Source organism: Mytilus edulis, chromosome 8 (assembly GCF_963676685.1).
Source record: "Mytilus edulis chromosome 8, xbMytEdul2.2, whole genome shotgun sequence".
Lineage (NCBI taxonomy): Eukaryota > Metazoa > Mollusca > Bivalvia > Mytilida > Mytilidae > Mytilus > Mytilus edulis.
In genome coordinates, this window is record NC_092351.1 from 83,002,820 (window position 1) to 83,063,767 (window position 60,948).

The 60,948-nt window shown below is 33.8% G+C and overlaps 2 protein-coding genes across 2 annotated transcripts; one reads left to right on the top strand and one right to left on the bottom strand.

Annotated features, from left to right (window-relative positions):
* Positions 1–5,626: 5,626 nt before the first annotated feature.
* LOC139486420 (uncharacterized) lies at positions 5,627–9,854 on the bottom strand. Its single transcript, XM_071271292.1, has 2 exons — positions 9,684–9,854; positions 5,627–8,311 (listed from the first exon to the last, which is right to left on the bottom strand). The coding sequence occupies exon 2, from the start codon at positions 8,305–8,307 to the stop codon at positions 5,653–5,655; it is 2,655 nt and encodes an 884-aa protein (XP_071127393.1). The 5' UTR covers positions 8,308–8,311; positions 9,684–9,854; the 3' UTR covers positions 5,627–5,652.
* Positions 9,855–19,304: 9,450 nt separating this feature from the next.
* LOC139486422 (ribonucleoside-diphosphate reductase large subunit-like) lies at positions 19,305–57,989 on the top strand. Its single transcript, XM_071271293.1, has 19 exons — positions 19,305–19,385; positions 24,111–24,289; positions 32,324–32,412; positions 33,522–33,699; positions 34,369–34,469; positions 34,884–34,983; positions 35,326–35,402; positions 36,210–36,295; positions 37,046–37,187; positions 40,132–40,215; positions 41,285–41,526; positions 44,761–44,962; positions 45,630–45,779; positions 46,608–46,829; positions 47,585–47,661; positions 48,952–49,087; positions 52,179–52,274; positions 56,133–56,321; positions 56,837–57,989. Exons 2-19 carry the CDS (start codon positions 24,271–24,273, stop codon positions 57,047–57,049), a joined length of 2,403 nt encoding a protein of 800 aa, XP_071127394.1. The 5' UTR covers positions 19,305–19,385; positions 24,111–24,270; the 3' UTR covers positions 57,050–57,989.
* Positions 57,990–60,948: the final 2,959 nt, after the last annotated feature.

Genomic DNA, 60,948 nt, shown 5'->3' on the forward strand with positions numbered 1-60,948 from the left:
CATAGGTTTCGGACACAGAATGAATGTGGTCTAATGAACTTAAAATATTTTGTTTGCCTTTGAGCAATTCACTATGCTGTTGAATATTAATCCTCTCAAAAAAATGTTTAAAGAAATTTTCTTTTTATTTATGAAATCTGAAATGAGAAAAATTTAACCCCCCCATTTTTTTTTCACATCCCCCTTTCCATTTTTCCAAAACTGATCTCAATTCAAATTTCTAATGGAGTTTGCAACAATAACTACTCATTGAAATACATAGTCATAAAATATTAAAATGTAACAAGAGGTGTTTGTTATCACTGAATGATAAAGATTGTTTAAATTTATCAGTTGGTAGTAAAAGTGAATATACACTGTATATTGTATAAAACAATGATTTAAGTTGATTCAACTACTATTCTGGACAAAGAAAGATAACTCCAATCAATTGAAAACTTCTTGCTATTGCACAATACTGTGCAATTAGATATTTCTTGCTATTGCGCAATACTGTGCAATTGAAAATATTTGCTATTGCACAATACTGTGCAATTGAAGATTTCTTGCCATTGCGCAATGCTGTGCAATTGAAAATTTCTTGCTATTGCAAGTACATGTTACGATTCAGCATATCAAAAAAGCCCAAGAATTCAATTTTTGTTAAAATCAAACTTAGTTTAATTTTGGACCCTAATGTAGTCCAATTTGAAAACGGGACTAAAAATTAAGAATGTAGCTACATACACAGTTAGATTTGGCATATCAAAGAACCCCAATTATTCAATTTTTGATGAAATCAAACAAAGTTTAATTTTGGACCCCGATGTGGACCAACTTGAAAACTGGGCCAATAATCAAAAATCTAAGTACATTTTTAGATTCAGCATATCAAAGAACCCCAAGGATTCAATTTTTGTTAAAATCAAACTAAGTTTAATTTTGGACCCTTTGGACCTTAATGTTGACCAATTTGAAAACGGGACAAAAATTAAGAATCTACATACACAGTTAGATTCGGCATATCAAAGAACCCCAATTATTCAATATTTGATGAAATCAAACAAAGTTCAATTTTGGACCCTTTGGACCCCTTATTCCTAAACTGTTGGGACCAAAACTCCCAAAATCAAACCCAACCTTTCTTTAGTGGTCATAACCCTTGTGTTTAAATTTCATATATTTCTATTTACTTATACTAAAGTTATGGTGCGAAAACCAAGAATAATGCTTATTTGGGCCCTTTTTTGGCCCCTTATTCCTAAACTGTTTGAACTAAAACTCCAAAAATCAATCCCGACCTTCCTTTTGTGGTCATAAACCTTGTGTCAAATTTCATAGATATCTATTTACTTAAACTAAAGATATAGTGCGAAAACCAAGAAAATGCTTATTTGGGCCCTTTTGGGCCCCTAATTCCTAAAATGTTGGGACCAAAACTCCCAAAATCAATCCCAACCTTCCTTTTGTGGTCATAAACCTTGTGTTAAAATTTCATAGATTTCTATTCACTTTTACTAAAATTAGAGTGCGAAAACTAAAAGTATTCGAACGACGACGACGACGACGCCAACGTGGTACCAATATACGACCAAAACATTTTCAATTTTTGCGGTCGTATAAAAACGTAACTATAACCACTGAACCATGAAAATGAGGTCAAGGTCAGATGACACCTGCTAGTTGGACATGTACACCTAAAAGTCCGTCCATACAGCAAATTTTCTAGCTAGACCTATTGCTTATAGAATCTGAGATATGGACTTGACCAGCAAAACTTAACCTTAATTGTTCACTGATCCATAAAATGAGGTGGAGGTCAAGTGAAAACTGTCTCTCGGGCAGGAGAACATTGCAAGGTATGCACATACCAAATATATTTATCCTATTACTTATCTTAACTTTTTTTCAAGTGGTCACTGAACCATGAAAATGAAGTCAAGGACATCGGACATGTGACTGACGGAAACTTCGTAACATGAGGCATCCATATACAAAGTACGAAGCATCCAGGTCTTCCATCTTCTAAAGTATAAAGCTTTTAAGAAATTAGCTAACTGCCGCCGCCGCCGCCGCCAGATCACAATCCCTATGTCGAGCTTTCTGTGACAAAAGTCGCAGGATCGACAAAAATGAAGATCCCCACCCTGACCCTCTTATGAGCATAAAAATATTGATTAAATTGTATCCGTTTTAAACAAAAGTCACATTTTCATAATTACTTAAAAAGTCAGTTAAAACCAAACTAAACCAGATATATTACACAAAATATATGCATGAGCTCTTTGGTAGTTTTTAACAATGCGGTAAATTCCAGGAACTGAACGCTTAAAATGTGATTTGTAAAGAAAGAGAAAAACAAGGTTAAACAACAATAAATAAAGTACACATACATAAAGATATTTTACATACTTTTAGTTTACAACTGACATAGTTTCATAAGTATGAAACATCTGTTGAAACACGTTATTCATGTGTTGAAATGTTGTACAAGTATTTATAAATATCTGCTAATGTTTACGGATTATTTTAAGTGGATAACTTACTTTATTGAAAGAAGTTGTAATAAACACTTGCATAGAAATCAGTGGCGAATCTAGAACTTTTTGTAGAAGAGGGGCGCTGACAGACACAAAAGGGGGCCCCGGGCCCCACAGGAGCCGCCTATGGAAATTTAGGATTTAAGATCGAGAGACTGTACAGTGTTATAGTAATATTTTTGTTAAAAATACTGTCCTTGAATTTAATTCATTATTTTTGCCACGTAAACGTGCAATCTAAAAATTCGTCAAGTGCATGAGCAGTGGCGGATGCAGAAATTTTCATAAGAGATGGCCCATTGACTGCCTTAGAGGAAGGCCGCTCCAATCATGCTTCAGTGACTCCCTAGTGGTGGATCCAGAAAATGTTCATGAGTGGGGGCCCACTGACTGGCTAAGAGAGGGCCCTCTTCAGTCATACTTCAGTGATTCCCTATATAAGCAACCAATTTTTTCTCAGAAAAAGGGGACCCGGGCCACCCCCTAAATCCGCCTCTGCTCCCTGTATATAATCAACCAAATGTTTCACATAAAAGGTGGCGGATTCCTCCTAAATCCGCCTCTGATGAATATTATGAGTCGTGTCCGTTGTCCTGTACTTGAACTGTGTAGTATGGTGATCGTAAAGTGTGTGTGTATTACAATTTCACTCGAGTCGTTAATTCAAATTAAATATTAAAAAAAGGATAAAAAAAAATATCAAACACATACAAAAGTCATTGTAATAAATTACTTTGCTCTTCGTGGGCTCTTTTATTGGCCAGGAATAAAAATATATCATCTTATCTTTTCATATTGCTTTAACATAATAACAAAAACCTTTGAGGAGACCGTAGGTGGTCTGTTGAAATGCTTAACTTCTGTCCATACCCATAGTTTAGTTTAAACATATTTTATTTGCATAAGTAGCAAAAGGGATTGGACACAAGTTATAACAACATTAGAGACGTCCTCTCCCAATATAAATATAAACACAAAGTACATTAGATAATGGCGAAAAAAGCAAAAAAAAAAGCATAGTAGTAATGCATGTAATACATACTTCAAACAAAAATTAGAAATAAAAAGAAAAAAAAATACAATATAATAAGGAATAATAATGAAACAACTGGACTGGAGTGAAAGATTGTAAAGTAGAAATTTAGAAAGTTAATTGATTGTTTTAAATCTTTGTGTTATTCTGATATAAGATTGTACGGACTCAAAAATGTCTTTGTTTTGCTGAAAAGAAAGGTCACCGTCACCAGCTAACAGAAGCTCAATGGATATAGCATAACGTTCTAATTTAGAAAACAGTATTTCTCTTGCTTCGTTGTGAAAAGCGCACTCTAAAAAATAGTGTATACTATCCTCAACAGGGTGGCCACAGCTGCATGCCGGACTTGGTTTAATATTAACACGATGTAAATCTGAATTTAAAGAACTGCACATATTTCTCAAACGTGTATGAATGATATTAAGTTTTCTATCCCCACAACTAAAATAGGAAGGTGGCTGTATCAATTTGGACTTCATATTTCGTTTAAAAATATTTATATTTTTGGACGTACGTATGTCGGGGGTAAGTCTATTCCATTCAATAGTAGTGGATGGGGAAAAGGATTTTCTAGTTATGTCTAGTCTATAACCGGGTACTACATAATTATTACTGTTTCGCAAATCGTAGTTAGATACTTGTCCATACCCATGCCAATATACCGTAATTTGCAGTGGCAGTCCAAATTACCCGAACCTCTATTACAGAACCTACCTGTTTCATACATTGCGAATTTGTTCTCGTCCTGAATATGCATGAAATATTTGTCACGGGACGTTAAGCAACCAGCAATCAATCTGCATATGATTTTAGGATATTTTTAAAAAGCTCTGACATGTATGTTTTGTCTGTTCTAACTGTTAGTTTGGCAACGTAGATTTCACGGATCTAGCTTGAATCTAATTCGATATCTATACTAGCTTGACAAATTGCCGATAACTTCTCCCAATTCTGTCTATACTTTGTCTGGTTCGAAATACGCAGTATTTATTTTCCTACAATTTGCTTGTAAGTTTTTTCATAATTTCTATTTACTTTTACTAAAGTTAGATTGCGAAAACCAAATGTCTTCGGACGACGACGACGACGACGCCAATGCACTATTATTGTCTATATAATTTTTATCAGTGGCGTAAAAATAGTTCTCTGTAGTCCGCTTATCAAGACGCACGGAAGACAACGTTTTAAAAAATTATTTCAAACTAGTATGAAGAGCTGATTTGTATTTTGTTTCCTTTTTGTAGAATATATTTTCTCAAGGATAAGGTTTTATCATCTCTCACCAAGATATACAAGCTTTTAAGCCTCATTCACTTTTAATTTACACTGCAAAGTTGAAAAATGTTCGAAGTGCACTAAAAAAAGTTATTCCGCCTGCATGAACACATCATTGATTTGACGAGGAGACTTCGAGATTCAACATTAACATATAACCATATCTATTGTGCCAACTGTGGGCTTGATTTTAGTCTCGAGATGAAGAACAGCAATAAAAGTACTGTTTTTTTGCCGATTGTTTGCGGTGCATGTACTAAATCTGGGTCATGGATACCCTATAATATCTGTCCATTATCAGAGATCATTTTTTGTTGTTGTAGGCGAGCTGGGAACAGACGTCGCGCAAAATACTGGTGATAATAACGTAACGTCGGAAATATAGCAAAAAGCCGTCTTATTTTCTTGTTTTTTACGTAACGTTTTTCTAATGTGATTTCTAATGTGTAAGCATTGATTCATTCAGGTTTTTTTTCATGGGAATATTTTTTTTCAGTAAAGATATTCATGTATATTTTATTTAACGAAAAATGTATATATATATATATATATATATATACAACTCGTCTAAACATTATGTTTAGACGAGTTGTATATACATTATGTACACAGCCATGTATCACCATCATTGATGGCGATCCGATGGATACATCTGTTGTAGGGTTGTCACTGACTCAGACGTACTTATATATATATATTTTATATTTTTTAATTATAAGCAGAGCCACGTTGAATCATTTCATTTGAATCGGAAAGGTCTACTAAAATATTTTATGAGTGGCTAAACAACAGTGCATGATGTTTTATAATTTAATTCTTATTTCAATCCAAATTGTCCAATACAGAAAGAATGTCTAGATGGGTGTCCTCTGAAATAGTTATACGATAAGAGGCATCTACATCAGCAAGTATGTATAGCAGAGATTTCGTCGGTACCAAAGCAGTCTTTGTCTTTAAAAGTTTATATTTTAACGGATCATTGTCACTGATTTTGTCATAATAATGACCCCGGAAAACCTCGAATCCAGGGGGATATGTAGCACCCCAGCTGTCACTCTCTGCTGAATTCAATACGTGTGAACCTTTGGAAATTTTCATTAAATAATAGTCAAAGTTATCATCGTCGGTTTTGACAGCCACAACAGAGTTTATGGATACCAAATCTGATATGTCTTCTGAAAGGATGTCAGTGTCTTGTGCTACTTCTTCTTCGTTAGAAGTTTGTGTTATTTCGCGTGGCTTAATAGTTTTCTTTACCCCGGTATTTTCTACATTTAAACAGTTAAGATAATTCCCCAAAATGCATTGATCGCACGTGTAACAAGAGAGATCGGAAACAATGATTTCATTACATGTACTAGTAAAAACATGATGTATTTGTCTATTTTGCTGGATCGGCTTAAATATTTTGGAATTGTGTCTATCAATTGAGTCCACATATCGAAATACCCTTCTTTTAAATAATGCACTTCTTGGCTTTTTAAGGCTACTTTCGCAGAACGTAAATAAATCCTTCGCATTCTGAATCACTGTATTGCCACGTAGAACAGATATGTCCGCCTGTCTTTTTATAAATCCCCCCGCGGCATCTTGATGCCCTTTTGCATGGCTTGTTTCAAAGAAATTTCTATGGAATGTTTTATATCCGAAATCAGGGATGGCAGTAGATAAACTTCCTAAACAGTGCCGCGATTTATATTGGCTAGAACAACCGTCTGTGAATTCATGCATATGATCAACTGTGTATGATATTGAATCTAAATATTCCTTAACTTTCTTTTGGACATATTTTGTAAAATCATTATCATGTTGCAGGTCCGGGGAAATTACGAAAAAATGTTCCGTAATTATTTCCGGAAATTCTTCTGTACTGTCTACACCATCGTATTCTAAAATGGCGTGTCGGTGCATGACGGTTACATGAATGCTGCATTCAGTTCTTTGGAAGTAATTGGATTGGATTTCTTCTTTCTCGACACAGCGATAATTTTCCGAATAATCGTGGATGCATATGCAATGATTGACTGGCAAGTTCTGAACAAGACTTTTAAGTTGATTGCTTTGCCAGTTTGATCGGTGCTGGTGAGCGGGGAAAGTTTCGAGAAGCTTTTTTAAATTGAGAAACATTTCGTTTACGCTAGTTTTCTTTTTTATCAGGGTCAGTCGGCGCCTTACATTTTTACCCTTCGATTTTTCAGTTATATATTCATATTTTTGCCATTCAACAGTTGAAGACGACTGTGATTCGTTGGGTGAAAGTTTGAAATTACCAACTCCGCAAAGGCTACATTTTCGGTCAAGACAATTTTTTCTATAAAATCCATTTACTTTTGGACATAGCGTAATATGTATAAGGTCTGACATTTTCTCAAATACGGGATAGTCACTTTCTTGCGAATCGGTTTCCCTGTCACAGGATTTTCTGAACTTCATACATGCTTTGAAAACAAGGTTTGCTTCCACGTGATATCTACAACAGCATGTATTTCTATCTTTTTCAGATGCAGGTCTTACGAAAAACGGTCGAAGTTTCTCAAATGCTCTTTGTCCAATTTTAATTTCCGGATATTTGGCGACAAAATCTAAATACGCATCAGTTTGTGTTTTTTCCAGCACGTGTGTCATATGCGAAGTATATAAGTTTGGTCCCAATCGTTCTCTTTTGATATCGGATTTGTTGCCGGTCGGGTGTGATATGCCATCAGAGAGCCAAAAGTTATAAACTGTTTTCTTTGTTTCTTCTGAAATGGAATCTTTTCTTGTTTTCTGTTGCGTAAGAGCCCATGCAGACGATTCACTTTTAAGAATTCTAGACCTAATACGCTGGCCTCCAGCAACCCTTCTTGCTGGCAAACCTAAATTTTTACGCAGTTTAATTTTACCTCTCGAGTTTGCTAAATTTTCCCCGCTGATTGATGCAGTAACAGAATTCATTACCGAACGTGCATTCTTAGATCGCTTTAATTTTGTAGATTTTATTATTTCTTGAATATCTGCAACGACGGCCATTTCAACTGGCGAAACTGAATGTTTCAGATTAGCTATTGTTGGCGATCGAGGGGATCTGCGGGCCAAATAAGTCGATATAACTGCGCATCGTTTAGATGGAGATTTTGGTAAACCTTCTTTAAATTTTCTTAGGGCTCTGGCCTTTTCCATTCTGTTTTTGAAAACATTTGAACCTTCTGGTACAACAAGTGACATTGATGAAAGTTCTACATTTTTTTTACCTCTGTGTTTACGGACATTCATTTTATTTTTCAGTTTTCTTTCATTTATTTTCTTAGATTTCTCCCTTTGTTCTCTCTTTTTTCTTGCATTAATCGTTTGACTATATGTTTTTGTCTCGCTCTCTTTATTCTTGTACAACTTTCCATAAGATTTTCTACTCGTTTCATTTTTCTGAAGCCTTTTTCGTTCTCTGTTCCTAATAAGTATTTCCTTAGCCGAAAGTTTACTTTTTTTTCTGTTATTCATATTTCTGAAAGCATATTTATATTTGAATGTACACAAAATTTTGGTCTGATTTTTTTAAGTCCGATTATTTTAATTGATTGTTGGTTTATAAATACATTCAATAATTAAATATGAGTCTTTTTTGTCTCGTGTTTTATTTTTTTGGAACTTATCATTCTCCTGAAACACCAGAGATCATTTCGGTTGGTTGAAGGGATTGGTGCCTCTTGTTTTGTCTACGAAAATTATCTAATATGGTAACTCTTCTTTTAGATTGTTCCAGAACTTCCTAAAGTCAAACCATTTTTTACGAATTTTAATATAGAATAATATTTTTATTTCATTAAGGGAGCAACCATTTGATTTTAATGGGGGGGGGGGGGGGGGGGGTGCTAGGATGAAAAATTTTGTCCGGCATTTTTTTTAGTTGTTATCTCGGTCCTGCCTTTTTATTTTCACTATATTTGGTCCTGCCTTTTTTTACAAGTTTATCCTGGGTTTGTTTGCCAACTGCTCATCCTGCCCTTTTAACCCCACCGCAGTTCGCGCCTGTCCTAAGTCAGGTACCTATAGCTTTTGTTAGTCTTTTATATTTTTTTACTTTTAGTTCATCTCTGTGTTTCGAAGTGAAGAGTGGCGTCCATTTTCTTGATCTAGTATACATTAGGATTTCGGGGCCTACTCAAGACCTCCCCTGGGTGCGGGATTTCTCGCATGTTGAAGACCCATTGGTGGCCTTGAGCTGTTTTCTACGTTTTGGTCGGGTTGTTATCTCTTTGACATATTCCCCGTTTCCATTCTTATTCATTTTTTTTTTTACTCGAAACTCCTGTCTGCCTTTTTTTTACACTCAAAACCCCTGTCCTCCCTCTTTTTCAAATTTCATTCTAGCCCCCCCCCCCCCTTAAAAATCAAATGGAAGCTCCCTAAGGCAAAAACATGCCCATATCGTTTCATGTTTGGAGATCGATTCTTTACAAGTTCTTCTTATAATTTCTTTTGCGTATTGACTCTGTGTGAAATATGACGTTTCATTATTTTTCGACGTTTTTTGTCTCATTGGACATTTTTTCTGATTTTTCTTTTCTTTATTTGCGAAAAGGATAAAATATAAAAACAGCCAGTATTTATATTTTCATGTTCAGTATTTGTTGTAATTTTTGAAATCTGTATCAGTATTTTTCTTCTGATTTAATCGCGATACATCGTAGATCCCGAAATCGTCAAAATGGAATATTTGTTTGGATTTCAGATGATACGGGACATTTTTTCTGATTTTAAATTTTTTCAATAGTTTTTTTTTAAAACAAGTAAACTCAAAAAGTTTGGTACCAATTTAAACAGAAATATTTGTAATTTATAAATTATAAATATAAACGATATCCTTTTAAAATTACCTTCAGTATATGAATTTGATCTTCAAAGTTTGCAGTTGGAGTCTAGATTATTTGTCACCATTACAAGATCAAAAAGTTGCTATGACGTCATTTTTCTACATGTATGACGTCATATATGTAAGTAAAATTATGTAATTCAAAACTTTACATATGGTTCTTAATTCCTTCCAAATGAGAACAACCTTTGGCTACTCAATCCATATTTCATTCTCAAAAATGTTTGGAGATCTCAATGTTCAATGTTACGCATTACACGGCAAAATTGCCTATTTCATAAAATTTAGCGCTTCAAATCGAAACCTATTCGTGAAAAAATATCATGAAAAACAGATATTTTGTTGCCATTAGATTGGGTAACGAAAATTATTTAGCGATTCTGCAAATTGTTGCGTCCTAAACGGACAGTTAGCCTTTTCGCCGATTTTTCTCGAATCACCTTCAAATTGTCACCAGTATCTTGCGCGACGTCAACAGTGTTCATATACATGTTCCTGATTTGTCCGGGGATTGTTGTCTCTTGACTTCAACATCTCTTGTTAGCAGTGGCGGATCCAGAACTTTATGTAAAATAGGGGGCGCTGACTGACCTAAAAAGGGGCGGGGCCACTAGTCATGCTTCAGTGATTCCGTATATAATCAACAAAAGGGGGGAGTGGCCTGGACCCCATGAATCCGCCTATGGTAATCAGTGGCGGATCCAGGGGGTGGTCCCACGGCGCACCGGACCACCCCCATGACGAACCTCAAATTTTTTTTAAGTGTCTATTTTTTCAATAACTAGCTAATTAACAAATTAATACTTAAGATTAATCCTTTCATCGCACTAATTGGTTATGGATTACCTGGATACCTAGAGGTGTCACAATGATAGAATATATACGGATCAATGCGTTTCACCTGTATACATCTAATTAAATTGTCAAAACAGCTCGTCAATATGAAGAAGTTGACTTCTTATTTTGAAAGGTAAATACAAATTATTTTTGTATTTTTAAGTGAAATTTCCATATATAATAGCATTGTCCAACTAACGGAGTCTCGGTTTTAAATTTCATTTATGTACATTTTGAAAAAAACAACCATTATGAATGAATTAAATTTATTTATCTATCTCTGTGAGCCCCACCCCTTTCCCCCAAAATCAACAGCAATTCAAGCACTGAAGTTGGTACCGGCATTTGTACAAAGCGCAACATTTGATGAAATTAAACATTTTGTAGACTTTTACCATACTGATTTGCCGAGTCCATCTGCAATGCCGTCCGAACTGCGTTTGTGGCAAAAGACTTGCGAGTCAATGCTTTCAAAACCAGAAACTGTAGCCGGTGCTCTGAAAGTGTGTTACAAAACAGACTTTCCAAATATTTCTGTTATCTTAAAAATCATAGCTACCATGGGGGTGACGAGTTGCGAATGTGAGCGATCCAACAGTGAGTTATCACTTTTAAAAACCTACATGAGAACAATTATGGGACAATCGCGTTTAAACGGACTTGCGTTGATGCATGTGCACTACAGTTTGGAACTAAACATAAAACAAATTATAGATAACTTTGCAAGGAAACACCCGCGACGCATGATGTTGAATGACCTGATAAACGACTCTTTGTTAAATTAGTAAATTTTGAACAATTTTACGTAGAACTATTTTTACCGATTCGGAACATTTTAGCTAAACTTTTTTTTACAGCTTGCCTCATTCAGATGACAGTTGCATGTACATGTATGTTTTGCTATTTTAGATTGCAATATATTGTCTATATATATAAGCGTCTTAAATAAAAATCAGTTTTACATGTCTTTAAATTCCTTTACCTAGGAATATGTGCATTGCATGGTGTTGTCCAAATTCATGATCTTCCATAATGTCAAAAATAATCATACCATTCAATATTTATTTGGGACCACCCCCAATTTTTTTTCTGGATCCGCCACTGCTGGTTAGTTCATATTCTTGTACTTATTTCCCATTTCAGCTGCAGACCCAGAAATATTCACAAGGGGGGGGGACTGCCATAAGAGGGGGTAACCCCTAGTGCTTCCCTAAATAATCAACCAATTTATTTCATCACAAAAATGTGGGCCCTGTCCCCCCCCAAAAAAAAAAACATCCGCCTCTGAATTTTTCCATACTTCTCACGTGACATCAGTAAGCTAAAAATGAAACCAATCGACATTCAACTTTGTTTAAGCCAGTCAAGGTCGCAAAACACTTTCATCATCAATTCAACTTTTTAAATATGTAGTCTGAATCCATGATGATCTGGAGGGGGTTTACAGAAATGTGCAGAATAAATTGCTAATGTAGAGAAAATAGGGCCAAAATAATGAATAGAGAATAACAGGGTACTGCAATATCAATCATAGAGATTAGAGGGGGGGTAATAACAATAGGAAATGAAGGGCTGCCAACCAGACCCTCACAATTCGGCACTGTAGATGTCTTAAGCTATAGTGTATCCCAATAGGTAAGCAATTGTGTATGTACAGAGACATATAATACAATTGTATAATATGTCTCTGGTATGTATTATAAAACCACTGGTCCGTGTAATGTCTTAATAATATAAATGTAATAAACCAAACAAACAAGATGTTTAAAAAAAGTTATACAATTTATTAAATACCTAAGCTTGCATGAAGTGATTAAAACAGGGCTACTACATATCTCTGATAATCACATTGCTTGCATCAACAATACTTTTCTTTTCATCGGATCACACCCGTTCAACTTTAACCTTCTTGTTTTTAGTTCAAAGCCGCCGATTAAGAAGCATTTTAATGAATTTTCAACATTATGATAGTTCCCCATTTTGAACCCATCGCAAGTTTATGTAAATAATTTGCATGAAAATAAAAAAATATGCTTGTTGCCTAACAAAAACATCATACAAAATGGAATTCTTTCATAAATTCATAAATATAATGAGCACGTATATATCTTCGGAGACAAAAGTCAAATTTAGTCCCTGGCTTGATGAAATTCTCAGGGTGTGGATGGAATGAAAAGGCCTCCAAAATTCTGTAGCATCACAAACTGACAACTATGCCGTCTTCTCTTGTTCAATTGCTAAAAAGATAAAAGAAAACAAACAATAAACAAACAATAAAATGGAAATCAAAACAAAAATGTTTATGACCTGAACAAAAATCTAATTCCTATGAAAAGTACGGTGATTGTTTAAAATATTGCAATATTAAGACTAGTTGTTTCAGTTTTAAAATTTTCAAACAAATCATTACAAATACACTTTAACTGGATCATACGCCCCCTTTCACATTTTCGAAATATACTTCCCTATGCATAATGTTTACAGCATACGATATTGACGTTTTTTTAAAGTGCAGAATAGTTTATTCGGAACCCAAATTTTATGATAGCTTGTAACTCGTATAATGTACCCCCTATCGGTCAGTATCCTCACGAGAGATGATAGTGGAAGGAATTTACAATGTACGTCTGGACTATTCAGGTTGGATAGTCGACTTGATTATTCGGGTATGATAATATGCAGAATTTGACCAAATGTCGGATTCCCAAGAGCTTCTTGCTACAAAAAGACGCTGCATATAAATCCGTTATCTTTTACTTTACCCAGGAGTATAACAGTACATTAACAGATTATTTATCTGTTCGATCACCCATTGATCAAATCAATAATTAAAAGTTATAAATTAACAACTAATGACCAGGATGGACCTCATGTGGGGTCACAACCTCAATGGCCAGGAGCAGACGGAAACTAGATAGCGTGTCATGATTTTAATCTGCTTTTGATAAATAATATGATAACTGCATGATAAGGCTTTCCTTTAATCCGTTCTTAGTCATCAGAAAAATAGAAACCCGAGATGATGAGAAAATGGTTGAAAAGTTCGTCTGCTGCTGATGTTGAAATTCTAAAAATTCCATTTCAGTTGAGTCATCCGTCTACTCTATCATCATTGATTTCATTTGTCGGAGTTCATTTTGTTGATTAAAATACATGAAAATAATTTATATGTTGTGGTTAAAAAATGTGAACGAGAATGTGAATCATCCCACATAAAGCATAAAATGCAAAAAAATATCTGTCTGGTTTTCAGGATAAACGGATAACCGCAAAACTACGATTATGTGTAGGAAATCAATCCATCTTTCGAGACAGTTGACTGCGGTAAAAATAGAGCAGTGTACAAAAAGATTGGATTGTTATATTAAACACAGTATTTATTGTTTTTGCCCAATTGATTAACGTTGATATGGAAACTATTCAAAAAGTATATGTAGCTGTGCTTGATCAATAATCGTGTAATCCTGGAATCCATAATAGGAAGGTTAACATGCAGTTGTACTTTAGGTTCCATTTATATTAAAATCACTTTTCACGTTAGAAATTTCTTAAATTCCCAAAAACGTCTGAATATATTTGAAATGTTTCTCGTTATTACAAAGGCGGATTTAAGATAGGAAAAGAGGGTGGGAGGTCCCTTTATGGATTACTAGTAGCGGAAATTTACGTTAGTGGTGCCCGTTCAAGTGATTCCTTTATTCATATTTTCCCACACAAGGGTAGAGCCACCTGTACTGGCTCTAAATCTGCCTCTGCAGACTGAACAAAGAGTTAATGCGTATTATTCTAAGATGTTCTATTCCTAACGTTACTTAGTTTTGGGGTCTCCTTTTTTCCAAAATCCCGGATCCGCATATATCTCTAGACTTTATTTGCAACTTTCTGCAGAAATCATATATGTCGGAAATGAGACAAGGGCACACATTTCTAATGGAGTAACGATTTTAAAGTATAAGCATGAAAACAGAACAAAGCGACTGGTATTACAGCAGACCATATAGGATAGGGTCTTAACCTTGTTTGAAAAAGAATGTTTGTTATATCCAAAATCTTTGTTTTGTATGGGTATGGAACATTCATCATATTCGCCCCATTAATAATGCTACGGTAAACATGGTAAAGATCAACATGCATGTACTATTCCACTACACATTTCTGTCATCGTCTGCTCAATGATATTTGCCGCCAATTAACAATGCATTTCGCTTGATAAATATTCTTAATTAGATTGAATCACACAAGATTATGTAACAAAAAAGGAAGTATTTGGGGTCAACAGTCAAATATAACATCTTAATTTCTACATAAAATGAATGGAATTTGCATACGACAGTAGAAAGAAAATGCATTACATGTGACTCATAGGAAACATCTGTCTATAGCTAGCAGACGATGTCAAACGAGGGTTATAATTTCCCGTTTAATAAATCGATCAAAAACAGAGAAAAATTTGATTATTATAAATTATATCGTAAAATGATATGTTATTTCCTCCATAAAACTATATGGCTATTTAGTGGCCTCTTGACTTGGATTAACCTTTGCGAGAACCTTTGTCCCTGCTTCGATACCAATTTGCCGACAGGCGTGCCTCACCTGCAGACATAGGAAGTGAGAAGAAATTGTAGAAATTCTTTTACTTTTTAATAAATATCCCTGTTAAAAGTAAAATGACCTAAGCAAATAGATTAAAAGGTGCGTCTTCTTTGTTTAAAAAAACCAAGACCATTAAAGTTCAACAAGGGGGTAACAAACACCAGTGTAAAACTATTTTACCTCTATCCTTTGACAAATACTCGGACAAATAAAGAAGCGTTGCGTGAAAGAAGCTGTCATAATAAATAAATATAATATTTACATAACAAGAGGGCCATTTCACTGCGGGCAGCACCGCATCGGCTTATACAAAAGCTTCTCTGAAATAGCTTACAAATAAGCATGAAAGAAAAAAAATATGAAAAGAAAATAAATACTCACTTTCTTTGGTCGGTAAAGGGTTTTTCTCTTGTGTTTCTGTTTTTTTCAATTTTGATTTATCAAACTTAGTTACTTCCTCGAGATCTGGTTTGTCTGCCATGGTTAATCTACAAAATAAATATTATTTATAATATAATAAGTTTTTAACATATATATGTGTAATCGTGCATTGAATGTTTAACCGGCCTCAATAGACATGCAGTAATCTGCATAATTTAAATTCCCTTTTTAAAAATGAAAAGTAATGTTAGTACTTGACAAATAAGGAAATGTATTTTAAATTTTAACTTACAATTTAAATTCACGTCTTCCTTCGCTGCAGTCAGACAAGCAAGTGAAGTGTGAACAGTATTCAAGTACTGGGAGTAGTCATCGATTATATTCCTCCGCGAGAGAACTATATTTTGATGAGACAGCGGTTGAATCATTGTGTGATGACATTGATGACTACACTCAGCTAATGCCAATTGTTTGATGTCCGATTAATTGATTATCTGATAATAATGAAAAGAGATATATATTTATTAATTATAGTTATGAAAAAAGATATAGCATACAGTAATGCGACACTTTTCCGTTACTATGACAACCTTTTCAAACAATGGATAATATATATTTCAACAATGTAATTTGTGCAAGAAAAAAAAAGAAAAGTTGAAACACCTACAGGAGACTTTATTTGTTTGTAACAAAGACCAGTTCGTACTTAAATGATTTAAGACGAATACGGTATATTTCCAAACCAGTGGAGGGGGAGAGCTGGACATGCAGGCAATCGGACAGATAGACTGACAAACAGAGGAGGGTGAGACTCCCATATTTGAGAGCCATAGAAACTAGAGAGGGAGAGAGTGGGGGAGTGGGTGGGCAGGCAAACTGACAGATAGACGGACAGACAGAGGAGGATGAAACTCCCATTGTCCATTGTTATCTTATTCTTATCAAAGCGAGAGAGAGAGAGAGAGAGTGGGGAGAGAGAGGGGGAGAGGGGGGAACTTCCATTGTTAGCTTATTCTTATCAAAGCGAGAGAGAGAGAGAGAGAGAGAGGGGAACTTCCATTGTTAGCTTATTCTTATCAAAGCGAGAGAGAGAGAGAGAGTGGGGGAGAGAGAGGGGGAGAGGGGGGAACTTCCATTGTTAGCTTATTCTTATCAAAGCGAGAGAGAGAGAGAGAGAGAGAGAGAGAGAGAGAGAGGGGAACTTCCATTGTTAGCTTATTCTTATCAAAGCGAGAGAGAGAGAGAGTGGGGGAGAGGGGGGAACTTCCATTGTTAGCTTATTATCAAAGCGAGAGAGAGAGAGAGAGAGAGAGGGGAACTTCCATTGTTAGCTTATTCTTATCAAAGCGAGAGAGAGAGAGAGAGAGAGAGAGAGAGAGAGAGAGAGAGAGAGAGAGAGAGAGAGAGAGAGAGAGAGAGAGAGAGAGAGAGGGGAACTTCCACTGTTAGCTTATTCTTATCAAAGCGAGAGAGAGAGAGAGAGAGGGGGGGACTTCCTTCCATTGTTAGCTTATTCTTGTATATATAAAAGGGTTTTATTCTATTGTTGTATATGTGATACTCTTCACTGGACGTGAAATCATATAGGTGAATAAATGAATAATTTGAGAGTTATTCATCGAGAAAAAGCTTTAATTTTGTGTATATACCATAAGTAGTTATAGGTTGAAGGCCATACTTTGACCTTTAATAGTTTACTTTTATTAATTGTATAATTATATTATATTTATAGGAAATACGAAGAACTATGTACTATGAATTTTAACACCAACTCATTCTTTAAGGGAATATGATAAAAACCCGGATTTTCATTTGAAATTGGATAAAAACACCGAAATCTTTTCTTCCTTAATTCCATTAAAACTATGAAATATTTACATTTGATGCGGAAGACATTTTATAAAAACTGCATAATAATGAACAAACGTCTAACCTTTAATCCGCTCAGGAAGTTTAGTCGTGTGTTGTATTATAATTTATAATATATTGTTACATTTTTTTGTTATAAGATATAGGAACAATTGTTTATGTTGTTATCTGATTTATTTGAGCAAGCTTTGGGGGAAAAAAGTGGGGTATGTGAAGAATTATTTCAGTTCGACATATATACGATAGATATCTTTCAAAATTATACTTTTTTGTAAACTTGTAGTTATAAGGTATTTTTAGCACTATTTTGATACAAACTTAAATTGCTTAGCTATATATTTAAAAAGTTTTCTGAAATATGAAATGTTATTTTCTTATCTGCCAGAACGACTGACAAGACCAATAAAAAAGTAAATTAATATTACAGTCTCCCACTATATTATTAAGACTGTTTTTGGTCGCTACTCTCCCTCTTTGTATATTGGAGGACCAACAGAGAAGTCTTTAGAGGGGGCCTAGAGTGTCCGGTCCACCTTTTGTTAGAAACATTAAGTTGATATATATATACAACTCGTCTAAACATCAACTCAACAATGTTAGATCTGTAAATTTGCTTTCGCAAATTTTTTGTTCTTCCCTCGCCGGGATTCGAACCCATGCTACTGAGATATCATGACACCTAATCGCCTGCACTATATCATATATATATATAGGGAATCACTGAAGCACGATTGGAAAAGAAAAGAGGGACGAAAGATATAGAGGGACAGTCAAACTCATAAATCGAAAATAGACTGACAACGACATGGCTAAAAATGAAAAGGACAAACAGACAAACAATAGTACACATGACACAACATAGAAAACTAAAGAATAAGCAACACGAACCCCACCACAAACTAGGGATGATCTCAGGTGGTCCCGAAGGGTAAGCAGATCCTGTTCCACAACTGTTCTGGAACTGGACCCCTCTTAGGCAGGCAGTACCCCCTTTGCGAATGGAATTTTCTAGATCCGCCTCTGAGGAACACTTTTTGTTTTGTTTCAGCTGGTTGAACTTTAATGCATGTTTTTTTGTGGTCGTATATGCATATGCTAAACAAAGTTTTATTACAGCTTAAATTTGTAGAAATTTGACTCGAGGCTAGATGTAATTTGATGTGAATTAAAATAAATCATTATTACGGTGTCAAATTAAAATTAACGGATTCTTTTGTGATTTGAACATTGTTTGTATGATGTGAGTTGCAGGAAAATAAACCTTGATTTTAGTATGTATGAAAATAAGATTTACTGAAAACATCTTGCACATAATCATATGCGGATCCAGGGGGCCTGGGGGCCCGCCCCCCTTTCGTGGGAAAAATTTGGTTGATTATATAGGGAATCACTGATGCACGACTGGAGTGGGCCCCCCTTAGGTCAGTCAGCGCCCCCCCCCCCCCTCCCCCTTTAGAAAAAGTTTTCTAGTATAACGAAAATACCAACTCCAATGCTAATTTCAAAAGGGGAAGTCTGCAAACTGATATAAATCAAACGACGGAAAAAGTGAAAAACTGCCAAAAAAGGGGGGTTCCAAACCCTGGAACCCCCCTCCATCCCCCTGGATCGGCGCCTGTATATATTAATGATTTGGTACATGCACTTTTTTAAAGTTATATCTGTTTTCACATTTCTCCATATGATAAGAAGCTTAAGCAAATCAAGCAGATATTTCAAAACAGACTTTTGTTTTCTAACCATTTTGCCATTTTTGGGCTTTTTATTGATGAATAACACCGGAACTGTTATTGTCATTGTTGAAGGTCGTATAGCTGCTTACATTCATGTGGATGATAGCTGTCTTGGCAAACATACCACATTTCCTTGTATTTATAACAAGAAAATGACGATCAACAATATCAAAATTCAAGCGTATACCAGACTATATGTAAATATTTATAACGTTTAAGCCAGAACGGATACACCGTATCAGACAGAAAATGTAAGCCAAGGAAATATACATAAGTATATCAGGAAGTATGTAAGTATAGTTATATATATGTGACACTTTGTAACACATTATATATTGTTAAATATGGCTTAGTTTAAAGATTACCGGTTTAAGTACAGGGACGTCCGTTCATGTTGGGGAAATGAAACACATTCTTCTATATATATTTACCATTATTGACAAGTTAAATTGAAAAACCTTTTCAACAAAAATTGAAGGTGATTGTAAATACATTGATGCAGAATAAAAAATCTACTAAGCCTGTTCTCATTTTCTAGAGGCAGACATATATTCATGAGTACATGACTTCCAATATTAATATTGTTTCAGGATTTCAAAACCCTTACTCACTTCTATCTTTATTGTATGATTAGTTTTAGCATGGAAGTATATTATATATTGACAGGGTAAATGCCAATATTATACTTCCATAGTTTCTGTTTTTGCCAATGGACGTGTCATTGTGATGATTAAGATTAATATGTTTACAAATATTTAATCAGTTCAAAATGTATCATAAAGAAACTTCAAATATGAGGAAAATATGATCGACCACACACGAACTAGCAACAAAGGGTGGTGATATGGGGCAATTTGGGGGGGGGGGGGGGTCATCAAACAAACAAAGGACCAGGGTGTGTAATGCATTTCAGTAGTCAGTACCATATACTGTGTGTCATGAATTATCATTAATTGAAATGGTCATATTTATAAATTTTAAAAAACTGTTTACAATACTCTGAATTGTTAAAATAAAACTAAGGAGTTTCTACCTCCGGCAACCTTAGCTTATATTTTGCAAAAAACTTTCGGAATTTTACAATCCTTCAATGCTCTACAACTTTATGCTTCATTTTGACTTATGGTTTTCAGATAAGAGCATCACTGATGAGTCTTTTGTAGACGAATTGCTGGCTTCTTGATGCGGTTTACAGAATAAACAATATTGAGCAAAATGAGTAGAACAAAAGCCAGAAGACAAAAAAAGGGAGAAAATTAAGCCCCCAAAAAATAAAGAATAGAGAATTATGGGGGTATGAAATAACCAGATTAGATAATATTGATAAAAAAAATTAAAAGAAAACATCAATCTAATTAAAATATAGATCTCCTATTTCGAAATACTACGTTACTATATGTAGTAACGTATATAGTATAACGAAATCGGAGATCTATTTTTTAATTAGATTGAGAATACATATAGAAAAATGGCATAAAATCATAAAAGAATACAGAATTGGAGGACCCCTATACCATATCCTCGTATATGATTGATGAGGTGTTTTTTTATATTTAGCTTTTAACTCGATGATTCTGGTCTCCTTATTTCAACTTCTTTTAAAATTCGACTTCTTATTCCTTAATCAATATTCTCAGTCAAGTCTGTCAGTCTGTCAATTCGGAATTGTGTCCTTGAATATACAGAAAATTGACCGAAAAAGTTCAATACTCGACCAAAACCGTCCGAAGTTTATGTACCTTCTTCGTTATCATTTCTGAGTTATCTCTTATGACACTCTCTCAAATAGTTGTGATTTGTATATACCCTTTAATTTTTTGAATGTTGTATCATAAATTTTTATTTTGTTTTCGAATATGTTGCATTTACTTTTAAAAAAGATGCATTCAGTCGTTTTGTTTTACAGCCGATTACAATGAGTTTGTAGGCAAAGGTAATATTTTTGGTTAGCCTGCTTTTAACTTGCTTGCTTGCTGAACCGTGAAGTCGTTATTAGGTAAGGTATACTACCCTTTTTAGAAATAGCCTAGTACAACAGACAGATTAATTATCTGTCGGACTAGTCTACTATTTAAGGAGGGTAGTTTACCTACCCTAATAATAACTTCATGCACGGTTCAGCTAATAAGTAAGCGGCTAAACAAGTAAGATACTACCACTGCCTACACACTCAATGTAATTGGCTGCAAATCTACGGTTAATTTGATCATATAAACCAATTAAAATCTGGTATAAACATTATGAAGCAGTAAAGGAGTTTCTCGACCTTCGTAAACTCTCAATCTGGCTAAAAGTACAATGAGATACTGTTTGGTAAAAACCGAATGAGATATTAAATGTGTAGTCGATAATCTCAAATAACCGATTCAGCTGCATGTACACTGTGAAGTATACACAATGGCACTTTAAATTAAAAAAATGTCCTTTATCCTTCTTTTTCTGCAATTCGTTTTTTAATAGTTTAAGAAATATCTGTTTTCAAAAGATTTTTCAGTAAGATAAGCCTTTAATTCAATATATATATATTCTCCACCTTCACGTGAACTTGGTTATTAATAACATTTGTAACAAAATCAACAATTTATACATTGGTGCACATATATGATATATTATATTATCTTATTCCTATATCGTATATTCGTGTATTAATATATAGATAGATGATCATATATCGAAACAGGCGTTTTATGTTTTCTTTTGCTTTAACTAATTAGATGACAGGTAATATTATCTTTAGTTTCCATGGCTACATCAAAACTGTCATTTATTATATTCAGGTTTTATTTCATCTTTTTAATCCCTGATATTAATCACACAATAGTCGGATAAAGCAATATATTACAAATACAGGCGCGGATCCAGAGGGGGGGGGGGGGGGGTCCGGGGGTTGGAACCCCCCTTTTTTTGGACGATCAATACATTTGAATAGGGACATGTAATTGGAACCCCCTCCCCCATTTGTCCTGGGTTAGGAACCCCCCTTTTTAAAATGGCTGGATCCGCCTCTGAAATATACAGGGAAAAAGGGAAAAGATAGATACATCTACCTTCGCACATGTGTTTACTTAATCCCTTAAAAAAAAAGATTGTTGATTTGTTCATATATTTATAAACAAATATATATATAAGCAAGGAATTTTCATATAATATTCCGCTATATCCGGTCAATTTGGCCGTTTCAGATGATATAATGCATTCTGGGTAATATTTTCAAAAGCGTACACCAAAACGTTGTGATTGGTTTAAAACGTTCTAAACAATGGAAATTCAACCAATGAAGTGACGTTATTTTCATTTTTGGTGTACAAACTATGAGATTACCCATAGTCCTTTAGATTCGGAAAAGGCAAAATTCCATAACAAGTTCAAAATATATCAAATTGGCTTGCAAATCATAAATATAAATCCGTTTTCACTTAACCATCAATGCCGTTATAATTCTTAGCTAGAGATGGGATTCTCATGTGTTGTTAAAACATCTTCCATAGGCGGATCCAGGGGGGGGCCCTGGGGGGCCCGGGCCCCCCTTTCGTGGGAAAAATTTGGTTGATTATATAGGGAATCACTGAAGCATGACTGGAGCGGGCCCCCTCTTAGGTCAGTCAGCGGGCCCCCCCTTAGGAAAAGTTCTGGATCCGCCACTGTCTTCATTTATGTATAAAAAAGTGAAACAATAGAGCCACTGGGAAGACTGACTAATTTTGTTGACTAATGTGAACAACAAAAGTAATTCTCGTTCTGGTAAAAAAAAATTAAATTACATATATATTCATGTAACCCGACAAGAAATAAAATTTTCTATTCTATTCTACTTAGAAAAATAGTGATTATATATATATACATACGATTGCACTGACGTGCTTCGCCGAGTTGTAGATCATCAACATTCTTTGAATATTAAACTGAGAATGGAAATTGGAATTTAAATATGTCAAAGAGACAAAAAAAAAAACGACTAGAGAGCAGATAATAGCAGAAGGCCTCCAACGGGTCTTCAACGCAGGCAAAAAATCCCACACCCGGAGGTGCACCTCAGCTGGTCCCGTAATAAAAAAAAATATGTTTTTATTCAGTTGTTCATTCAAAATATTATATTGACGTCATACTAAACTCCAAAATGTCATTTCGACGGATAATTAAAGGGCTTCTATAATCGTTCACCTTTTATTTATGAAATTACCATAATGCATACAGTAACATTCAAACTTTCAAACTTTTATATCTGGGCGTCACTAGTAAGTCTTGTGTGGACGAAACGCACTTCTGGCGTATTTTAAAAATTTTAAACCTGAGGCCTTTTGTTAGCTATTATTCGTGTGTTTCTTTGTCAAATATGTTCTCCTATTTCAATGATTTGTATTGAAGTCCTTTAATGTTATAAGTTAACCTGGCCATTAAAGCGGGAGGTTGAGCATGCCACAAAACCAGGTTCAACCCACCATTTTTTTCTTTAAAAAATATCCTGTATAAAGTAGGGAATATGGTCATTGATATATTATAATAGTTCGTTTCTGTGTGTGTTATATTTTAACGTTGTGTTTGTTTTGTGTCGTTTGTTTTCTCTTATATTTGAGTGTGAATTCACATTTTTATAAGACGTGTCATGGTACTTTTCTATCCCAAATTCATGTATTTAGTTTTAATGTTATATTTGTTATTCTCATCGGATTTTGTCTAATGCTTAGTTCGTAATGCTCTTCAACTTTGTACTTGTTAGGCTTTATAAATATTTTGATATGAGCGTCACTGATGAGTCTTGTGTAGACGAAAAGCGCGTCTGGCGTACTGAATTATAATCCTGGTACCTTTGATAACTTTTTCTCTGTGTGTGTTACATTTTAATGTTGTGTCATCATTCTCCTCTTGCATTTAATGCGTTTCCCTCGGTTTTAGTTGTTACCCTTATTTGTTTTTTTTTTCTATCGATTTATGAGTTTTGAACATCGGTATACTACTACTGTTGCCCACGAGTACGTCGTGGTGTAGTATGCTCTTGGTTCGTATTTGGTTTGTAGTAAGATTTCTAGAGGGCGTGTTGTCAACAGGAAGTTGTAATCAACCGCGGGAAGTTTAATTTGGCGCCAGATATTGAGAAAGAAGACAAAGAAACGTCCAACAAAAAACCTAATAAATCTTGAATTTATTTTCATTTACCTGAAAATTATAGCAGATACAATGTTTGTCAACAAAAGAGGTAAGAAATACGAGCAATAATAAACATTAAACAAATAATGCATTAAAAAAGAAGAAAATTTGAAAAAATTGAAAAAAACTTAAAGAAACTTAAAAAAATCGGACTTGTTTGGCGTACCCAAACACTTGTTATTGTTTATTTCAATAAAAAGGTCAGAACCTGTGTATTAATGAAACTCTCATTATATTGTTTGACCTAAACAAGTGAATATGATTTTTAAAAAACATTCACATAATTTTAAAACTGATATTTTCTTGATACTGCTTGTGGTTAAAAATAAACTTGTAAAAGCTTCAACAGGTTTGGGATAATTAGGAAGTCTTGATCACTGTTTTAGTTTTTGCTTATACGGCATCCTTGGAGTCAATCACCATGATGAAATCATCTAGTTTTGACTTTGTTGGATTTTGAGCAGTCCGACTGCTGTTTTAGCAGACAAGCTGGGGCCATAGGACGTATGAGCTCATAATCCACATCAAAAAGTGGATATTTGCATATCCAAAATGGATGCACTGATTTCTTGCTGCTGAATCAGACTGAAGGTCTTGGATCCATTTAGATTTGCCCTCAAGTGAAGAAAAAAATAATTGGTGAATCTGACATTTATGATATTTACTAATGCTTCAGTTTCAAGGGCAGATCCTGTGTGGAATAAAAGAATTTAATTTTACACTTGCAGGAATAACTGTCTCTTCAAAACACAAAAATAGGAATCTGAATTAAACTTTAACGAGTTCATGATTTTATTCTTTCCTTTGCACGAATTGATGCCTTCCGCAAGGGCAATGTTCTTGTCGGTATTTCTTCGTTGTTTGGTTCTTCCACATATTCATCAGATGGTGTTACTTCGTTTATTTCTTCTTGACGGGGTGATGCGAGATATAATGTACAATACCTTTACTAATATCGGGATCCTTAACCTTCTCGATAAATCCTCTGCGTTCTTGATCATTGATTATCTGTCCATATACCTTAAGCATTTTGGGATCTTGACTTAATTTTCAAATGACATTTTCAGTTCTTCGTTTCGTAACGAAGAAGTTTGTAGGCAAGGGTTTGTGATCTGGTTTCCATGGCAACTTTGCTATGCACTTGTTTTATCGAAATTCGATTGCTGACTGACGATATGTTCCCATATAGTCTACCGTTTCAACATCTGTCGTGTTGCTATCTATTCCTAACGACTCTAATTGCCAAAATCTTTCTAAATTAAACTCCTCTGGTTTGTGCGATGTCAATATGTTGTACAAACCTACATTACTCTGTTGACGATTAGACGTTTGAATTGGACCAGACAACAAATAACCAAGTTTGGATTTTACCGCGGTTGGACCAATTCCTCTTAGGCCAAAAAAAAATATATGTCTGTTTCCTGCTTTCAAGGCAAATAAATCAGGGTCGGTAGGTCGGGATTTTTTTTTTTATTTATTTTTTTTTTTTTTGCACTCCCTGTCAGATTCCTGTCAGATTTGCAGTCGGTTACATGTCATGTTTGGTTAGGGTCCTGTACCCCAAAATGATTTAATCCCTTTAAAGAAGCTTTAATTTAATAATCCTCCCAGTGCTGACATTTTTTAAACCTTAATTTTAGCACATTTGTGCTGGGAGCAGCCATTTTGATTGTTTGGGCATAGTAAAATACGGATCTGGATCGGACCGGAAACGATTTTTTTCAGGATTTGAATAAAAAGATCTAGGGTCGGGGGGGTTTGAGTCAGGGTCGGTCGGGAAACAGGAAACAGACATATATTTTTTTTTGGCCTTAATATTGTATCCTCTACGAAATCAGCTCCGATGAGCAAGGAAATTTCAAAAGAAGAGTTGTCTTCTGTAAACGGATGAGCTAAACGTAATCTCTTCAGGTACTTGAATTCTCGTATACCATTACCGATGTAATTGCTTAACGGGCTGGCGATGTTCGGTACTACTAGAACCTCAACTGGAATTTTCGTTCTATTTATCGACTCTACGTATACGCGTGCTCTTGACAAATGACGGACTTTGCTGTCGATACTTTCAAATGCCGATAAATGTATAGTTTCTGTTCCTAGTATTTCTAAATCTATTTTCGACGCTAACTCCTCGGTAACAAAAGAGCGCTGTGCTCCTTCATCAAACAAAATGTGCGTATCAACATATCGATTTCCCCAAACTGGTGCAACAGCAGTTTTTAGAAGCACGTTTGAACGGGATTTTTCTTCAGACGAATGAAAACTTGCGGCGATCAATGTATTTTCGCTATCATCAACTACGGTATTAACTGACATTTGCTGATCATTAGTACATGTATTTCCATGGCAAAGACTTGTGTGGTGCTTTTGATGGCACTGGTGGCAGCGAAATTTCGATTTACAATCTACGGAACGGTGTGATCCTAAGCAGTTAAAACATAACTTCTTTTCTTTGACGATTGATAGGCGTGTATCGTGATCTGTAACATTTGGGCATTCTGGCAGAATATGCAAGGTTTTTGTCGAATATTTTGTGTTTGTCTCTCACGGTTATCGAATGTAACTACTTTACTCGGTTCACATTTTCTATTAGTGCATGTCAAAAACGATGCGGTCATTGTGGTAGGCTGCATTGGATCCATAAACGACGACGAAGCTTCAATTATAGTGATTTCTTTCAAAATTCTATGTCTCAAATCAATCAATTCCCAATTATCGGAACCGTTTTCACGAGCTAAGTGTTGTCGTATTTCTGACGGAAGCTTGTTCAGTATTATCGGAATAAGTAATGCACCATACGATTCTCCGGAACGGCCTAACGATTCAAGACCTCTTATATATGCCTCTAACTTGTCGTTATAAACACGTAGACTGAGTAGGTTGTTTTGTGGTGCTCTAAGTTCTAGCATAGCTTGCATATAAGCATTTGTAATCTTATGCGATTGTCCGAAACGCTCCTTTAAAAGTTTAATAGCTTCCATGTAATTTGAGTTTGTGAGCGGTAACCCGTCAATAGTTCTTGCAGCATCATTAACAAGCTGGGATTTTAAATATATATTAACTAAATTTCTGTACGTCTGTGAGTGTTACATTGTAGTGTTTCCTGCAGCTTTTAACCCTTTCAACGCTACACAAAAAAATAGAAAAATGGCTGCTGCTGCTGCATTTTTTTAGTACATTCATTAGAACAGTATTTTCCTTTTCAGACTGCTGTATCTTTTTTATTATATGAGATACAGAGAAAGTTATTGCATGCAAAATGCTCAGGAGAGCATGAACTGTAATGTTAGGCAATTATTTTACTGAAATTTTTATCAGGTTACCTGCGTTTTCAGGTAATAAACAGGTAAAAGGTGTAATTTATTACATTTGTGTTGAATTTTGAATAAAAACTACTTTTAGTCTTCATTTATTTTGTTGTTTTATCTGCCATATTGTAAAGAAGACACCAGTTGCCCGATTCCGTAGCGTATTGTACCATACATAACGTTTTATGTAATCGTGGTACAAATAAATAGCTCTGTCCTAAAAAAATTCAGTCAACCTCCGTTTTCCCCCCTTTTTCTACGTCTCGTAATGATCGATCAAATCATATTTCCCACACGAATTTTATGTAATAAACACGTTGAGATAACAAGAAACCTTTTAACTAATCCTCGTTGTAAGTTTCGCCAAGGAAATGCTGAAATTTTTCCATATTTACAGCTTCGTTTCCGATTTCCGCCATTTGCATTTGTCAAAATATTTGTTTTTATTTTCCTTCTATTTTCCTTCTACTGCATGATTTTACTATAAAAATTGTCGGGATTTCAAGCGCAAATGAGACCTTGCATATCCTAGATTTAAACGACCAAAATTAGAGAGAACCCGAATGAAAACCGAATGGTTTAAGAGTCCTTATGAAAAATCCTTTTTCATCGCAGTGGCGAACGGCGTACGTCATCGCGGCATATGCCGTGTATAGCGTTGAAAGGGTTAAAAAGGGCAGGGTAATTGTTAGCTCAGAGGGCACATTAAGCGCGATGGACAACAATTTTAGGGCACTTACTTAACATAAACAGGCAATTTCTATAAAATGGATTCATTTAAAACATACTAGTTTAATACTATAAAAAGGACATATACATCTGTAATCAATCATTAAAACAAATTGTTAAACAAGAAAAAGTGTTTAAAACATATATATATGAAATATTTAAAACAATAAACACAATTAAAAACAAAATCAGTTCTTTAAAAACAAGAAAGCACTATGTCATATACATGTATATAAAAATATTGCTTTGGTCATATCAATTGTCATTGACAAATCCTCCTTTTTTTCCCCTAAAAACAGGTTGACACATTCCCTGATATCCAGGGTCATTTTTAGTAACCAAAATTTATTAAATTACAAAAAAAAATAACTTTACAAATTAACCCTTTCCCCTCTACACCCTTTTCCAAATTAAATTAATATAGATACAACAAGTTTTACTACTTTCATGGCACTACCATATCAGCTGTTTATTTTAAATGTCTATAAATAGCCAGACATAGTTGTCTGTTACTTAGGTGTTTTCCCAAGTATTTTTCCCGCCTAAAATGATCATGTGACATGTTTGTAAAACAAAAGAAAACATTTGATCAAGGAATTCATTTATTTTCTGGATTATTCTGCTTTTAATAATTTAGTTTGGATTATTATTCATTTCATTTAAGGTACAGTCAATCATTTGTATTTAAAAAATAGTTTGCAAAGAATTTTTACTTTCCAATTTGACAAATGTCTCATGATCGCCGTTCATTGGCTTGTTCAACCATGCAAACAATGTAAATTATGTAAATTAGAAATCTATCAGCTGTAAAAAAAAATTATCTAAACATCACATCGATGTTTTTTCATTAATCTTCTAGGCAAAACGATGTTTCTGGGACTTGGGGGATACAATCAGGACCCGTGATTAGTATCTGTATCACTATTCAATCTATTGCAGTTTGCTAATCAGCTCATTACGAAATCGATTACAAAATGGCGACCTAGTGAACTTTTGTTTTGAAGGGAAATAACTCGAGCGGTATTCATAAAATATGTCTTTCAGTACCGTTTGTTAATTACGACGATAAAGGCATGGCGTCAGGAATTTCGACAAAATTAGGGCAGGGCGCCAATTTTTTTTTCCCAAAAAGGGCAGGGCGTCGAGAAATCGCGGCAGGGCGCCATTACACGCCAAAACCACCTGTAGGAAACACTACATTGTAATGGACGGAAGATTCAAAAGAGTCCCAAAATGTTTGCCAAGTCAGAATTTCTCCGTTAAACATGGGTAGTGTAAGTTTCGGCAAATGGTGATTTTGGTTGCTAGGTTGCTGAACGGGATACATTTGTGTTGTGTACGGAACAGAACTGTGTTGATTAATGTTTTCAAAAGTGTGAGAAGGTGGGATATCATCAGTACATAATTTGTTTGCGAATGTTTTCCGTAAATGTCATATTTTGGTGTTCAAAAAGAATTTGTACTCATCTGCATTTAGAATTTCTTCCTCGATTACCTCCTCCTTTAAAGAATTCATAATATCTTCGTCCAATGCACTAATAATTTTTGAATTAATGTTTCTAAAAATTCAGCACTTTCTTCATTGTCCAAGTTTGAATCATCTTCCGTTTTCTGTAAAAGTCTCTTTACTGCACTTTTGTGACCAGCTCTGACTGCTTTTAGCTTGCTGTCCATCTTATCCAATGGTTACGGCACCATAAATGTGTGGAATAAACTAAATAAGTTGTATATGTACTTTGCGTTGTGTTTACTTTGCGTATAATATTTACAATGGCGAAGCCCATACAAGGTGTAAGAAACGTCACAAACATGTGAACGTAAATACGGGAAACGTAACGTTATAACTTCAAACTATTCTCAACAGATCCAGTTATTTATAAATGTCCCCATTCAAAAGCATATTGATCCTCACTAATAAAAGGAAAAAAGGGGGAGGGTGGTGTTCCAAAAGCATGTGTATAAGTTGCATTTAAAATTGTAGTGAGATAATGGAAAACTGACCTGATTCTAATGTACTAGTTGCCTATACATTGTAGTTAATCTTTTACAATCACTCACCCAAAGAATAATATTCTGACATTTTACTTAAAGCAACTAAAAAAACTTTTGAAAATACTTTTACTATGCTCAGCTATAAGTGTATATATTGAGATGGTGCTGTATGTCTAGGTAGATATTGATTAATGACAATGAGAATTAACAGGTTTTATATGCCCACCTACGATAGTAGAGGGGCATTATATTTTCTGGTTTGTGGGTCCCTCCGTTTGTCCCGCTTCAGGTTAAAGATTTTAGTCGTGGTAATTTTTGATGAAGTCCAATCAACTTGAAACTTAGTACACATGTTCCCCATGATATGATCTTTTTAATTTTTATGCCAGTTTTGATCCCAATTTCACAGTCCACTGAACATAGAAAATGATAGTGCAAGGTTAAAGTTTTGGTGACAAGTCAAGGTAGTTATTGATGAAGTTGAAGTCACATCAACTTGAAACTTAGTACACATGTTCAACGATCCGGAAATTTTTTCACCTAATTTCGGTCATTTTCATATAACTTAAAAGTTGGTGCCCCTTTTCAAAAAAAGATTGTCAAAATCTCATTACTGCATAGCATCAACGAACTTGTTTCTCTGTTGCATCGCATTTACTTCATGATTAATGCTTCCATTTTCCTAAAAATCGATCAAGAGCAATTAAGGGAAGGCAACAGTTTAAAATTGAAATTATTTTAATAACTTAAAACGATAATTTTCTCAGTCATCGCTTAGTTTCTTTTGATTCTGAAGTCGAAATTCCAACCGGATGTAATGCGACAATACTAAAACGAACAATTCCGGAATCATTTCCGGGATTAGTTTTGTTTATCAATATCACAGGAAATCATCGGCTTTTTAATATTTTGTCTTTAATAGTGTAATGATATTAATGAAAATAGTTGCACTTGCTTTATTTAGCATGAAATCATTTTAAATTTACGATTTAGTGTCTAATCTGCGGAAGAGAATTTCGAGCTTGCGTATTACATAGTAAAAAGCATGTGTTGTGAAAAAATACTTTATTTCTACCGAGATTTCTACGTAAATTAAATCAAGTTTAAATTTAATTTTAAATCAGAATAGACATTGTATTAGCTGAAAAGTAATTAAATAATGAAGACAGTTGTTATGGAATTTTAATTTATTTACAATTTAGTTCTGAGCTTGTCAGGTGTGAATTAAAAACACAGGTAATGAGATTAGCGATCATTAGCCAATATTCCCCTGAGGCATAACAAAAGTTAGTAGAAGGGCCCTCAGGATTATAACACTATACTGGAGTGGCAGTTTTATTACAGGAAGGGATAACAAAACAAAAAATAAGTTCAAAATCAAGATTAAGAAAAACTATCTTAAAGAAATGACGGAAATTATTTCTGTAAAAAAAAAAAAAAGGACCGAAATTCCAACAATTCATTTAGGACTTTTGAGTTTGCAAATCAGTCATGACTGGCATATATGACCGTTTCCGGACCCTTGCACATGTTCCCTATAATATGATCTTTCTAATTTTAATTCCAAATTAAAGTTTTGACCCCAATTTCACAGTCCACTGAACATGGAAAATGATAGTGCGAGTTGGGCATCTGTGTACTATGGACACATTCTTGTTTCTAGGTATTTTAGGGAAAAGGACCCTGGTCAATAGCTATTGGTTGAACAAAATGAACATCACTGTCATTAATAATAAAGATGACAATAAATTTTGAGATCGTTTGTGAATTTTCCTCCCAAAATTGGGGAAAATATAGGGTATTTACCAGCTGGAATGGTCAGATTATCAGACCATGTGGAAAGCTAGAAAAATCAATGTTTAACAACTGTGAATGCATTGTGGAAAACAGGATGGTCATATAAAGACTTTGTTGACCTTAAATTATGTCCATCTTAAAATTATGTGACTCTTTTGAAAGTTACTAATTATGTAAAATAAACTAAAACCGTTAAACCAGGAAGATGCTTTACATGGCAAAAGTCATGGTTCACAAAACTTTGTGCATTATTTCAGATGGGAGACAAGAAAAGGTTATGTTTGACAAGATCACTTCAAGAATACAGAAGCTGTGCTATGGATTGAATTCAGATTTTGTAGACCCTGTAAGTATTTCATTCATTGATATTCTTTACAAGTATGATATTGTCAAATTTATCATTGATTATTGGGAACAATTGTACTGTAGCAACTTGAAAAAAAAACATTTTATACCATGCAAATTTTTATGTTTTTTTTGTTTTTTGACATACAGTGAAACCTGATTAAACCGGACCCTGAATAAACCGGTTTCCTGTCCATTCCGGCAGAAAATGAAAGTCCCATTTTTTCCCCTTCAAAGTCTTCGTTAAAATACCCTTTGTAAACCGGTCCCTATGTATTCCGAATTCCGGTCTTATTATGCAGTCCAAATACTCTTAATTACATTAATCATAACCTGTCAAAACCGGTTTGTCTAATTAATTTCAATGATTGATATGCAATCAAAACATATTTGTTTATACAATAGTGCTTTTTAGGATAATCAATTAGTCAGGTATTAAACTGTGAACTTACAACCGGACAGTTGTGAGCTGTTTTATTTATTAAAACATTATAAACGTGTCAATTAAACGAAAAGACACGGAATATATCGCGGATTGAACTTGCGTTCTAAATTGGATAAACAAATTTAAATCGCAGAGAAAGACATTTACCGATGTTTACATCGTGATTTCTAAATCCTTGGTTTCCTGTTGTGAACCCCTAAACAAATGACCTTGATAATGAAAAACACCCTGATGACAACAATGAATGGGTATTGTACACTGTACGACAACGTTTCGATAGTGATGAAATTACGTTTGATTATATTCTGGCTTTTTAATCGGCCATTCCAACGTTTCAAATTAACGATCATGGAAGTAAATCGAAACTCTCGCCTCACAATCCAAACAACGTGAGTATTATGATGGAAATACAAACAATGAAAAACGAAGTGAAAGTATTTTAATATTATTTTATCAGATATAATTTACAATCAAAGAGAACTTTTACATGCAAAATATCGGACGTCCCAAGTCATTAACTCTCGGTCAAAAAGGAAACCTGAATAAACCGGTTCACTGTCCAAACCGGCCCTTTTTCATAGTCCCATAGCCGGCCGGTTTATACAGGTTTTACTGTACATGTGTTCACTAGTTGTGTATAGCATATTCCTCTTGCTTTTTTTTAGGCAGCAATTACGTTGAAGGTTATAAATGGATTATATCCAGGTGTCACCACTGTGGAACTGGACAATCTGGCTGCCGAAACTGCTGCTACCATGACAACCAAACATCCAGATTATGCCCAACTGGCAGCCCGAATTGCTATCTCAAATTTGCACAAGGAAACAAAGAAAGTCTTTAGTGGTAGGTAATAACGGGACGATTTTAAATAATGATGACATTTTTTTTACAGTTAAATATATTATCTTATTACTATCAGCTGCAGATTCTTGTAAAAGTTCAAATTAAAAAAAAACAACAGTTAGGTCTACAACAACAGGCCAAACATAAAATGTTTTATAACAGTTGCCGAACTGGGTGTTATTTTTTGGACAATGAATATTTCAGATTTGTAAATTAATAAAATTGTCTCTTGATGGTTATCCCATTTTCGAGTGTCTTCCCTGTCTTCCCTGGTACGATACTTATATTTTGTATTTACATGTAGTTTTAATATTAAAAAATTATGTGGTCCAAAAGTCAAAAAAGTACTTCTATAGGCAGTTATGTTTGAAACACATATCAGTAGCCAGGGCAAAAATGTACATTTAGGCCAAATAAAAAAATAAGTGTTTCTTTTTTCCCTACCTACTCTAAATTTTGAGTTTAGAAATAGCCTACCTTTAAGTTTTTTTTGTCATTTTTCAATAAGCACTGTCAGAATGTCTCTCCCATAGAACATGTAGACTCAATATAAATTAAATTTTGAGTTTAGATAAAATAAAAAAACTCTACCTTCCCTATTTTCTTACAAAGATGTTATAGGAGATACTTATATTTAATATGGCCTTAAACAAATATTTACATTTTCAGAGGTCAGTGATGATTTATATAAATGGATAAATCCAAAAACTGGAAAACATTCACCAATGATCTCCAAAGAAACCCATGAAATCATCATTAAAAATGCTGATGTAAGTATTGATCAGGATTTTATGTTTTGATCACTTATTTTGTACTCGGCGTACTGAGTCAAGCTTTATGACCAAGAGTCCAGATGTCTCAGGTTCAGGACAAGTCATTTTTATGCCCCACTTAGGGGTATTATGTTTTTGGTCTCTGCAATCGTATGTCTGTCCCGCTTCATGTTGATTATGTTCACAAAGTGAAAGGAAAAAAACGTGTAACACATAAACAAACAACCACTGAATTACAGGCTACTGAATTGGGACAGACACAGACATACAGAATTAAGATTATTTTATAATAAATAATTATAGACTTGAATTAACGTATTTTTTTTTCAATTTAAAGAAATACGAATGTTGAATGCAAAAAAATATCAATAATTATTGTATCTCTTTATATGTTTTATTTAAACTTTACAGAAACTGAATTCAGCAATGATCTATGACAGAGATTTCAGCTACAACTATTTTGGGTTCAAGACATTAGAAAGGTCGTATCTGTTGAAAATTGACCAGAAAGGTAAGGCATTTCAAAGGTCATAACTAATTTATCACTGGAAAGGTACAAAATCACTGAAAGGGTTAGACACCTGATACTTGGTTATTTCATATCTGATTGTTAGAAATATTTGCACCTTTTAATTTTTGTTAGATAAGAAATATAGTAAATGATTAACCCATACCACCAGTAAATGTTATTTACCCCATAGCAAACACTCAAAAGGAAACAAAGGAAACAAAAATCAATCTAAAGTAAACGAAATTCCATGTTGCAGTCCTGAATTTTGTTTCATAAACAATTGTTTAGTTATAATAATTTTACATGTCTCACCTAAAAATGACTTGTTTTATTTTATTATAGTTGCTGAACGTCCCCAACACATGTTAATGAGAGTTGCTGTAGGAATACACGAAAATGATATAGAGGCTGCTATTGAGGTAGGAATATAGAATAAAATTGGGTTCAATGTCCCATGAGATTAAAAAATGTGATCTCTAAAATTTATTTTGCTGATTACCTGAACAGAAAGTAAAAAAGTTCTTAGATCCTTGAACACACCATCTTTAGTTTTAAATAGATTGATACAGTGTCAATACTTGTATAAAAAGAACTTGAAGGTGGGGTATGATTGTCAATGGGTGTCATCTTTTAAACATTTGGACTTAAGTGGGAAATTTCACACTTAAAGATGGATCAGGATGCAGAATGTTTGTTTTATTTTTTGCAAGACTAGGTAACAATTCATTGGATGATCGTTTTAGTGTAGAAAATATTTATCGTCAAAAATACATTATACAATATACACTCATACCTACCTTGATGTCCACCTGTCTCAGACCCTCCCAAGCATTTCAATTATTTATCTCTTCAGCGGTTACTTTTTTTATGCCCCACCTACAATAGTAGAGGGGCATTATGTTTTTCTGGTCTGTCCGGCTTCAGGTTAAAGTTTTTGGTCGAGGTAGTTTTTAATAAGTTGGTCCAATCAACTTCAAACTTTGTACTCATGGTCCTTATGATATGATATGATCTTTCTAATTTTAATGCCAATTAAATTGCAGTTTTTACCCTAATTACATGGTCAACTGAACATAGAAATGATACTGTGATCCATGTACTGGGAACACATTCTTGTTTAGCACAAAATTGTCATTCCCACTTTTAGCAACATTAATTCTAATGATTTTAACTACCAATATAATCATGATTTGCTGTAAAAATCAGATGTTTTTGTTTTCTTTCAGACATACAATTTGTTGTCAGAGAAATGGTTCACTCATGCCTCACCAACCTTGTTCAATGCAGGAACATGTCGACCCCAGCTGTCAAGGTGAATATTGTATATTTTCTAAATGGGAATGAAATTGAGACAGAAAAAGTCGAGAAATTTCATATTAAAATCCTTTTTAGAGAAGGTGATATTGCTTGCAATTTTATAAATGCTAGAAAGAAGATATTTTTAAGTAAGCAACAAATGCTTGTGGCTAAATATACAACAATTATGCATTTAGTAGCAAACTCTTAGACTTCATCATTTTATTGCATGAGAATTTTAACATCTTACATCTTAAATAAAAAATTAGTTGAATCTGCATTTTCCTTGGACTATCCCATTATAGTGGAAGATTTCCAGTCTTTTATATAAGTATAATGTGTCCTTTACATGAGTTGTTTATAAAATGAATTTTAGAATAAGTGTTCTGAATAAATTTCATTGCTCACTGAAAATGGAAATATAATTCCTTTGGGAACAGATATTTGATTTAAAAAAGACTAAAAATTGAACCATAAGTGACTTCGTGTTCTGAATTAGATGCTAAATGATAGTAATTACTGTGGATTCATTTATTTACGTGAGTACCAATTTTTGTGGATTGAGGTGAACTTGCATATTCGTGGATATTTATTTTGTTGTTTTGGCAAAGTGCATACATTCCTTTAGAAAATATGTAATTGGTTGGAACATCTAAATTCATGGTTCCCCTGTACCCTTGTAATCCACGAAAATTAGTATCCAACGAATATTAATGAATCTACAGTAACTGAATTCTTGTAATGTATTGTCAATGTTGTGTTTCAGCTGTTTCTTATTGACCATGCATTCAGACAGTATTGAGGGGATCTACGACACCTTGAAACAATGTGCCCTTATATCCAAATCAGCAGGCGGGATAGGACTTAATGTACATAACATTAGAGCTACAGGAAGCTACATTGCTGGGGTATAGTTATATTTGGCCTAGTCTTAGGGTTATTCCATTAAAATGTATGTGGGAGGGAAGGAAGAGAAGTTAAATTATTGAATGTTGGTAATGTTGGTTTTTTTTATGCAGAATTATCTAAAACAAATATTCTTGGTTGTAGGGATATATTTTAAAAGTCCCTTTCTACCCTCCCGCATACACTTTATTGGAATAACCCTTATGTTTCATGTGCAGAATAGAAGTCTGTTATAAACTACAATGTATGATTTTAGAATGTCATGGTATTTTGCTAATTTGAAGTAAGGGCTATTTTAAGGGGGGGGGAATTGTATAGAAGGCTTGGAAACGACATGTTTTTCATGGTTTGATAAGATTGGAAGCACTAAAATTGTTACAAATGAAAATTAAAAGTTTGGGTAGTTCTATTTACACAAACAAAATGTGATGTCAAACTCCCTTACATTATTTTTCTGGAATAGCCTCAACAGTATTAACACTTGTTTAAGAAAATACATGTTGCACATAAATTTTATTGTTTATAATTGCATTAGAAGTCACATGAAATATGTGTTGATTTTAGTAAAATCAGAAACAGAAAAAAATATCTTGTATTAACCCTTTCAACGCTACACAAAAAAATAGAAAAATGGCTGCTGCTGCTGCATTTTTTTTAGTACATTCATTAGAACAGTATTTTCCTTTTCAGACTGCTGTATCTTTTTTATTATATGAGATACAGAGAAAGTTATTGCATGAAAAATGCTCAGGAGAGCATGAACTGTAATGTTAGGCAATTATTTTACTGAAATTTTTATCAGGTTACCTGCGTTTTCAGGTAATTAACAGGTAAAAGGTGTAATTTATTACATTTGTGTTGAATTTTGAATAAAAACTACTTTTAGTCTTCATTTATTTTGTTGTTTTATCTGCCATATTGTAAAGAAGACACCAGTTGCCCGATTCCGTAGCGTTTTGTACCATACATAACGTTTTATGTAATCGTGGCACAAATAAATAGCTCCGTCCTAAAAAATTTCAGTCAACCTCCGTTTTCCCCCCTTTTTCTACGTCTCGTAATGATCGATCAAATCATATTTCCCACACGAATTTTATGTAATAAAAACATTGAGATAACAAGAAACCTTTTAACTAATCCTCGTTGTAAGTTTCGCCAAGGAAATGCTGAAATTTTTCCATATTTACAGCTTCGTTTCCGATTTCCGCCATTTGCATTTGTCAAAATATTTGTTTTTATTTTCCTTCTATTTTCCTTCTACTGCATGATTTTACTATAAAAATTGTCGGGATTTCAAGCGCAAATGAGACCTTGCATATCCTAGATTCAAACGAGGAAAAATTAGAGAGAACCCGAATGAAAACCGAATGGTTTAAGAGTCCTTATGAAAAATCCTTTTTCATCGCGGCATATGCCGCGAATAGCAGTGGCGAACGGCGTACGTCATCGCGGCATATGCCGTGTATAGCGTTGAAAGGGTTAAAGAAAGATAGTTAGAGCCCCGCTGACGGCGGGTCGGCCTATAGTGATCAGTCTGTCCGTCCGTCCGTCTGTCCGTCCGTAACACTTTCGTGTCCGCTCCATATCTAGAGAACCATTATGATTTCATACTTAATACTTAACATGATTATTAACCAACACCAGAGGGTGTGTCATGTTGTATGTACAACTTCCTAGGTCAAAGGTCAAGGTCAAAAACTTTGGTTTTAGTTGACAACCCTGTGTCCTGTGGTGAAGATCGTGTCCGCTCCATATCTAGATAACCATTATGATTTCAAAGTTTATACTTGACATCCATTTTAACAACCACCAGAGGGTGTGTCATGATGTATGTACAACTTCCTAGGTCAAAGGTCAAGGTCAAAAACTTTGGTTTCGAGTTGACAATCCTGTGTCCTGTGGTGAAGATCGTGTCCGCTCCATATCTAGATAATCGTTATGATTTCAAAGTATATACTTGTCATACATTTTAACCACCACCAGAGGGCGTGTCATGATGTATGTACAACTTCCTAGGTCAAAGGTCAACGTCAAAAAAACTTTGGTTTCAGTTGACAACCCTGTGTCCTGTGGTGAAGATTGTGTCCGCTCTATATCTTGAGAACCGTTATGATTTCAAATATTATACTTGACATCCATTTTAACCAACACCAGAGGGTGTGTCATGATGTATGTACCACTTCCTAGGTCAAAGGTCTGTCTGTCTGTTGGTCTGTCCATCGCTAACAAATTTGATCCACATTATATTTTGAGAGGACAGCTGTTATTATTTCATACTTTATACCTGACAAACATTTTCAACTTAACATATGTATTAACCAACACAAGAGAATGTGTCATAATGTATGCATCCTAGGTCTAAGATCAGTCTGTCAGTCTGTCCATCCGTTCGTTGTTCTTAACAAATTGTGTCCGCTCTATCTCTCGAGAACCATTAATATTTCATACTTTATACTTGGTGGGTCATAATATATTGAAGGCATAATTCTAAAAATATGTGACAAATATCAATTGGGCAGCACCTTTAAACATATTGTTCAAACATCAATCCATATATCCAGAAGTCACCTTAGAGTAGTAAACAATGAGTTCACATCATGCAGTCATATCACTATTATACTATGAAAGTAAGATGAGAATATTTATCAGTTTTAACTTAAAATCTTAGATCAAAATCACACATGAGACTATGTAATAACTTCAAATAATGCTTCATATCAGATTATCCATACAACTTATTTACCCCACGTTATTGACAGCGGGGCCCACAGAGATGGCTCCCATCTCAATGATATCTAGTTTTTTCAACTTTCAAGATAAAAATTAACCTGCAAGAATGGAGTTTCTTGTATAATCAGAATACACATATTTGAAGATATTGACCAAATGAACTAACACTTATTTTACATCTAAATATATTGAACTTTGTTTTTAATAACATTGTAGACAAATGGTATCTCAAATGGATTGTTGCCGATGTTGAGAGTTTACAACAACACAGCCAGATATGTTGACCAAGGAGGCAATAAGGTAACAAGGCAAAGTGCTCTCAATTTCTTTGTATAGTTTTAAAAATTCCTGATAAAAATGAAAGATTTAGTTGATCTTCCACAATATTGATTATACTTTATCTCATAAAGAGGAGGCATGCTGTCAAAAATAGTATTATAATTAATACTAATAATCTATGTTTTTGTTTTTCTTTCAATGCTACATGTTTGTAGTGTTTAATGACTATTGTTTTGTATTTAATATGCCACTGTCTGTTTGTTTGTTTTTGTTGTATATTTTAGTAACAATCCTATTGTTTGGATTTTATACTAATAAAATTCTTATTCTTATTCTTATTCTTTTTCATAACTTTGTTTTCTAGTATAGTTTTGAAAGTTTTCTTTGAAAATGAAGATTTGTTTTATTGTCAACCAACTTATTTTTTTCGCGGATACTTTATTTCACGTTTTACCCTTTTTAGTCCACTTCGCAGCTGTTTAATTACGCGATTTTCTGATTAACCAGATAAAGTTTAATAAGGAACAATCCAAGTTTTACATATTCACGAGGATTTGTATTCGCATTATTTTTTTTCTAACGAAAATAATTTTGTTTACAGTATCTTCCAAATTATTGATTAATACTTGCAAAGCATACTGAAATACTTGTTCTAATATCTTTCAGATTTGTAATATATGTATTTACTTGTATGTACCTATTGGAAAATAGCTTCATACAGTAGAAAAATATTAAGTGCAAAAGATGTAAAAGATTTCTAGCAGTTATGTAAATTTAAAAAAAAAAACCTAGCAGACACGATAAAAACCACTTTAAAATATGTGTGCATATAATGATTGTTAACTTAACCTCAGTGGCAAATATTTGATGCATATTAAGGATCGGAGAAAATTACTATAAATGAAATGGATGTGAGTGTCTTATGTAGTATGATATTTTAATCCCACAACTGAAGAAATGAACGAAAGACAACTGGAACAACTTGCAAAAAAAGGACTGTCCTTCAAACTATCACAATAATTGATGCATGCAAATGATTTCTGAATTAAGAGCACTATGTTGATAAAATATATAATTTTGTTTTATTCAGAGACCAGGTGCTTTTGCTATATACCTGGAACCATGGCATGCAGATATCTTTGATTTCTTGGACTGCAAGAAGAACACAGGAAAGGAAGAGTCAAGGGCAAGAGACTTGTTTTATGCCATGTGGATACCAGATTTGTTTATGAAGCGGGTAGAATCTAATGGTGATTGGACCCTGATGTGTCCTCATGAATGTAAGGGACTGGCCGACTGCTGGGGAGAAGAATTTGAAAAGTTATATACAGGGTAAATATGCTTATTTAGTTAAAGTCATATGAAACGAGTGAGTGGTGAAAAATAATGTTTATCCAATTCTTGAACCAATGCATGTATATATCATAAACTTAGTCCTCTGTGCACGATTTTATCATTATTTTCCCAAATATATCATATAATCGTCAATTTTTTTTCTCTCTTGTTTGTTATGATTTAACAAATATGGCTGCTCATTAAATGCTGTGTTTTGAAGCAGAGTTATACCGATTGTCACCTTATAGTAAAGAAATCACAAAAAGCATGGGTATTGAGCACGTGTTTAACATGTATAATCAGATATTTGTTTATTTCAATGACAGATCCATGCGTATTGCGATCACCGGATTTTTACGACGAGGGTTACGCTCGGGTCACTATGCATACAAAAATATGTCGGCGATTTGCTTCCTGGAAGCAAGCAATTAAAAATAAGTAAACTTCTTCTAAATGTGGACAAATTAAAGAATTTTCCTCAGAAAAAAATATATGTACATAAGTTGTATAATGAAAACTATCCATTTAGTTATAAAAAACATGCATATTTTTTTTTTAATTTGAGGTTTTTTTATGACTTTAAGAGAAAAAATTCCAGGAGAAATATAAAAAAGGGCAGCAAAATATCCCTTATGTTCTAATTCATAACCTCAACCAAACATATAACAGAGCTCCAGATAAGCTGCGTATTTGCGTGATCACGCAATACAAATAATAAAAAACCCAATGCAATTGCACATTGCAGGGTTCTATAACCCAATTAATTCAAAGGAAAACCCAATTATATGCCAAAACCATGAGTTCTCAACCCTTTTATTGGCTACCATTTGCGTTATTTACCCTTATCTGTTTACAGTCGTCGCGTAAACTATTTTTATAATATTTATAATTGGAAATATCCTTTCGTTCTAAAAATAGATCCCTGTATCAAGTAACTGAAATGGGTCCCTGTTAGAGTTTTCCGTTGCTCAATAGGTACACGTGCTTTTGAAAACATTTCGATCTTCTCGGGGTTTATCCAATTAGCGTGTGTCATGTAGTCAAATTTTGTTCGCATTGCTCGGGATTTATCATAACATACATTGAATTAAAACGAAAGTGAATGTCCGGTAAAAATATTGAATAGAAGCATGTTTTCTGCTTCTTTTGAAAAGCTGAGGGAAAGTTATGATGATAACAAGACTCAGTCAGTGTTTTTAGGAAGCGTCCATCGAACACACGGGCGTGTGTGCGTATCTTAACGAGAACATTGCTGATAAAAACGGGGTTTCCTCAAAAACGAAATCAGTTGGAAAAAGTGAAAGGCCAAATCAATCATGACATGATAAAGCATCAGAAACCAAAAGTTCTAATAAAAGACAACTAAACCCAGATTTATGAAAATTGGAATAAAACAAAAACATTCAAGTATAATTAGAGTTTATATACTATTTTTTTCATTTTACGGTTAATTAATGAATTCACACACAGGCACTGGTCTCAGAATTTATTATATAAAGGTAAAAGACGAGTGCCTGTGAATACACATATCCGTTTTGTATCAGTTTATATGAGAAAATACAAAACTGGCAGAAGGTTTGAAACGGAACACAAATTAAACCTACAATATTTGCTCCTCAGTGAATAAACCAAATGAAACAGCTAGCAAATAACCCTAACCCTAACCCTAAACCAAGTAAAACAGCTTAGTAAAACAAAGAAAGAAACATATTTAAGATGGAAAAAAATCTGGGGTTGATATTCCCTAAATATTCAATATTGTGTTGATGAAAAAACCCAATACATTAAGGAGCTTGGTGGTGAAAAATCCAATTTGATATTAACATGAGGGGTGAATATGAATTGATAATGCAATTAAAAAACTTTATCACCCAATTGTATAAGAAAATGGTGGGTAAAAAACCCAATTTGTGAATTCTTATCTGGAGCTCTGAATATAAAACATTTATCAACTTAATACAAAACTCACTTGGGAGTAGCCACTTGCAAAAGTCGAGTGCATTTTTATTCAGGTAATAAATACACAATTCATTTTATATCTGTGAGAATTGTCTGTCACTGACTAGCACATCACTGTTTGAGACCGATCTTAGACTATCAACCTGTAGAAATAAATGTTTTTTATGATTATTTTTTAATTGGAAAAAAGGCCCTAGAACACTTGACTGCAATGACTCAAATGACTTTTACTACTATCAAATAACCCATGCATGAAATTCTACCTGCATACTTTATATATCCAATCAAACAGACCTATCTATAAATAGCATAAACACGTGTTTCTTAACAAACACAACAAACTTTACATCGATATATGTACAACTTTTATAAATATAAATCTAGGCAACCAATCTGCTGCAATATGAAAGATTGACACAAGCAGTAAGACACTTACAGCTTAAGCTATAGGACCCAGCCCCAAATTAAGCAGCATTGGCTATTGGCCGTTTCAGAATCTAAAGGACTATGGGTAATTTCATTGTTCGTACCCCAAAATGAAAATAACGTCACGTCATTGGTTGAATTTCCATTGTTTAGGACGTTTTTAACCAATCACGACGTTTTGGTGTTCACTTTTGAAAATATTACCCAGAATGCATTAGATTCTGAAACGGTGAATTGGCAAGCACTTATTGCCAAATCAGTATTTTGTGTTATCTTAATAGCCTATTTAAATATTCAAATTCAGAAGTAAATTATTAATGGTTAAGTATTTTATTCTTTAACATGAAGAAATCATTCATGAAACACCTGTGTGATACTGGGACATATCACAGGAATTTTTTCTAATGTCAAGTTTTGGTTATTACATACTAACTCTTTTTTAATTTGAAGATGTACATGACCCTCTGGCCGTGTTCATCTAACCATGACCTCATATTCATTGATCATTGGTTATCAAATAAATTTGTAACACTTATTTAAATTGATTAAGACACGCCAAAGGTGAGCATGAATTTATTAGCGGGTTTACATCTCTCCTTTATCATCAAAAGGACAACACTGAGGTTGTAAGTTCGAACCCCCACTGGACTCAAATCTTAATTTAAAAGGATTGTCTGTTTTCATATAGAAGGTCAGTGGTTTTCTCTTTGCACACCAGCTTCCTCCACCAATAAAAACTGACCACCATGAAATAGCCCAAAAGTGGTGCTTAAATATGGCGTTAAAACACAAAAAATCAATTAATCAAAAGGGCATGTTTAATATATATTTTGAAAATGTTTCCAGGTATGAAAAGGAAGGACGTGGACGTAAAACCATCAAAGCCCAACAGTTGTGGTATGCCATCATAGAATCTCAAACAGAAACTGGTACACCATACATGTTATACAAGGATCACTGTAATAGGAAGTCAAATCAACAAAATCTAGGAACTATTAAATGTAGTAACTTGTGTACAGAAATTGTGGAATACAGCAGCCCTGATGAGGTTAGTAAGAAATATGTGGAAAGCCTAATGGGTTGTTCACACTCAAATTTTGTGCGGTGGTTAAGGTGAGAGAAAAAAAAGGGGGGGGGGGGGTTAGTAACCATTAAATGTAGTAACTGTAGAGAACAGAAATAGTGTAATACAGCAGACCTGATGAGGTTAGTTTTCCTCACAGTCGTGGGATGACTAAAAGTTTTGAATACTGTTAATTCAGAAATTATTGTATGAATTTATTATTGCGTTTTGTCATTTTATACTGTAATATGATTCCAATTTTTGCGATATTGAGAAAAATCCTGTTTAATAAATTATTGTGATCATAATCTTGTCGCAATTTTCTCAATAATTTCTGAATTTACAGTAGTTTACATCGTTTAAAAGTATTAACATTTCGATTTAAAGAAAAATCTTAGAGTTATATCATTTTGTGTACTTTCAGTGTTTTCTGATAAAATAAAAGAAATATCAATTTTTTCTTATAAGCTGTCACAAGAAGAACCCTTAATCCTCAGCTTTCAAAACAATGAATAGGATAGTTTGAAGTGTCCATTATATGACAGTTGTGTTCTATTCATATGATGTGTTTGAGCTTGTGAAATTTTCCTTTAAGTATTTTTGATATTTCACTTTCCTCAAATATTTAATAACTCGAGTCATTTCTTTTCAGGTTGCAGTGTGTAATTTGGCATCCATAGCATTGAATATGTATGTTAAACCAGATAAAACATTTGACTTTGAGAAACTAAAGATGGTGACCAGAGTCATTGTACGGAATCTTAATAAGATCATAGAAGTCAACTATTACCCTGTTCCTGAGGTAAGACATCTGGGTCAATATCTTTAATTGTTTTTACATAGGCGGTAATGGTAACGTTTTCCCCTGTAGCTCAGTCCATATCCTAAACCTGGATATGTTTGATAGCTCGTTGTGAAGCTGTGACATTTTCACATATGTGGTTAAATTTTCGGGGTACGAAGTGAGATTACTTTTTTCTTTAATCAGCATACCCCGAACATCCTTTCGCGATGCGGCTCCTCGTGGTAAAAAATCCCATTTTAACACAACAAGTTCTTTGAAATTTTAATACTTTGAATACATTTAATAACTCCATTGTTTTTACACATTTATTCTATGGTCCTCTACTTTCCAATTCAACACAAATGGTTGTTGTCAGTCATTTGTAAAACATAGAAACATGTCCAATATCAGAACACAGAGATTTTTTTGTTTTCACTAAACTTTTGAGTTCCTTATAAGTAGGCACATTAGGGATATTGTCCCATCTATAAGATAGTTAAAAAAGTGTTTCACTCCTTGGGAAATTTTTTAATGCATTTAAAATTTCTATCCTTTAGTTTTTATTAACATTTTTTCTGTGGTGAATTTTCAAAACTTTCGGATCTCCTAATAGATTGAAAGTAATTAAAAAAAGGTAGAGCAAAACTTCCATTCAAATTCTGGCCTACTTATCCTTTAATATTTTTTTTCTGAGAAAAACTGATGCAAGAATTTTCAAAATTTCTTCTCAAAAAAATGATCAACAAATTTCACACATTAGTTTCTTCAGTTGACATCTTTGTTTTCAATTTCCAAGTTGTGATATTTTTCTCAGCAGTAAATAAATATTGTATTTATAAATTTCAGGCCAAAAGGTCTAACTTTAGACACAGACCTATTGGTATTGGAGTCCAGGGACTAGCAGATGCTTTCATCTTGATGAGGTTCCCATTTGAGAGTGAAGAGGCCCAGAAACTGAACCGGGAAATCTTTGACACTATCTACTATGCAGCATTGGATGCCAGTTGTGATCTAGCAGAGAAATTAGGGGCATATGAAACATACAAAGGCTCACCTGTCAGTAAAGGGGTATGTACAATTGGCTCAATTGTCAGTAAAGGGGTGTGTACAATTGAAGTGTTTTGGGGTTTACCAACAACAAATTAACTTCCAATGTGAACATGTCTTGTATATGGGCAAGTAAGTTCTGTTTAATAGGATTTGAAATAATTTAATTAATATGAATATTTCATTTTTTGGAAGTAGACTAACAAGTTCCTAATTGATTGAAATCTGGAAGTGAAATTTACTGTTAAGAAATTATCTGATGTACAGCTCCAAAGTCCAAGCTTGTCCTGACTGTTTATTATTATATTTTAGACATTATATATAACTTATTACATTGGTTGCAATGAATTACTGTAACATTGATTTCCCAGGTAAATAAAAACTGATAATTTTACATGTGAAATAAACATGGTTATTTCACTCTCTGACGTCATACAACAATAGGAGTTGTCAAGACGTCGATGAAGGCGGATCAAAACAAATTGTGAATGCGTAGAAAAAAGATATAGTTCCTTATAAGTTTTACATTTATTTCTTTTAAAAAGAGCCATTTGCCAATGTAATAAAAAGAATAACTAATTAAAGAATTAAATAACAAAAAATATTCAACTCATGACCGAACAACACTGATAATTAATTAATGTTTTGTTTGGTCACTCGTTGAATATTTTTCTCTATTTGAATTCTTCAATTAGTTATTCTATAAAGAATAAAATGAGATTGTGAGTATTGTGTATTATATTGAAACTTGTATAGAAGTCCTTTTTGTATTTTAGATGATGCAACATGACATGTGGAATGTTAAAGACACCGGCATCAATGACTGGGATACCTTAAGAAAGAAGATTGCAAAGTAAAGTTTTGTTTTGTAATTCATTGGTTGAGGAGGAAATTACCTTTAAGGGCTGTTCCATGAAAACATACATGAGACCCAGGGAAGGCAACTTAAATTTGCCACTATGGATGGGTTTGAATTATTGCGTTAAATGGACTTTAAATGTATGCAGGACTCCAAAATTGCTTCTATGGGTGGTCACTATGTTTTTAAAGAGCCTTCCCTGTGTACCATGTATGTTTAAATGGAACAGCCCTAAGAGTTTCTGCCAAAATCAAATTTTTATCACTTCAAATTTCCTTCTGACAGCATATCAGTTCATTCTTTGTATTCTATCAAACTACACAACAGAACGGGTTAGATATAGATTCAACCACTGCATCAAGCATGTTACAACAGCATATCAGTTCTTTTGTTGTATTCTATCAAACTACACAACAGAACTGGTTAAATATAGATTTAACCACTGCATCAAGCATGTCCAATTTTTTCTCCACTTGAGACCGTTAAATTTTAATATGGTCTCGGAGGCTTCCTGAGCTTTGTGAATATTCAAAATTGTGGTGAGAGGAGAAATATCATTGTCATGAGTCATATGCATAGTGGTGGAATCTGTTTCTTTAAATAATTTTAAGATATTTAAACAAAGTTATACTTCCTTTTTAAAGATTTGCAGAAAGTTATGTTCTTTATGTCATTGGACATGGTTGCTTATTTATGAATTCACACAAGGAAAATTTAGATGAACCCAAAAAAATTTGACTGCATTATTGAAATTTCGCCAATAATTTGCTGAGAACAAACATTTTCTAGAATTAAGGAACATTTTTCTCACCCTAATTGACAAATGTGAAGAAAGCATGAAAAAGCAAGAGAAAAACTATTAATCATTATTTTATTCATTGACAAGGCTACAAGTGTCACTGTAAAACAATATCTATAATACAAGAACTAAGAACTAGAATCGGTGAAGATCTATTAAAACTTTTGTTGAACCTATATTTCATTAAGAAGAAACACACATTGTTTTCTTTGGCCCATTTGCGTTTCTGTATGTACATTGCTGAAGAGAATTTTAAAAAGAAGATGTGGTATGATTGCCAATGAAACAACTCTACAAGAGACCAAAATGACACAGAAATTAACAGCTATAGGTCACCATACGGCCTTCAACAATGAGCAGAGCCCATACTGCAGTCAGCTATAAAAGGCCCCGAATGACAACGTAAAACAATTCAAAAGAGTCAACCTCACATCTAGTTAACAAAGAAGGAGTGAAATGGAATCCTTTTAATTTTATTTTTCTAGACATGGAATAAGGAACAGTTTATTGTTAGCTCCAATGCCTACAGCTTCCACTGCACAGATCCTAGGTAACAACGAGTCTATAGAAGCTTACACCAGTAACATCTACAGCAGGAGGGTATTGTCAGGAGAATTCCAGGTACGTTGAAAAAAGTATTACATGCAATTACTATATTAAAGTTAAATAATGGATTAATCTATTTTCATTGGATCCATTTATGATTGGAAGAATTTTGTATTTTTTCATGGATATTCTATTTTGTGGTTTTGCAAGTCTGTACAGTAGCCTAAAGAAAATTTATTGAAATTTAGATTTGTGGTTCACCTTTATTCATTAAATTTGGTCTCTTACTGTATCAAAACATTTTTGGGATACGATTGCTTTCAAGCAATCTGTAGACTTATACCGGTGGCTCAGAGCAATTTCCCTCACGTCAAACGTTTTATTCTAAACATTAAGGAACATCTCTGATTCTTATGATTGTCTTGCTTTAAAAGGTAAAAACAAACAAAGGGATTGAACTTAATCAACTTTCCTATAATGTTCTTTTCATAATCTTCATGTTTGATAATTCCCTTGACTTCGATGCGTGTTTTTAACAACACGGAAAATCAGAATTAAGCAGTATTTATATTTAGTGTAGTTATAAATTTAGAAACACGTCAGAGGGAATTCCCAGTTTTGATAAAATGCGAGAGTTCTCTGAATACCGATAAATCTATTTTTGTCATATAAGAACTGAATTGGAGTTTTTCTTATAATGTTACCGTTATGAAACTGATATTTGAGATTTTAAATCATATGCATCATTTAGATTAAAATAAATAATTATATTCCACATCGTAGAACACCGCTTCAGGCGAAATGGAGACTTCCATATTATCGTTTCGAGTTGTCTCCCTTCCGGCAGTAAATTCCGTGAATTCTGAATATAAACAAGACGCCGAGTATTAGCTCGTTCTGTCAATAAACGTCGTATTATATTAAAGACGAATGCAATTTTAACCGATGAATGTGTACGGAAAGGAGCCACGATGACTGACCCACAGGAAATTAAATATTTAAAGAGTTAGGAATGGGGTTCCTCCTAGAATTAACGTAGGAAAAAAGGTGATAAGATACGAATTGAAATCTACATCTACATCATACGACGATCCATCAGCACATTGATGACTATACGTCGGCGCATCGCTAACAGACACTTAATAAAATATAATAACCAATGAGTGAAATAAAATACCTTCTCTGACATCTCTCACTCTGAGTCAGTCAGTGAGTGACTGCTGTGGAAAGTAAACTTGGTATTGATAGTACAAAAATAAAACACAATAGACCTAATTACATTGTTCATACACTTTTATCCGGGTTTGGCTATTTTGTAACTATTTTACATGTCTGTTTGTCATTTGAATTAGTTTTGAAAATAATATTATCCAGCTACATGCATACATGTGTCAATGAAACAATGGCAATCGTATCCCTCAGAGCAATCTGCTCTTTGATTTGTTCTGATTTTGAACTATGAACAAAATTTTTATAACTATAAAAAATATTGATGCACTCATTCAAGTCAATATTCCTTTCTATCTTAAATTAATATTTTCAAATGAGATACAAGTTGAAACATGAAAAGTGAGGGTAAACACAATTGTTGATTTAACATAAATAAAATTGAGAATGGAAATGGGAATGGAATGGAAATGTGTCAAAGCAGACATGTGACAGAGTTGTCAAGCCACAACTGGAGATTGGAAATTTTCAGCTGGAGTTTGGGCCTCAAAACTGGAGATTTTTTTTCGACATTTTTATCGACTTACGCAATGGTTTTTTGGTGTTTAAACTGCATATTTTCCTTTTTTGTTAACGATTCTTTAACTCCATAGCCATTTTTACTTGATAGATAAATATTTATTTATTATATATAAAGTTCAAGATAAAGTGATCAGCCATCATATATAGTTGGTAAAAAGTATCTCTGCTTAAGCTACATTGTCAATTTTGGTACCACTACTGAACAGTGGTGTTGAATTGATAGAGTTGTGAGCTTTCAGGTGGGTTTGCTGTCTCCATGTGTGTGATCAAGTCATTAGGGTCACCATAGTCAGCTTTGCAACAAGTGTAGTAGGCATACATATCATATTTGAGATCATTAAGACATTTGTCTTGAGGTTAAGTAATATAACTGTTCAATGTTTTTAACAGCATCACATCAAAGTCGTTATTTATACAACTTAAAATTAATCCATTGTCAGTATTTCACTTTTAATCATCAAACCATGTGTCTTAAACTTGCAAGTTGATCACCAGGTAATTGCCAATACTCTTTTATTGCTGTATAATCCTGATAATTGTTTATCAGGTCAACATTTATCTGCTCTGAAATTTTTAGATGAATCGGACAACCCGTTGTTGGGTTGCTAACCCTGAATTGTTAGTTTTAAGGCAATTTTGCTGTTTTTGGTCATTATCTTGAATATTATTATTGATAGAGATAAACTGTAAACAACAATAATGTTCAGCAAAGTAAGATTTACAAATAAGTCAACATGACCGAATAATCAGTCTAATCCTTAACACCTTCATAGATAACTCGAGGCTATTTACCTTTTGACATCAGACTTTTCCGATATCAATTTCGAGTTTCTCGGACTTTTTCTCTGTCTACGAAATTTTTTAGAGGTTGACATTTTCAAAAGGCGGAAGATTTCAAATTTTAACGGGAGGGACGGAAGAGGGGTTTAATAGCGGGAGATTTTGACTCCCGCCGGAAGAATCACATGTATGCAAAAAAAAACAACAACCCAACCATAGAAAAAACAACAGCAGAAGGTCACCAACAGGTCTTCAATGTAGCGAGAAATTCCCGCACCCGGAGGGGTCCTTCAGCTGGCCCCTAAACAAATATATACAAGTTCAGTGATAATGAACGCCATACTTATATCCAAATTGTACACAAGAAACTAAAATTAAAATAATACAAGACTAACAAAGGCCAGAGGCTCCTGACTTGGGACAGGTGCTAAAATGCGGCGGGGTTAAACATGTTTATGAGATCTCAACCCTCCCCCTATACCTCTAGCCAATGTAGAAAAGTAAACGCATAACAATACGCACATTAAAAATCAGTTCAAGAGAAGTCCGAGTCTGATGTCAGAAGATGTAACCAAAGAAAATAAACAAAATGACAATAATACATAAATAACAACAAAAAAGTTTATATATTTTCTAGATTGTAAATCACCATCTGTTGAAAGATCTGACAGAACTTGGATTGTGGAATGAAGATATGAAGAATAAGATTATTGCTCATGGTGGATCAATCCAGGTATGTACTGGGACAAAAAAAGTAGGTGTGTTTACTCTACCCCTACTTACCCTGATTTTTATCACAAACCCTGAAGTTGTTTTTGGCCAACTTTGATTAAGCACTGGTAATCACAATGTTGCTCTCATAGACTAAATGTTAAAAAAAAAAATAATAATAAAAAAAATCCCTACCTACCTACCCTGGTTTTTTAGCTCACCTGGCCTAAAAGGCCAAGTGAGCTTTTCTCATCACTTGGCGTGTCCGTCGTCGTCTGTCATTAACTTTTACAAAAATCTTCTCCTCTGAAACTACTGAGCCAAACTAAACCAAACTTGGCCACAATCATCATTGGGGTATCTAGTTAAAAAAAATTTGTCCAGTGACCCGGCCAACCATCCAAGATGGCCGTCATGGCTAAAAATAGAACATAGGGATAAAATGCAGTTTTTGGCTTATAACTCAAAAACCAAAGCATTTAGAGCAAATCTGACATGGGGTAGAATTGTTAAACAGGTGAAGATCTATCTGCCCTGAAATTTTCAGATGAATTGGATAACCCGTTGTTGGGTTGCTGCCCCTGAAATGGTAATTTTAAGGAAATTTTGCTGTTTTTGGTTATTATCTTGAATATTATTATAGGTAGAGATAAACTATAAACAGCAATAATGTTCAGCAAAGTAAGATTTACAAATAAGTTAACATGACTGAAATGGTCAGTTGACCATTTATTTTAGTCAATTTTTAACCATTTTTCGTAAATCTTAGTAATATTTTACAAAAATCTTCTTCTCTGAAACTACTGGGCCAAATTAATCCAAACTTGGCCACAGTCATCTTTTGGGTTAGTAGTTTGAAAAATGTGTCCGGTGACCCGGCCATCAAACCAAGATGGTCGCCATGGCTAAAAATAGAACATGGTGTAAAATGCAGTTTTTGGCTTATAACTCAAAACCCAAAGCATTTAGAGCAAATCTGACATGGGGTAAAATTGTTTATCAGGTCAACATTTATCTGCTCTGAAATTTTTAGATGAATCGGACAACCCGTTGTTGGGTTGCTAACCCTGAATTGTTAGTTTTAAGGCAATTTTGCTGTTTTTGGTCATTATCTTGAATATTATTATTGATAGAGATAAACTGTAAACAACAATAATGTTCAGCAAAGTAAGATTTACAAATAAGTCAACATGACCGAAATGGTCAATTGACCCCCTTAGGAGTTATTGTTCTTTATAGTCAATTTTTAACAATTTTCATAAAATTTGTAAATTTTTACTAACATTTTCCACTAACTAATGGGCCAAGTTCATTATAGATAGAGATAATTTTAAGCAGCAAGAATGTTCAGTAAAGTAAGATGTACAAACACATCACCATCACCAAAACACAATTTTGTCATGAATCCATCTGCTTCCTTTAATATTCACATAGACCAAGGTGAGAGACACAGGCTCTTAGTTTCAGCATGTGACAGTAAAAACACACACTTTTTTTAGCCATATATAGTTAAAAAAAATAATAATACCGATAAAGAGGTAAATAAAATTGATGTTACTTTTCGTCATGCAGACCGTATTTTATAGTATTGGTCTGAGTTGAATTATTTCGTTGTAAGCTATCGCTTTTACAAAATAAAGAAAATCGCAAACATTGTCACTTGTTCCCTAAACATATCATCTTGTTCTCAGAAAATATAACCTTTAACATTCTATCTCCTACCTTAACAAAATATCTTGTAAAAAATAATATCTTATTCCCAGCTTAATTATTTGGCCACTTGTTAAATAGAGGGGTACAAAGCAGGACATATTCTTGTGATTAAACATGTCATTGTCTATAGAATGGATTTCATATTTGTTGATTAATGTATAGAGAATTAATAATAAAAAAAAGACCCTCATCTGAATACTTGTGTTAACTGTTGAAACTTTATTTACACACAATTTGTTATGGTATACAATAACCCAAACTTGAAAAAAGCTGTAAATATTTTTTTTTTAAATGCTATCAAAGTTATGATGTCAGAAAAATGTGCAGGGGACATAAGTTGTGTTCTATAAATTCAGACTATTGCGTGCATTTAATGTTTCAATTTTGTCATTTTAGATTTAAATGCGATATTCAGAAAAATTCTGTTTCATTCATAAAAAAAAATTCAAATTGTGAGTTTTAATAACTTTGCAATAATTTCCGAATTTACAGTATGTATACCCCAAAAAAGTATTTTTACTGTATCTCGCTTATCTAAAAAAAAAAAAAAAAAATCACTGATAAAAAGTCAAATTACATTCTCACCTGCTTTTGTTCTTGTCAGCACTATTCTTTTTCTTTAGCTGCTAGCTAAATGCTGAATATGTTACAAAATTGTGTTAAACAAATAACAATATATCCAACTGAAACAAAATTTATTACTAACCAGAAATTTAATACCTGATCCAGTTCTGGAATAGGATAAGGCTTTTTCAGAGTTTACCAATCGAATGAATAAGTTGTCAACCTACAGACAAAACAACAGGGGGCAATAAACACCCATTTCTATTCCTGTTCATGGATATCAAATTTCGTGGTTTTGCCAAAGTCTGCATACAAGCCTATAGAATATTTGTTGTCCATTGAACATTTAATTTCATTGAGCTCAACTATTTCAGGAGTGTTTTCAATGTCTTCAAAGTCCCCGGAAAAAAAGCAAACATCATTGAAAACCTGTGTGATACCTATTTAAAATAAAAGATGAAAAAAATCTCAGAAATTGTTGCATTCATGCCAGTGACTCAATCATATCATACCACTTTTTCTGCCTTGTACATTTTTAATATAAATTGTTTGTGTATGAGGGTTTTGATTCCCTCCTCTAGGAGACAATTCAAATGATATCCTGGGGCAAAGTTGGACAGACTATCCTAAGTAACAAAGATTCAGTCAGAGTGGACTGTTTGCTATTGGTTACTAATATGTTTTTTTTTCACATATAAGAAAAAAATCTCAGATAGAAACTACTACAAAATCACAGCTATAAATATTGTTTTCATGCATTTCACCAACACACAAATGTTGCATTCTTTCATATTTAAGAATTGCTTTTCATCTTGATGAAATTCCAATTTAAAACTACATACCTGCATAATAAGTCACCTCCATCTGACTTTCACAGGACAAGGATTCCCTGACTATGACTTTTGTCTTGATGCACACCCCCTGGAAACAGGACACTCCCATACACATAAAGCAGTTCCTCTTGGACTCTGATCACTGCTCTTTCCTGTTGTATGGCAAACTTTGCAGCACTGTATACTACACGTCTCTTCCCACATGAGAAACCCCGACCGGCACATGTGTGTCAAGTTCTGTGGAGGACCTAATCGCACCATGGCCCTGTCCAAGCAAATACGATCCACTGCCGTAAGCACTCTTGATTGGCTTCTCACTTAATCCTTCAAGTTCATTTGATATTATTTGGCCAATAGATACATTAGACTCCCCTTTTACAATTTTGTTCTTGATTACCACAAGATCAAAATAAAAAACAACTCTACAGAACCACCGCGCCATGGTGGACAAAAACATTCAAGTCCTTTCTAACATCGATCTCTAAGCGCTGTACAGAGTCGGATCGAAAAATACAACTAATAACAAAATTAATGTTTTTTTACAGCAAAGCACCGCGGTGGGCGGAAAAAAAATAAAAAATTGTTTTCCAATTTTTTTTTTCTTCCCAATTCGGCAAAAGTTAGGGTCGGCGGATTCGTAAAACTAAAAATAAGATAACTATGGCCTAATGTAAGGTTTAAAATTTTTGGTGAATTAAATGTTGTAATTAAAGCTTCTTCCTTTTATAGCATAAATTTAATTCTCTAATTTAAAATATTTGAAATTATAGAATGTTGATGAAATCCCAGAAAAACTGAAGAATCTGTATAAGACTGTATGGGAAATATCACAGAAGACTATCATCAAAATGTCTGCCGACAGAGGTGCTTTTATTGACCAGAGCCAATCTCTCAACATTCATATTGCTGAACCAAACTACGGAAAATTGACCAGCATGCACTTTTATGCTTGGAAATTGGTAAGGATATGAAACCATGAAAATTTATGGACAAGTCTCCTTTCATCTGTGATGTTTAAAAAAAAAAATGAATTATGCTGGAAAGCAATTATTCCATTTTTGAAAAAAATCTGATGAATGTATCAAGATTATTTTACTGGAGATAAATTTTCCATATAACAGAGAAATCATTTTCTTATAGTTTCAAATTAAGGTATAAATGTGTTGTATGCGTTGTAACTCCAACTTGAAACTTAATACACTTATGAAAATGAGATAAGATAATTGTCAATGAGACAAAAGGATGTAGATGTTACTATAGGTTGCAGACAGCCTTCAACAATGAGCAAAATTCATATGCATAGCAAGTTATAAAAGGCAAAAATTACGAAAGTAAAACAATTAAAAAAAAAAAAAATGTTCATTTTTAGTTTGTAAATATGCACCAAATTATGTTGATTCAGATTTCATGGTTCACTGATCATGGAGTAGGACATAGTGTTATATTGATGCATATATATTTTCATATTTTACAGGGTTGTAAAACAGGAATGTATTATCTTAGAACCAAGGCAGCAGCCCAAGCAATTCAATTCACAGTCGATAAGAAAAAGCTGCAGCAGTCTTCCACAACTAAATCTGCCGAGAAATCAGAGTCAAAGACCGAAGGAGATAAACAAGACAACAACATGGCAGCTATGGCCTGCTCACTGCAGAACAAAGATGACTGTCTTATGTGTGGATCATAGTGTTATTCTTGTCAACTTTTGTCTGTCTGTCTCTCGTGTTCAACTTGTTGTCATTGTGTTCATGAACTCATTAGTGCAGAGAATAGTTTAGGTGATTTGCAATGTTAAAATTACAGTGAAACCTGTCAAAACCGAACTTCATCAGGACCAAAGTTTTTGTTTTGTTAAGTCAGACATTCAGTTTGATTAGGTTTACATCTCCTGTTTGATGTGACTACTTTTAAGAACATGTTTGGTTTAGACATGTTATTGGTTTATGCAGGATTCAGTTTAGCCAGGTTTCACTATATCTTGAATCTCGGTAGATATTGTTTCCAAACTACATTATAGTTTAAGATCTTGTAATGCCATACTATTCTCACTTATTAGTGCTCAACTTTAATCTTATTTGACTAAAAGTTGTATTGGTCAAAAATGAAATATTGTAATTATCGAGCTTTCTCCCTTTTCTAAATGTGTATAGGTGGAGAAATGGGCTTTTCTTCCAAAACTGTTCTTTTATGTATTTAAAATGCAGTGTTTAAAAAATATTTTCCAAAATCTGCTTTATCTTTCAGTTTATAATCATTTAGAAGGCAATACCTTTATTATTTGAGTAACAACAATTCTTAAGTTTTGGGGGGGAAATTTATTTTATTTAGGAGCTGGGCTGACCTAATGAACATTATACAAACTATTACTTCTGATGTTTGCGAAGGGGTCTCTCTTAAAATCATGTATGGTAGTTTCAAATTATTATTCATTAAATGAAACAAATTTGATATTTAATATTTTTAAATTATAAAAAATGGATGTGATTATATTGTTATGTTTGGTATAATTATGGAGTTTCTTAGGAATTACTGAAGTAATATGTTGTGTTAATATTCAGTTGCCATATACATGTGTCCTTTAATTGTAGTAATATTTATAGCTATTTATTAAATCAACTCAAACCACAGTTATTTAGTATTTTTATGTGCCACCAAAGAATTGTTGACAGGGACATATAAATGCTGGGCGTCCCTGTCAGTTTTTACAAGTTTGAAAAATAGGTGCTGATATTGAACTATTTTTTATGGCATTAAAAATATCAGTTATATAGGAAATTGCATTTGGTTTTGACAGATTAAACATGGGAACTATGTTTTTAGCTCACTTGGCGTCCATCATCGTTCACTTTAACAAAAATCTTCTCCTCTGAAACTACTGGGCCAAATTTAACCAAACTTGGCCACAATCATCATTGGGGTATCTAGGTATCTGTCCTGTGACCCAGCCAACCAACCAAGATGGCCACCATGGCTAAAAATAGAACATAGGGGTAAAATGCAGTTTTTGGCTTATATCTCTGAAACCAAAGCATTAAAAGCAAATCTGACATGGGGGTAAAATTGTTCATCGGGTCAAGATCTATCTGCCCTGAAATTTTCAGATGAATTGGACAGCCCTTTGTTGGGTTGCTGCCCCAGAATCGGTAATTTTAAGGAAATTTTGCCATTTTTAACCGGATTTTTGTGACAAAAATGTCGGTTATTGATTTGGGGATGTACAGTGGGCGGGCGGCAATCAAATGTTTCTGTGCATTAACTCATGAACCGTTCAGCCAAAGCTTTTAAAATTTTAATATGTTGTTACTGACAACTAAATGAAGGTCAAGTTCAATAATGGCAATTTTGACCTTTACCGTTCAGGAGTTATGGTTCTTGAAAGATTGGAAAATGGAGTTTCAAGTTTTGTCTGTGCATTTACGCATGAACTGTTCTAACAAAGCTTCCCAAATTTTAATATGTTGTAACTGATGACAAAATAGAGGTCAAGTTAAATAATGACGATTTTGACTTTCACCGTTCAGGAGTTATGGTTCTTGAAAAATGATGTTTCCAGTCGTGTCCGTGCATTTTCTCATGAACCATTCAACCAAAGCTTTTGAAATTTTTATATGTTGTTACTGGTGACAAAATACAGGTCAAGTTCAATAATGACAATTTGACTTTTACCGTTCAGGCGTTATGGTTCTTGAAAGATTGTAAAATGGCGTTTCCATTCACGTTGTTGCATTTACTCATGAACCATTCAATCTAAGCTTTTCAAATTTTAATATGTTGATACTGATGACAAAATGGAGGTCAAATTTGATATTGACGATTTTCACTTTCACCATTCATCAGTACTGGTTCTTGTGATATTGCCAGGACACAAATAAGTATTAATAAATCCGGTTTGCTGTCGTGACAGCCTGTTGTTAGTTATTATCTTGAATATTATTATAGATAGAGGTAAACTGTAAACAGCAATAATGTTCAGCAAAGTAAGATCTACAAACAAGTCAATATGACCAAAATGGTCAGTTGTCCCCTTAAGGAGTTATTGCCCTTTATAGTCAATTTTTCGTAAATTTTTGTTATCTTGTATAAAAATCTCCTGAAACTACTAGGACAAATTTAACTTAACTGGTCCACAATCATTAGGGTATGCCTGCGAATCAAGATGGCCAACATGGCTAAAAATAGTACATAGGGTAAAATGCAGTTTTTGGCTAAAATCTCAGAAATCAAAGCATTTAAAGCAAATCTGGCGAAGATAGATTTGTTCGTTAGTTCAGTCTATCTGCCCTGAAATTTTCAGACCAATCAGGCTGCCTGTTGTTGGGTTGCTGCCCAGGAATTGGTAATTTTGAGAAAATTTTGCAGCTTTTGGTTATCTTGAATATTATTACAGATACAGATAAACTAAATAGCAATAATGTACTGCAAAGTAAGACCTACACATAAGTCAACATGATCAAAATGGTCAATTAAGGTACGACATCAAAAGTTCAATGAAGGATAAAAAACCTAATTCACATAGTTTTTTCATTGACCCCCACCCCCCTCTTAACTGAATTTGGGAAAAATTGATTTACCTATATGGATATATGTAAAATCGATTTTGGATTAACAAAACTTGTATCAATGTTGACCCCCCCACCCCCAAACTATTTGATTTAAGTTTTTTATCCTACATCGATCTTTTGATGTTGTCCCTAACTCCTTAAGGTCCTTATAGTCAATTTTAAACAATTTCATAAATTTTGTAAATTTTTATTCGTTTATGATCTGCACATAGACCAAGATGAGCGACACAGGCTCTTTAGAGCCTCTAAGTTTATTTCTTGTTATAAAGGTTAACCAGTTGATTAGGGCAAGTGAGCTTCTCTCATCCCTGTTTTGCCAAACTTGGGCCCAATAATGACGAAATGCAAGTTTTGTCTATTTGGCTAGAAAAAAATCTGACATCAGCAAAAAAATTCAGAATGTTCAGCTTTAACAATTATCTATTTAAATCAAGATTGTCAGACCACTTCTTGTAGGAGTTATTGGCCTTGAATGATAAATTTTACTAATTATTTTACATTATATATCAGATACTCTAAGCAATAGATCTTCTTTTATTTGGTGTATGGAATGATTGTAAGGTGTACATGTCCAAATTACGGGTGTCGTGTAACCTTGACCTCATTTTCAAAAGTTTATTGCTCAATGTTAAGTTTGTGTCTGAATACTATAAGCAAGGTCAACTATATTTAATGCATATGTTGATTGCAAGGTGTACATGTCTCTGGCAGTGGTGTGTTCATCTTACCTTGACCATATTTTCATGGTTCTTTAGTCAATGTTTAGTTTTCCTGTAAAGTCAACTATATTTGGTGTATTGGCTGATTGTAAGGTTTACATGTATTTATATTCTGTTTGGTTTATCTGACTGTAGCCTTATTTTCTTGGATCATGTTAGATTTTTAGCAATACTTGCATTATAGTTATATTTTAAGACGATCAACATAAAATCAATGGTCAGGAAAGTGAGACATTTCGACATGTTCAATCATATTTTTTTTTGCCTTGCATGAACAAAATTATAATAGATAATTAAATAGACAA

Bases quoted from the DNA above. Each gene is read 5' to 3' on its own strand.
- LOC139486422 (XM_071271293.1), top strand. The intron at 46,830-47,584 runs GTATGTACAATT...TTTGTATTTTAG, and splicing joins GCTCACCTGTCAGTAAAGGG to ATGATGCAACATGACATGTG. The intron at 56,322-56,836 runs GTAAGGATATGA...CATATTTTACAG, and splicing joins ACTTTTATGCTTGGAAATTG to GGTTGTAAAACAGGAATGTA.
- LOC139486420 (XM_071271292.1), bottom strand. From the start codon at position 8,307: ATGAATAACAGAAAAAAAAGTAAACTTTCGGCTAAGGAAATACTTATT.